We start from the raw sequence: 60948 nt of genomic DNA on the forward strand, positions 1-60948 counted from the left end.
TGTCTATCGGTTCTGTCTTTTACATTTTTTTTCTCCTGGCACGCTATCGCGATTCCAAACAAGCTGCGTTGTTTTTTCAAACTGATCGCGACAACGTTAGCACCTCCGTTTCGCGGCTAATCAATCGTGCCGATCGTATCGCTAAAGTCACCACCGTAATTAGTTCATCTTCGTTGAAACTGTAACAGTTCGTTATCCGTCCGTCCGTTCTGTTCGTTCACACCGATTTGCGAATCGAACACGTGTCGAGCGACGAGTACGTCCAACGAAAAACAAATTAAATTCAGCGACCGCGTTAACGCGATTACCAAACGTTTCGATAAAAATGGCAATCGCGCGCGTAATGCCGTTTAACGAGCGGATCCTTCGATTAATCGATACTTTACCGTAACCGGGAACCGTTCTCTCCGCTCCATATGTGTATTTAACACTTTTTTTCAAGACGTTCGATCGTCCTCTTTGATGGGAAATTCGTTCCGTTATTTTTATTCCTTTCTCATCTTGGAACCAGCTGAAGCTGCTCGAATGCCCGATTACGCGACCGTGGTAAAGTATCAATCCGCGACGACAGATCTAAGAACATTGGACACGCCTTCTACGTGCTCCTCCTTATTGGCCATCCTTTCCAGTGCTTCCAGATTCTCCCTACCAATTATCGCGACATTGTTTTACACGTACAGACGCGGCCCGTGATTTTAACTTATCCACGGATTCAGGTGTCGGAAAATCGGTAAATGTTAAAATCGTGAGATCCAGTATTTCGTAGGGTCGAGTTAGGATAGGCTGGGTCGTGGACCGAAAAGGAGAAGAATCAGCGACGAAACGTTTTAAAAGCGACTCGGCGCGCTCACCAGTTGATGAATATTCATGCAGCTATATAATAACATTTTTGAGCCACTGTTTAGCTAATCCTCCGGACTCATTTATCGTGGCTGGCAAGGACAGCAATAATTCTTGAAAACGTTCCAACGGCGTTACTATTATTATTATGCGAATAAATACCCCTGGATTAAGCAAGACGGGGCAAGGCGTAGAACTGCTCGTGAGCGGTGCATTTTACGGAAACAAACGCGTCATGAGGGCGGACAATCTCTCTCTTCATTTTGTAAAAAAGAAAATCAAACTAACAATAAGATCGAAGCAAAGATCGAAAAAACTATGTAGCTACTTAACTGCACAGCAGTTGTCCTTTTCGACCAAATTTTTGCACGATATCTTGGCAACGGCCATTTTCTCTCTCTATTTCTTCCTTTCTTTGCGTACTTTACCTTGCACCATTATCACAAACCGCGGAGCTAATCCTTATCTAGGTTTCGTTAATGGGGAAACGCATCGAAAAGTCGCGGGTAAAGTCGGCTTCCATTTCTCTCTGTGCAACTAGTTTCTTGCTCGTTCTCTTTTGGCCCGCGTACGTAGTAACCTATACAAACTACGAAACAAAGGGCACGTCTCTTCGTTTAATGTTACCGCAGTCGAGCCTCCGAGAGATTATAATAATCTCGGTTTACGTAGCGTCTCTCGAGCCGGTTAATTTGAGAAGGAAACTTCTGCCGTCCGTGGGATTCGTGAATCTCGTGTCTCTCGTTGCTTCGCAACTCTCCTCTAACGCGAATGTTCCACCCCTGTGTCTTTCGCTTCCTATCCTCTCACCCCTTCTTCCTCTTCGATTGCGACACGATTATCGTTTCGTAATTTTCATTTTTTCCCGTGTTTGCTCGCTGGAAAAGCGTGCACGTGGACTGTCGAGGGCCGAGAGGAAGGGCGACGGGTGTCTCGCGGCTCGCGGCGGCAACTTTCGGTCCATTGGCCCGACAGGATGATGTAGATTCGTTTCGTGTGCTCGGCACAACGTCCCGGCGGAGAAGACCGTCGCCCGTTCGTTCCATGAGACGACAGACGATGATTTGTGGTAGGTCTGAGCCACGAGCGGTTTCCCGATTTTTATGTAAGAAGGCCAGAACACGGTACCCGAAGGATTCCCCTCTCCGACGATCGTAAATTAAAAGCGAAACGGTACGCGGTGATGCTCTTGCGATTCACCAACACCTAAGCATTTACTTTCGTCGATTTCTACAACGATCGCTATCGAATCGTGTTCGAACTACGCTTCCATAGAGTTCGAGCAAACGAATTCTTTTTTTCTTTTTTAATCACTGAACGGAACGGTACGCGTTTCGAGTGGCTCGATAAGTCGCGCAACACGTTGCAGCCGTTTTGTACGATGACGGAAAGTTCGGGTCTAGTTTAAGCCGCTGTCGCGAGACGACGTAACCAAGAACGAGGCAAGTCACGCGACCAAGTGATATGTGTCAGGTCCACGATACTACGCTGCTAAGTAAACGTTACTTCCGCCACGCCGGTGCATAATTGTGACTGAGTCGCGACGCGTCCTGACGCGAACGTCGAGAAAGACTGGATGCAAACATAGAGCGGAGCTGAGGTTGCAGAGACTTTCCGGAAAAGCGTTGTACCAAAACACATTCGGTCGTACGATTTTAACTTTTCGAAGTGCATTCAAACAAATTTTGACGAAAAACAAAGAAGAGCAGGGAAGGAAGAAAAAGTAAAAGATAAAAGTAGAAAAATCGAGCGCAGTAAGTACTTGTGTACGTATTTGATTTTGGCTGATCGGCGCTTTAAGAAGGCATTAATTGTTTTCTATTCGAGTAAGTAATTTCGAAGCGAAATCGGGAATGGAAAGGGAGCAACATGGGTCTGTTTAGAGGGACGCGGAGCGGTAGGTAATCATCCGTAGATGAAAGAGCTGTCGGAGTCCGTCGAGGCGAACGAAAGGGAACAAGAAGAGAGAACGGGCACGAAACAGAGCCACTCTCTGGCTTTGCCGCGTACCGCGCTTTTCCCTTCCACTTTCTCCTCCACCATTGCTCCTCTCCGTTCTCCTCTTGCTCGCATCCATTCTCGTTTTACCCTCGAACGAAGGGCCCCGCGGGCTGTCGTTCCCCCTCGTTTCCAACCTGTACACCACCACCCCGCCTTCTTACCGTCCCTTTAAATTAACCGATCAATCGGCCTACGCCAACGTTTCCTTCGACATCAAACACGCGTCGTTTTGCGATAATTAATCGTCAAACTTCGTACGTTCTACTACTCGCCACGGACCTTTAGTTATTGGCAGTCTAATGGAATTTTTTCCGCAGAGGAATCGGTCATCGAGAGAAACGAACGAACGAACGAACGGTTCGATGCAAGGAAGCTGCTTTTTTCCGCGTCAACGGATCAAAGGGAACTCTTCGTTCGATCGTTACATCGGTACAGCCAAACCGTACGTTCCGATATATGCCCGTCCATTGACTAAGGGTAGCGAGCACTGGATAAAGACGAGTCGGGAACAAACGACCGCGGCAACGCGCCTTCCGGCTGAAATAAAACCGTAATCGCTTTTCAACAACAACGACCAGACCCTTTCGATCGAATTTACTTTGCTCCCATTTTATTTGCTGTATCCTTTCGCAATCGTGCCCCCTACTTTGGCTACCATTCCTCCAACCTTTCAGCTGTCGTGTTTGAGGAAAAAGAACGCTTGACTTCCTCGATCCGCGAAGCGAGAACCAAGAGTCGAGATAGGGGTAGGAAGGAAGCACTCTTTGTAACGCGAGTCGATCTCTGAAATTCGAGGGTACGGACACGGTGGATCCAACGTGTATAGATGTGCGAAAGGTAAATGGAGATGGATGACGGCTAGGGGGAGACGAAGGGATAAAGAAGGGACGCGTTACGTAGGTGTTTAGACGCGATGGTTGGCAGTAGTCGTGCAGCATTCTAATTATTCAACGACGTACGGCTTACCGGAGGTCCGTGCACAAGGTACTTGCTAATAATGGCCGTCCGGCTTGCGGTTAACGTAGCTGGAGCCCGGTACTCGAGAGGTTCGTGTAATCTCTCTGTGAGAGCTCACCCTTCTCTCAACCGGCCAAGTCGAGGGTGACAGGGCTCCTAACGCGGACCAGCATCGTCCGTGCTAGCTAACGCTTCTGCTTCTGCTTCTGCTTTCGTGTCTGCCTCCGCTCTTGCTACTGTGCTTCCACTACCCAGGAACCGACTTCAAACGGAATCATCAAAGGTTCATCGGCTAAAAGTAATATAATTCCCTCGTTACTGAATATACCTGATCCGTGTATCTCTGTACCTCGCGAGGATGCGATGCCTACCATTTCTCCAGCTTCAATTCGCATTTGGAATAAAAAGCAAGGACACTTTCGTGGCTGTGACAAGACAATGCTCGTTCCAGCTATGCCTATCGTATAATCGAAATATTATTGCGATGGATAGGAAGAAGACGCGTAGCAGCCAATAACGTTGCCGAAAAGGAAAATTGGCAATAGGCGAAGAACGACGTTACGAGAACAACGGATATTGACTCGATTTTCTCTGTCGTAGGAATAAGTTTCTCTTTTTTTTCTTTCCTTTCAATTTCTTTCTCCTTGCCAAGATCGACGCGATGCGAGCTGTCCTGTTGTCCGCAACTCGGTCAAACGTTCGTGCTCGTAGGTGGCAGCATCGGCTGTTGAACGTCTGAAACATCCCCTGTTTCGTTTTCTTCTTTCCCATTTTCCTTTTTTCCTCCATCGACCTTTTCGCGTTTTTAAAACTATCACTTCAACGCTAGTAGTTTATCGGGCAATAGTTCAGAGTTCAGAGTTCAGCGGAAAGAACAGGCGGGAATAGGCGAATCTTGGCTGGCGGGATCTAATAGAGAGATGCCACGTAATAACGAAACGAATGACCACGATCGAATTGGATGGCAGAAGAACCGGACGGGGTGTTGCACGAACATGGGATCGCGTCAACGGTAGCCTTTCGTTTTTGCGCAGCCATATGTTACTTTAATGTTTTAATATCGTGTCGCTACGGCCATTCGAACAACGTGGCGTCTGGATCGTTATCGATGCACTTTGCCCCGTGTTTCTCGCATCCTGTCCTGCGTCCATCGTCTACCGTCGTCTTCCGTCCAATTTCTTGTCCGTCCTGGTCCGTTCGTGACGCAAAAACCACCACGCAGTTAAAGTAGGAAAGAACTTTTTTCTGTTAACGGCCAGTAATGTGGCGGTTAGATATTCTACTCGAATATCCGTCAAAGCCGCAATTAATCATAGTTGAGTTGAGTTGGAAAAATGAATAATCTTTGTCAACATTTCACGATTTCTTATCGATTCTCTCGATTTTCAACATATGCGAGAGATAGAAGGGTTTTTCATGGAACGCGACGTCAGGAATACATAGACGGGGAAAGAGCAACCAACTGGTTCTATCGATACGCGTTCGCGTATCGACGGCTATATCGGTCGGAACAGCGAGCAATGGAAAAGGAAAAGTACACGAATCGTCGAATTGTATTCTCGCGGCTCCTGGTTCGCGGACGATTTAACATGGGGCCGATAACAACCGGGATAAATCAGCGCCCGTCCGAACGAGGCGCGGTCCGAAATCAATAATAATGGGCAGGAGCCATTAGTAAAATTAATAAATTATGCCTCACATTATGTGCGCATTGTGAGTCGCGCGCGCTAGCACGTCGGGGTAATACGTCGTAAATCATATTAGTGAATAATCCGCATCACGATAACCAGCAGTGCGAGCAACGAGACCGTTCTACGGAAAGGCAAAAATACCCTCGACCCTCTGCCCATTTTTCCTTTATCGTTTCCACACGCATTTTATTTACCGAATAGTTTAACTTACAAGGAGAACTACCCAAGTGTTACCATCACTTATTAATGAAACTTTGCCAGCTTGTAGAGCTCGTCGAGCTGAACACGCCTATACCCCCTTTTGAGACGGCAAATTGTTTAAAAGATATCAACCCTTACAGTTAGTTACTCCTTACATTCTGAAGTATGACAAATTCACACATACAATTTCACATAAAAAAAAAAAAAAAAAAACAGTAACCTGGGATTTGAACCGAGGACCTTTAGATTACGAATCATGTGTTTAACTACGGAGCTGATCCGTAACTTGGAATTTGAAAGTCCTCGGTTCAAATCCTTGGTTCCCAAAAATTTTTTTTTTTTTTTTATGATAATTTTTATGTGATAGTTATTTAAAAAGAGACAAATTATCATTTAAAAAAAAGGAATCTCTAGATTGCAGGTTGTATGTGTGAATCTGTCATACTTCTCAATGCTCTACAAGCTGGCAAAGTTTCATTAATAAGTGAGTGTAACACTTGGGTAGTTCCCCTTGTTAGTTTTCCTAACATATTTCCAGGATAGCGCAGATGAACGAAAAAGACAAACAAACCGAAGAGGGATCGACCTACCGGATGATGTTCGTTCGTTCGTTCGCTCTTTCCGTAAGGGAAAAAAGACATCGAGAGGTCCCATTCGCCGGATCTTTCGAAACGATCGTCGCGTCCGCGTCGCGTCGGTCGATCGACCAAGCCGGTCAGAGTCGGGTATCTATCGGCGAACGCATAGCTTCCTATTAACGAAGCATTTCCTACGAACGAGATCCTCCCAGGTTGCTTCGATTCTCGTTCCACTCTCGACCTCCCCGTACCATCCGATTCGTGTCTCTTCACCGTTTCGCGCCACACCGCGCTGCACCGTACCGTACCGCACCGCACCACACCACCCCGGGCCGCACCGCGCCACGCCGCACCCCTGGGCGATATCGTATAAATGTGTCGTTAATTACTTACCCCGCGGCCGCGACACCACCCTTCTCTTCCACCAGTGTTTCTCCTCCCTCTAACCATCTCACCCAACCTTCGTTACCACTGTGTGCCACCACCGCCTCCTCCACCGTCACCTCTACCACCCTGCCTTCCAACTGCACCACCTATTTTCTTCCCTCTCTCGCCCTTTCTCTTTCTCTTTTCCTACCTTCGATTTTCTGCACTAACTTTCTCACTCTGCTCTCTGTTACGACTACCACCGCCACCAACACCCCTGCCACCTCCTTTTCTCTCCCTTTCACCTTTCAATGCTCTCTGTTCCTCCGTCGATTTGGCCATTCCTATCTTCTTTCCGCTATCGGCTGCTTCTACTTCCTCCTCCTTCTCGTCCACCTCCTCGTCCTCGTCCTCGTTCTCGTCCTCGTCCTCGTCCTCATCCTCCGCCACGTTATGGCGCCGCGTGTTAAGGAAACTAATGTTTATTTGAAAAACTAATTGAACGGGACTCTCGCGTCTACAGCCGGCAATTAAACGAGATTACTGCAGTAGCGCTCGAGCCCCCGTGGGGATTAGATAGCACAGTAAGATATGGAACGCGTAATGTTTAACTACGGCTGCCGGCAGCCCTCTGAAGCGCCGCCAATAATTAATTGTTAGCTCGATACTGCTACCACCGCGAAAACCAGCCGATATCAAAAAACCGGAATAACCGCCGCCGCAACTGAGACTCTCGCGGATCGTTCCGCCTTCCCTCTTTCTCTTCCATCCCTCTCCTCTCTTTATCTCACTTTGCCTCACTTTCCCTCACCCTGATCCCCGCCTCGTTAGCAAGCTTCGTTTCTTCGTCGTTTCGCTTTGATCACGATTCGCGTAATCTCCCAAGATGAAACTCTATGCGCGGCTGGCCGCATCGCGCCACTCGTTCCCTGATTTCAAAGCTACGCGCTTCCCGACGACGATCGACTAGCTCCGACGAAAACTTTACTGGCGTTTATTCGCAATCCCGGCTACTACCTAACAATAAGTTACGCGCGAATCGATTTTTCTCGATTTCCCAACTTTTCAATCATTCTCAACCTTTCTCGAATCCAATTTTTCCTCCTCCTTCCAGACTGACGCCAGAGGTAGATACTTTCCTTTCCTTCCATTTTCCCAGTCGCACAGACAAGAACGCGTTCTGTCCGTAATTACGCCCGATAGTCGATAATCTCCGCGTCGGTTTACTATTTGTGTCGTTGCACACACGCTTTTGCTGAAACAAAGCGAAACGGGAGCTCTTTGAATTATTCGAGCCTCCGCGCATCGAACTCCATTCGGTACGTTCTCTCTGTTTTCATTTCCTCGCCGTTCCTCTCTTTCTCTTCGCGTTCCTCTCACAAACAGCTCGCGAATTTTTCTCGCGTCACTGCATGTACTTAGCTTGTACCTTTGTGACGACGCGTCATATTTTTCGAATCGTTCCTTTCCGCCTGCAGACACTGACAACGAACGCGCTACAAGTATTCGCCATTACCGATCTCGATCGTCCGCAGGATAGAGAAGTACGTAACTCGTTTCTCGATCGTTGCCCGCCGATACTAGTTGCGCAAAGATTAATGCAACGCGGTAACACGATAGCGTCCGCTCGTCGACCGGATCCACGGGCACCGTTCAGCTACCCCTTCTTCGATTCACGAAACGCCGACCCTCGCTAGTTTCCAACTTATAATTATTATCTACCTATACTCTAGAGTCCGTGTAACGCCATAGGAACACGATACCCCTTCCCGCCATCTTCCTTTTACTACCCCTCACCTAACGTCCTTCGATGCCACCGTCGATATTGCAATATGTATTACATTCGTACATATTCGTTACATTCCCTTCTACATACACCTTCCTGTCGAATCATCATCGTTGCCGAACGAACCTGCTCCGTGCGGTACCTACTTACGTCTTCGCGGTTCGTAAGGTCTGACCATACGCAGGTTTATACTACTTGCGCGCAACGACGGTATACGTTATACACAGGTCGGTCGGGCATGCTGCTACTTTCTACCGTTTACGCGACGTATTTCAACCTCCCGCAAATCTAGTTAACCTCGTGAACACTCAGTTAACATTTTCACATGGAATTAAGGTGAAAATGAAAAAAGTTTCTTTTCTGCATCGGTTCGATCGAAAGGATGAATGTACCAAAAGATTGTGATTCTCGTCGATTCTCATCGATTCCCGTCGTTCCATAGATTGAACGGTGAAAGACAGGGAAGAGCGCGTCGACGGTTACTCGCGTCGAAAGCGCGATATTTCGGGTATAAAACAACAGCAAGCGCCTGACCGGCGTAGCAACGGTCACGATAACGAATGGAAGCCACTCATTGGCCTGCGATTTACAATCCCTCGTATAGTGGATACGTACGTACGTATGCACGCATGCACGCGTGTATATGCACACGTGAGCGAGCGCGAACGGACCAGCTAGGCTACTAGTTTGCCAGCTACCATGGAACGAACGAATGAACGAACAAATGAACGAGAGACTGTTCTCTCGTTCTCGCACGTGCATTGTCTGCCTCGACTCGTGGGGGTGTAGAGACGCTTCCGCCAACATCGACATTACATTCCACATTAACCAAATTATGATTTAAGGTCTCGTATTGTCGGCGTGCCGATTGTTCACATCCAAATAGTTCTTGCACAGAAGCGCAGATATAAATTATAATATGCGAGCGATTGCGTTGATCCGCATCGTGGTCAAAACGTGCAAGCGGTCACGCTACTCGATAATTCAAAAGACTGTCCGAAACCATCGGAGACGAAATGATCTACGTAGCATTCCTTATCGTTTAATCGTCCTTTTCCGTCTTTCCGTTTTTCCATTTTTCGTATTAGGCAGAAACGAGCAGCTCGTATGAAATAGAAATGGTAGGTGACGCGTACGAAACATAGAACAGGCGATGAAAAAGAAGCAAGATGTAAAGGGGGGAAAACGCATGGACAGAGGCTGGTGGTACTGGCGTTCGAGAGGGTAGTTGGAAGGTCGGGAAGGAGAGGTGAAGCACAGGTTGGAATAGAAACAGGCAGTCGGTTGTTAGATGGGTAGCGCGAAAGGTGGTCGGTGGAGAAGGTGGAGAAGGAGGTGGTGGAAGAGGCGTAGGTGGAGGAGGAAGGGCAACGGTAGAAGGGTAGCCATAAAAGTTTATGCTCTCCATATGTTGTAATATAGTCGGTAGCAAGCGGTAGGGAGCGGGGGGATCGGTAAAATATGCGGGCAATAAGTATGGATTGTTATTAACACGGGGCGCGCGGTGTCCGCCGCGTTTCTGAATCCATTACCTCCGCATGGCGGCTGAAATACCGACCGATATATCCGACCTGGTGTGTACATCGCCACACCAATGGCGAGGGAAAGAGTAGAGGCAGGAACGCTAGATAGCGAATGCGAGAATGAGAATGAGAATGAGAGAGGGAAAGAGAGAAGAGGACTCGGAGAGCGTATGAATGGATTAGTAGGTACGGCAGGCGCGGTGCGGCTAAAATTACGATCGGATTTCACGTGCCGTACACCCAAACCAGACGCGTACGTATGTACGTTCCGGCCTGCGTTACACCTACACCTACACCTACAAACACTTATACGTACTGTACAACGTACACTCTCGAACCGAAAGAAAAACCAAAACCCACTGTCGCGTCGCTTTCCTCCGTTAACCACCCTCGGCTAAACTAACGACAAGTCGACCGGACGTGACAGCTGATTCGACTTTTCCGACATTCTAACCCTTTCGTCTCGCGGTGCGATATTCGAGTATCGTCATCTTCGTCGTTCCTTAAACTCGATCGATCGGTAAACCTGTAATCCTTTGTTCACGATCCTTTCCAGACTCTTAAAATGGAAAGACAAATAATCGCGGTGGAATCAGCTAGGCAGAGGACGGATGGGTCTGGCGTGGCTCTAACTAGACGCAATCAAGCGAGGAACCAGAGTTTGCGGCTGGTTACGAGAGAGGGTGGAAGAGAGGAATGAAGACTAACAGCGCGTCGCTCGGAGGCTAACCAGAAGTAATGCTACCTCGGATCAATCTCCCTCGGTCCAGAATCCAAAGCCGCGACCGGGAACCAGGAGATCGACGTGGACATTGACATCGATGTATCGATACTAACAATAAAATCCGATAAACCATTTTCTTTTTCTCCCGTCTCATATTTTACTCAAGAATTTAATGTTTTTTCATTTTGCCGACTATAAGGCGTTGGTAGAACCGAATATGCGCACGTCTGCCAACGACGAAGCAGAACACATCGGAAACAAAGTCACAGACGGTGCGTTTGATAAGAGGGAGCCGACTCGGCTTGATTTAGCACGACGCTGGTGGGCCACTTCGGACACGTAGCGGCAGATTTAGTGAGCCATCGTGACGTCGCGACGGATACGTGGATACCTTCCAGGCGCGCACACCTTCATCCTGCCACTACCCTTACTTAAGCATCTCTCACCGATACGAGAACCTTTCTCTTTCTTCCTTTCTTCCGTCTTCTTAGCTGCGCTGACTGGTTCGTTTCGTAAACGGAAAGAGTAGTCCATTCGCATAAATTATGACAAGAAGACGTTTCCGGAGAACGGTATCAGAGAGACAAAACGAGAGAACAAGAGAAAGTATGAGATATCTGCAAGAGAAAGAGCCACTCGCGATCAGTAACGACGTCAGTGGAGTGCGAATTTTGAAACGAAAGAAACAGAGAATGATGAGAAATAAGGGAAAAAAGCTGATAAGAGGAATTTAGAGAGGGACCATTAAAGGTAAAAGTTTGACGAGAGCTAACGAATTCGAACACGATCGTGGCTGTTAGTTGAAACCAGGATCCCGTAAAGTTAGGAGAAAAGTGGTGCAAAGGCGAACGAGGATCGCGCGACGCGACCGAATCGCTGCGGTATTTATCGCTATCCGAAATACATTCATTTTCATTTCGAACATTACGCGCCAGTGGAGGAGAAGGGTGAGGCGAGGGTGGTGATCGAGGGGGGAACGAAAAGCGGCGGCAGCGGCGGTGGTAGCGGCGGCAACGGGGGTGGTGGTAACACAACAGGGACGCGAAGGGGAAGGGAAGCGAAGGGAAGCATCAGCAGCACCGCCAGCAGCCAGGGTATTACCAAGAGCCAATGATATAGTGACTATTACCGTCACTACATACTCGTGCACGGAGTGATGGCGGGTGACTGCGTGCTTCGATAGCGCTAAGCCTCGGGGCAGTAAAATACATTGGTCCGGTAGCTGTGATCCGGCCGTATCAATGCTGCTCGCCCGTTATGCACGCGACCCGCTGCCACCCTCGCCACCCTCGCCACCTTCCACCAGGCCGGCATACTTATGCGATCCCGCGCATCCTCGCCAACTCGCGCTAACGCAACGGCCCGTACAGGCCCATCGGTCCATCGCATTCGCCCATCGATTCGTAGACCGGAATCGTTCGCCACCCATTTACTACTTTGTCATTCTTCAAAACTCTAAACAGTAAACAGGCTAACGCGTTCCCTGATTTGAAATGCACCAACTAGTGCCGCCAATTCGATTTCAATTCCAATCGTCGAGAGCAAAGTGTCGTCTAGCAGGTCGAGCGAAAGATCGACTCCCTTTCCGGCAAGCTGCCTACCGGTAGCCAAAGTGAGAAACTTCGGTAATTTCCGGATAAGCGGAACGTCTCTTGGGGATACCGCGAAGGGAAGAAGAGCGTCTTTCGCGCCCGCGGCCTTGGCAACTCGTTAAATATGCATATTCCGAGAAGAGGGCCAGAGAAGGCTGGCTCGACCAAGGGAAAACCGTGAGAAGGGGATTTTCGTCGGACCGTCTTCCTCAATTATCTCACGGTTGACGATCTAATCGCGCGTACCACGCCATCGTGGCTAAACGAAAGCTTTGGAAAACCTTTGAGGCGTCCACCTTTGCCTTAATACCGTCGCCTTAATACCGCCTCCTGTCCATGTGCCTTTCCGCGTCCTCTTCCCAACGCTCTTTCAAGCATACCTACTAAAACGAACTAAAATAGAAAATACCATTTAAAACGACCAACTCCGTGCAATCACAACGACCGAATCGTTGCAAAACGCGTCTCCCTGATTCGGCGTTCTTCGAATAATCTTCGACTTTCAGAGACGCATCGATCTTTCCCCATTCAAAGTGGTTTCCTCGCTACCCGATGCAACTTTGCCAGGAATTCTGCACGATTCTATTCATTCTATTCACGGCCGACTCACCGAATTGTCGGATAATCCAACTTCCTCGGCGTTAAAAACGTTGTTTCGGTAAGAAACGGTGGCGGGTTTGAAATCGCGATCGTCGGAATTGTCGCACGAGATCGCTGCCCACGATAAAGAGTGGCGATCCCCGCGTAATCCCCATGGATCCGTTATTCGCCGGCAATAAACAGTTTTCCGTTAATAGGACCGAGGTGGAGCGAGTAGAGTGGGTGGACTGGGTGAACTATCGGGTGGACCGGACGGACCATCGCATCGGGTAGATCGTGTGTCGATGGAACGGGTGGCGAGTGCTACGAGACTCGTACATTCGTAGAACCGGTACGCCGCGGCGCCGGTAAAATAGTAACAGCAGATGGTACAGTAGGGAGGAGGAAGTGAAGCGTGGCTGGCGAGGGTGGCTGGTGAGGGTGGCATGCATAGAGGAGAAACATCGAGAGAAGGGGTTGGACAGGAAAGGTTGCCGGTTGGCTGCAGCCTCGCTGCCGGGGCGAAGCAAGTTGTATCTCACGGATCTGTCGCGTGATTAAGCTTATTAAACGCTTAACTCACCTTACTCTCTTCTCTCTCTCTTCTCCTTTATACCCTTCCTCGTCTCCTTCCCTACTCTCTACCACGCGATGGGTCGCATCAGCGTACACGTTTATAGGCCAACCGTACAACCAAATTGCAAGTATCGCGTCGCGTCCCGTAGGAAACAGCTTTGATTCGAGCTTTCTAAGAATCAAATGAAGAAACCACGATTCGTTTTGTCATTAACGAACGGAACAAAAAAATGGCAAACCAACGAATCGTGCGTTACTCGTTCGGCTGTCTCACCGTGGTACCGATGACTACAGATTAAACTGTGGATTTTGCGAACCGCAATGCTTGTTGCGAAATTAATCCACGCAGTTCGTTATTACGACAGTTACATCGGTGGTACATGTAATCTGACCGTGCTTTTGTTGCTGAGCACACCGAAACCGCCGAACAATTCTTCTTTGTTAATGGCGTCTGTTTACGATATAAAACTGTTTGTCCGCGATAATGGCCGTCGCAATGCGCACCAATAATTATTTCGAATTACGAAATCGCGAAATGGGCTTTTACACGGAGTTACGAACTGTAATCATTCTCGCGCGTATAAACGTCGATCGAACCGCACTGCGATTGTTGCGAGAGTCCGAACGATTCATGCCGGACTAACTGTCGCTGGAAAAACACAATCGATTAACGTACACGCGATTCTCTGAAAACTTTTCTTTTCCCGGATGAAACTTTCCTGATCGAAGCTCCGTTTATGCGCAAACGTACAAACGATGCCTCAAAATTCGAGCGTTTTGCTCGATTTTCATTTCCTACCTTCTTTTTTTCTTATCGATCGTGAACGTTATACCATAATGAAAATTTGCGAGAACAACGAATCCGATCCGATCGCCGCAAACTTTAACTCTGTCGGTTATACCGAGATTTTCCGTGGAACACGGCACCGATTAGTCGTGCTGTTACTCGATAAAATAATTTATCGAATATATTTCAATTTCACGCGTATTATGCCGCCCCGAAAGAGTAATTCAATGGAAAATATAAATATTCATTTGCGGGGATTTAAAGCGAACGGATGCTCTCTCTCTCACTCTCTCTTTCTGTATTTCTCTCTGTATCTCCCCCCCCCCCTCTCTCTCTCCTCCACCTCACCCACCTGCCCCTCTCACGCATGTTCCTCTTACTCTCTCGTTTCAATCGAATTCAACCCTCCCCTTCTTTTGGACCCCTCTCGTCCCGCTTTCACCCCTCTTACTCAACGAACCGATGATTTATACCGGCAAAATAATAATTTAATTTCACCGCAGTTGGGCACGATACAAAATTGCACGACAAAAATAATAAATAAATTTTGTGCCGACCGGTCATGTCGATTTCAGTTCGCTACTTTGACCACCCTTATCCACCTATGCCTGCACACAACGGTCACAAAGCATTTTTATAGATACCTCTTTGTTTTATTATTATCGTCATTATTATTGGCATAAATGGCCGCAGGGTAGTTGAAAGTTACATAAAACCGAGAGCATCGTGTCGATTATACTGATTATGATTTCCAAATAAAAATGCTGTATTTATTCTCACGGTAGGAACGTCGTGGATCGTGTTACGTACCGTCTTTCCCTACGAAGTAACTTTTCAACCTATCTACTACAAGTAGCAAGCGATCAAACAAGCACGAGAGAAACGGTGATGTCGAGGTCGAAGGTTGTATCGTTGGCACGTTTTACCTCGTCGCGTTGCATCCCAACGAAACAGTTTCTAAACACTTTGCATTCGCGTACACCGTAGACGATAAAGCTTGCAAACATACGTTCACAGTTTGCGAACGTTTTTTCTTCTCTTTCCTACTCAAACGAGACAAAAGATACGTCTAACAAGGAGAAGTACCCAAGTGTTACATTCTCTTATTAATGAAACTTTGCCAGCTTGTAGAGCTCGTCGAGCTGAACACGCCTATACCCCGTTTTGTGGGCAGACGACTAATTGTTTAAAAGATATTAATAATTAAAGTTAGTTACTACTTACATTGAGAAGTATGACAGACTCGCACATACAACTCGCAATCTAGAAATCCACGGTTCAAATCCTTGATTCCCAACATTTTTCCTTTTTTTTAATGATAATTTGTCTCTTTGCGAATAACTATTACATAAAAATTATCATAAAGAAAAAAAAATTTTTTGGGAACCAAGGATTTGAACCGAGAACCTTCGAATTGCAAATCACGGATCAGCTCCGTGGTTAAACACATGACTCGTTAATTAAAGGTCCTCGGTTCAAATCCCGGGTACTGTTTTTTTTTTTTTAGGGTTAATTTTTAGGTAATAGTTATTCAAAAAGAGACAAATTATCATTAAAAAAAAGGAAAAATGTTGGAAATGAAGTATTGGAACCGTGGATCTCTAGATGAGGAGCTGTATGTGTGAGTCTGTGATACTTCTCAATGTAAGTAGTAACTAACTTTAATTATTAATATCTTTTAAACAATTAGTCGTCTGCCCACAAAACGGGGTATAGGCGTGTTCAGCTCGACAAGCTCTACAAGCTGGCTGTAAGTGATTATTTCGCAATCGGTTGCGGGTGTTACTACCGAATATCATTTATTTTCTTTGCTGAGTTATCCATTTTCTCTCCTCTTTTTTATCTTCGTCCTCTGCCAAAGGCCGTTTCGGAGTATCCTGGTATCCCTCGACCGTAGACTAGAACCAAAAGCCGCGGTATCCGAGACACTTGACGCCATTAGTGGCTCCAAAGTGTTCCGCACGCAGTTAAAGTGATTTGCGACTATCCGTAACCAGGAACAACCTCTCTTTCCGCTTTATCAGCTTACCGAGCTTTTCCTTCTTCAGCTCCCCTTCTTTCTTTTCTCTTCCCTTTCCCATTTTACACCTCGTCGTTTACACCTTCTTCCTTTGGACGTTACTCTTTTTTCACGAAATTCTTTAAAAAAGTTCTCCATTGCCTGATTCGGACCCAGCAGTTTCTCACCACGGTTGGAACTTTGATCTTTCGATAACAAATGTAATAGGAAGGGTGGAAATGTTCGAATCGTAACCATGGGTTATAACGTGGAGTAATGCTCGCGTGTAGTTGACGCTTTGAAAAATATTCAGCACCGTGCAGAATATAGTCGTTTTACGTTTCAACTTGCTCGTGCATCTTCCACTTTTCGTATCCGTTGAAAAGCATAATGTTTCCACCGCTGATATTTCAGCTAAATAACTACGCGCGACAGCGGTGGTTAAGCGCCGAAATGAACGGGTGCTATTAACGATTAAAAACAAAAAGGGAGCAACGACAGGAGGAAAAAGAAAAAAGAGAAACAAGCGAGCGGTAGAAAAAGGCGAAATATGAGAGCAGTTAATAACACTTTGCGGGAAATAATACTGCGAGAAAGGCCGCTTACCGTGACAAATAACGACTCTCTCGTTCTTTCCCCTCCTTACCCCTTTTCTCCTCTACCTCTAGCTTTTCCTACTCCTTCTCCCTTTCTCTATTCACGACTCGGTACTTTGAAGCGTTTACAACGTCCCATCGTGCACCATGCACGTCGGTTCCGTCATTCTCTACCGATTACTCCTTCTCGAGCAAAGTATCATTCTCGAAATCAATTTTCTAATAATCCCCGATGAATCTTTCTCGATCACCGCGAAATGCAAAGGGGATGAGTACAGACTTGCTCGAAACACCCTCGTCTTTCGGTCATTCCGTCGAGCCGTCGTTCGAACTCGTTAGATCGACCAGCAACGTCGACGCGATAACAACGTCAGCCTGCGCGTTCACCGTGCGGCGAGCGTCATCGCTTGAAACATTCACGGTTGACAGATGTCACATGCTGACCCGCGTCACACCTGTCACCTGTCAACCACCGATCCGAACGAATTACGCGCTACAACGAGCACGTGTTACGTCTCGAATAATGCGTGGAAAATTTCAACGAGCTATCATTATATCGTCCGATACGTGGTACCCGAGTTCGTTGACAGAAAAATGATCGACGAGTTAGCAGACAGTACTCTCCATACCATCGAGAATAAACGAAGTCAGTGAGGAGCGTCTCGCTCTAACAGGCGCACCTATACGTCCAAGTTGACCGCAAAGTTGATCTCGATCCATCCTTCCTATCCGTCACCGAGCAAGGACGATAAGAAAGAACGTTCCTCCGTGTGAGAGTTCATTTCACACGGCAATTCAGTGACTACTGGTTCGATTGTCGATACATACGCCCTCGTTTCCGTTTTTTTGCGTGTCAGTCGTTTGGTTCATTCGCTAACCCGTTCGTTAGACGTAACGCGATCAAGTTTATCGGTCAGTTGAAAAACCAAGACAAGGCAAGAGAGAAAAGAACGAAGAAAGTGGAAACGAAGAGGGAAAGGACGCTCGACGAGAGTCAACCTCGAGTCTGGATAAAAGAGGACAAGGTGAGACAGAAAAGGCTGTTTCGCGAGTGGAAAAATATTTCTCACGGCATTTGCGAGCCCGCCCACTTCGGACTTTCCCCATTCTTTCCCCTTCTTTCCTCTTGCCGTGTTCAATCGGCCCTTTCTCCAGTGTTCGCGCTTTTCCTGACTTTATTTCACCGGCGAAAAATTATCGTCGTATTCGTATGCTTTGCTTCCGAGGCTGCGTCGGTGTGCGTACGTACGTGTGCAAACGACGCAAGAACAATGGCACTGAATTGGCGTCTAACCGGTGAGCAATAGGTCCATCCCTTTCGTCCGAATAAAGGCGCTCCCGTTAATTAATGGCAGCTATAAATCAGCACTCGGAATAATACCCAAGGAGACAACAGGAATAGTTTATAAAGCGGCTGTGGATTGGCGACGCCTTTGCCGCGCGTACGTCCCGACGATCTTGTCTTTTAACGGTGCGAATTTCGATCCCGTTCGCCAACAATCGAAACGACCTGATAACGGATAAGGATTCCGGGTCCCGATTGAAACACGCGATCAGATTAGATTCAGTTACCGATGCAATGTCCGAACGGAAGAGAATCGTTTGCGCGTTCCTACTTCCCACCCATCACCCTCTCTCATACCGAAACTCGTATTTTCTATGAAAAATCTTCCCGTAATGTCGTGATGTAATCACGTTTGATACGCGTTACGTAGCCGGAGCGAAACTGATACGCTGGAAAGAAACGTACGCCGCGGAAAAGAAATGCTGTTGCTCGTTTTTCCGTTCGTTTTCTCTTCTAATTCGTTCCTCCGGGCAAGCTTCGAGAGAACGATGTCGCGGTGGTGGGTGAATTTATCTTAAACGTAAAACGAACCAAACATGCTCGCTTGATATACGGTCGCGTAATGTCTATATTTTTATTATTTACGGGCTACGAGATAAGTGAACAGACTCCCTCTTTTGCCGGTCCGCTCGCCTCTCTGCTTCCATGACGATTCAAAGCAGTCGAGTTCTGTATGGAGCACTGTGATAGAGTCTCTGTGCCGCAAGAAACGCGGACATTCGTTTCACAAGCTCGACACACATTGCCAACTTCTCAGCTCGAAATCACCCTCTCTCTTCGTCTCCCCCATTTTCCGCTCTTCCACCCTTTTCGTCCAGTATCGCGACCTCTCGCTACCTATTCCACCCCCGATCCCCGCTCCTGTTCGTAACCTCTGCTTATACCTTTTCCGTACTGTCTCCGTTACCGGTGCCATTGCTGCCATTGTATCGAAATATCACCCGCTTATAAATCATCGGGAACACCGCATATTATACCATCGAACTATTCGCGAAGGGGTGGAACGGCAGTCGGAGGGAAAGGGAGAACGGTGGTGACCTGTGCACGGTTCTGGGATACCGACTACCGTCGAGTGCCGATTGCCGATTGCCGAGTGCCGAGTACCGAGTGCCGAGTGCCGAACACCGAGTGTCGAGGATCGAGCGAGGGGTGGTTGGTGTCCGGTATCCGGTATCCGGTGTATCGGATGTCGGCTGTCGAAGGACGGCTAGTCTAGTACAACGCTGTAGTTTTGGTACAGAGATCCTTACTACCAGGTATTCGAAACTAAATCGCCAACAATGATTATGTCAACGCACCGTAAAGTTCTTTGATTTTATCATTCGTTCGCATCAACGACGGGACCGGCAAGATAAAGAAGCTGTTTGACGAGACAGGAACAGGAAAGTGTAATACGTTCGCGGTTAGTAGCAGTGGTAGCGATGGATGCTTTGGAAAAAGAGGGTAGCGGCAGTGTTGGGAAAAGGGTGAAAAAGAGTAGAGCTGGTGGTGTTGGTTAGCTAGCAACGGGACAACGAACAACGAACGAGAAACAACAAGGGGCAACGAGCCGCGGGCAGCTGGCAAGAGGCAGGGTTGGCGGCGGCGGTGCGGCGTCCGTGGTGGAGGAAGTGGAAGAGGAAGAGGAAGAGGAGAGGAGAGGAGAGGAGAGGAGAGGAGAGAAAGAGGGTGGGAAGGGGTAAACGGCTGTCGACCCATCGCTCATACCACGTTTCTCGTACACACGCTGATCTAGTTGTATTTATGCCAGCAGTGAATCACGTCGAAGGTTTGATTTGTCGATGGCTTTTATGGACGGGAATTAACGCGTGCAGCGCTTCGCATTTTGTTACGGCAAATGCTGTTCCCTCCACCCTTGCAACCTCCCACCAATCTCTCCATCCACCCGTTTACCCTTCTCTTTTGGTTGGTCCAACATTTCCGAATAACCGGCAGTCGTTCGATGATTTGTACTTCCGCTTTACCAATTTTTTAATGTAGAAACATCCACCGTTCGTAGTCGCGTCGTCCTCTCGATACGATTTTAACCCTATCGAACAGACGAAATGATAATGCGGTTCGTTCGCGCTTTTAACCACGCGTTCCTTTAAACGTGTTTTAATTCCGTCGGCGAAAGGGTTACAGTGACGCGCACGATTCGAGTCGTTAATCTCCCCGCGTTGATAATTCGAGCAAGCGGATAAGGAAGGTACGCGAGCGGTGGCATCGGCACCGTAGACCGTAATTGTTTGGGAAAGATGGCACTTTGCTCGGCATTTTGTCGCCTTGGACCCCTAATGGCCGGTGGTTGATAACAAGGTTTACAGACTAGACAGCGCTGCCCACTGAGAGATGTTGACAGCGGCTTTCAACCTTCCCATGCCCGAGGCTGGCTCGATCCGTGGCTAGTTCGAACGCGTTACGATTACCACTCGTCTCCTCGAACATCTGCTGCGTTCTCTATGCGTTTTACTCGCGATTTCTTTGAGTCGAACCGTAGCCGAATCCGAACGACGTGGTCCAGAATGATACCATAGACGATACGTTAAACAACGCACACCACACGGCACGGCCCGTAAACGCGGTCAGGCGCGTTACGCGATGCAAGAAGAAGGCTTTCCTGCTAATCCTCGGTGCGGCACTAAACGAGGTGGTGGATTTGTTGGAAAGAGCTTATACTTACGAAGACAGAGAGAATGCTCCCACTGTACACCCTCCTCCCTGCCTTCTGACTGGCTGGTAGCGAAGAGAAGCAGGAAATAGAAGGTAGGGAAAAGGTGCCGCAACGTGGCTTCTGCTCGTGAAACTACAAAGCTCCTATCCACACGCGGGCTAACAACAATGGGATGATCCTGCCGGGATTACGCGATCCGACACGAAGGAGAGGCCGACGGTTCCGTTTTGTTACCGGTGGAACACCGTAACTATACTCGCCGTACAGTTTAGCGATTCTACTACTGCGACACGATTACAGCCGGTCTCTCCTTTTTCAACGAATCGCGCGGATTTCCTTCCGAAACACGCACACAACTTTTATCGCTCCTGTCGGATCTGCGACTTCTCTTCTAGCTAAGTACCTTGCACCTTCGCAAATGTTGCACGAGTTTCGAACACGCGCGTACACTTTTCGCATTACGCTTTGATGCATTCGCAACTAACGTACACCCGAGTTATTTTCGTTAAAAGTTTAATATAATACCGTTTCGAGGTTGATGCATAGACGACAAACGATAGAGACACTGAGCGATTTAGTACTCGACGTTACGCCGGTATACAGGGGAGGGTAGGTAAGCAGTCAGCCAACCAGTCAGGTAGGCAGAAGTACGGACCGACGAAGAAGAAGATGGGTAACGAACGAGAACGAGAAAGATGAAAGAGAGAGGGAGAGAGAGAGAGAGCGAGAGAACGAGAGAGTCGGGTGGTGACGTTGACTAATGATGGTGGTGAGAGAACACACTCTACTCTAACCCGACCTGTTGCACCCCCAATAAACCCCGTCAAACGACGCACCGCTAAATAGAATCGCGCCGTGTCTCTCGATCTTACAGACTGCTTCATTCCGACAACTGGAAACACGATTTCTCATTACGATTAAATTCTCGCGTAATGCCGACACTTTAACTCGTCGATTTAACAACTAGAAACTGGTAAGCCGGTTTCCCATCTCTTCCTGACTTCTGCGATACACTAAGGAGAGATGTTTCACTGACTTTATTTTTGTATAAATTCCTGTGTCTTCTTATTGCAAAATTTTTCACTCATTATCACTCCTTGTGATAACATTCGTACAATTTAATTCGTGTACCATAAAAGGGTTCGTTCCGGTGATGATATCAGTGGCGATAAAAGTGCGATGACGAGAATAGCGATGGCAGGCAAGAATGGTTCCATGATCGATCGAAATGTCGGTGGAAACGCAATTGGAAGGTCGCGTCCGATGAAAAGTCGAACCGACGATCTTTCGTTCTCGCAAGACTGGCCTGACCGCGCCACGTCGAGCACTCTTCAACGCGGATTCAATCCCAGTGAGCCACGAAATAATCATCTCGCGGCGATTCATCCCTTCGCTAGCAGAAGCCTCTTATTGCTGGAATCGTGCACAGTCTGGCCAAGAGTAAACGTCTGTCGCCCTGCCTAGCCTGCCCGTTCTCCTTTTCCCCTCCTGTCAATATCTTCTGACCTCTCGATCTTTCTCTCTTTTCTCTTCTCGCATTCTCGCATTCTCGTGTCATTTGAACGGTGCCTACATATCCTTATCGTGATCGATAATAGCGTACAACGATAAAACATAATGAAAAACAAAAGAGATTCAACCTTTCCTGCTGTTTTTCACCCTTTTTTTCTATTTTTCTATCACGCGAACGCGATCAACGTTTCACGGAACAGAGAGGGTTATTCGTATTTTCGCAATATCGGTAAAATTTCGTAAACCTTTTCGCTCGAGTCGCGGTAATTCGTGAAAAGGGAATATCCCGAGAGCCGTTTGTACGCGACACGCATTCCAAATTAGCCGATTGCTCTCAGCTACTTTTCGGTACTTACGGTACAGCAGGTAAATATACTTTGCTTGCCACGCACTCTTACACGCCTTCGTTGCTTTATGGCTGCATTGTTCTGAAAATCAAGAAATATGTCACCGACAGCGAGGGTAAAAAGGTTGGGAGGCAAGCGTCGTCGGTGGCAGTGTCACGGCCAGGAAAACGTTACTCTCCGTGCTCTTTTCGTCTCTCGTCCCTCGTTTCTCAAGCCTAGATTCGCCGTCTTTCGTCTCATCTACACTACGTTCTTGCTAACTCATTACCCGAATCCTTTTAGAATTTAGAAGGAAACATCCAAAGACATGGAATGGTGACCGCCAATGGTTCGCCACCAAGATTTTCGACAAGTAGTTCTTGAAAATCAAAATCGGCGATCTTTCAAGAGGATTCACGCCAAGTAAAGCCGCGGCGAGCGAAGCGAAGAATCGAAAGTTGATTTCACGGGTGCTGATACGATCTTCGAGAAACATCCAACCTCCGTAGATTCAAGTTATTGGTAATCCGTGCAAGGGCATACACATTCGATTTTATTTTACCGTTTCCTTTATGCGAGAGACGTAGAATTTCTATTAGCTTTGTACCCGGTTAGATTGAATAGCCGCAGGCTACCAGGCATACGTTCATGACTGTTTCATTTACAAATGTATCTCCCTCTCAGACGGAACTTTCAATTTAGTCGGATGTTTCGTACGATTGCACGAAACGCGTAACCGAGCTTGTTCCCTGTAAGCACGGTACACCCGCTTAGAAGCTTCGTTTCGGGAAAATAATCGAAACAGCGAACGAGTTGCTTTTCGCGATCGATCAAATTTTCTGCAAATTTTCACAAATCCTCGCAAGATAACAACGTAACGTAATGCAACGCAACGAGTTTAATTACTCGCGTTATCGTGGCAAAGACGAACGATAATCAGAGATATCGGCGGGCTGCGTGGCAGGAATAATAGCTGATTGTACGACCTCGTCTGGTCCTTTCGATCCCATTCTCCCATTCTCGTCTCTTTTCGTTGTCAGCCACCCACACACTGCCTCTGTCGTTCTGTTTTCTACACACCGAGGAACACCTTCGGTATCTTCCCCTCTGTTCCTCTGCGTTTCTCCGCTTACGTGTTCCAGCCGCGTAAACATATAAAGCGCACACACGAAGGTACCAGACGCGTCACCGTACACGTATACAGGGAAGCGTATCAAGTCAATAATTAACACCAGTTACAACTTGTGGGAATAGTAACGGCGTTTATGCTCCCGGGGACGTCGTATTTCAGGAAAATGTGCTCGTGCCGTCGCGCCGCGCTGGTCCACGCGAGGATTTGTCGTTGGTGGAAAGCAAATTCGAAGCCTCGGAAGCCGAGGGAGAGCAAGACGCGAGATACGAAATGCTAGATGCTAGATGCTAGATGCGAGATGCGAGAGACGCGAGACGAGGGTGGCATAGGAGAAGAGCAGAAAGCGGTAAAGGAAAGGGGTAGGAAGGACGGAAGGAAGGAAGGAAGGAAGGAAGGAAGGTTGTGAGAAACGTTTCTACTACCGGTTAGCTTGGTGGTAGCAGATGAACAGATACGGGTTATGGGAGGTAGAAATATAGATTTAGGCTAGAGGCGACCACCAATTCCCCTCTCATACGTTCTCTCGACTACGCGGGAGAAAGCTAATACAGATTGCCGGGGAGAGAACGGAACAGGTACGTGTGTGCGTATCCTGTACGATAGAAGATCCGCGGTTCCGACCGTCTAAGTCCTTGGGTTTATGGCGATTATGGATTCGCGCGAACGATCTTACAGGAGCACCGTGTCGGCATCGCTGCTACCATCCTTCGCTAGACTAGCTGCTCGTTCGTACGTTCAGTTTGAGTTTCGGGTTTGCCGCCGTCGTTTCTAACCCAGAGAAGGCCAAACGGCAAAGAGCGAGGGAAGAGAGCTGATTTACTACCGGCTTATGTGTTGCGACGACGACGCTACGACGTTGGATCGCCTATGAACGGGTTAATGGAGCGAAAGGGTTACGCCTCCGCCCACCAACTATTCCGACAAACAATGTCCTCCTTTCCTTACGCCCTTTCGTCCTTTTCCTCTTCTTTTCTAATGACCGTTTCCTTCTAATCGATTCGATCTATTCGATCATTTCGAATCATATAGATCAGCTTTTTCATTCGAGTCGTGTCGACCCCCCGATGGAAGAACAACGAAGCGGTTTATAGTAAATCGGAGCTATGCTCGTTAGCGGAAGATGTAGGGGCTAATTAAAATAAATCTTAGAAACGAGTAATTATACGTGTATTAGCTAGCCCCGGTGTCGGTGTGATGGACGACGCAGCGGCAGATGCAGCCAAACGGCTCTTCATTCCTCGATTTCCCTTATTGCCGGACGGACACGTTGCGAGCAGTGCGTCCATTATTTCCGAGTCGCATTGGACCTACGGTTTGCGCCTGCTTTCGAGATTCGATTCGATCAAAAGATCCGAACTAGAATCGGTCGAGTTTCGAACGTGGCAAAGATCGGATGCATCGTCCCCGAATCGTTCGAAATTATCGGATATTGCTACTACCAAAATCAATTCGACGAATTATGCTCGTCTCTGGCTTTTGAGCTCATCGACAATTAGTGTTTTGCCCGCGAGTCCAATTAGTTGCTGATCAAAGTAACATTTATCCACGGCTCTTTACTTCCGTTCTCATTAAGCTCATCAGTGCATCGGATGGGCACGTGTTCATGGCGCGATATTAATTTACCTTTGAAAGCAATCGAACAGTCGCGATTCACAAATTCGAACGCGGACTCGCCAAAATTTCCAATAAAATAACCAACTTTAGCGGCCCCTGCCGTTGCTGTCGCTGCTGCCGCTGCCGCCACCGCCTCCGCCACCGCCGCCTCCGCTAGCACTGCCATTCTCTTCTCCATCCCACTGGCCTTCCCCTTCTATCTCCCTCATCCTCTCGTACCTACATCCTCCCCCAACCTACACCCTCTACGGTGTACATTGTACACGCGTACTCCCCGATCTCTCCTCTTTCTCTACCCTCCTCGCTTCCTTTACCCCTTCGTTTCCGTCCTTCTTTCTCTCGAATCGTCGATTGCGGAGACAAGCTACCGCGTCTGCTCGCGTCATCCTCCACGTTTCTCTCCCTCCGGCCCAGGAATCGGTGAACTCATTATTACGATAAACTCGTGTACATACATATTTATCGCGATGCATTATTACTCTTTTGCCGACGGTCCAGCGCGGTCATCGATTGTGAATTTCATTTTGCGACTTAATGTACCGAATCGTAATGCCGCGACGAGGTACTTTTCATTAACGCGAGCGCTGTTTACGGCATTAAGCCCAATTAAAAGCGTACCTACCCAGTACAAACGTTAAAGCCAAACTGTTATCTCGTTGCGCCTACAACTACCACCGCTAACGGCGAAACGACGCGCGCCAAACGATCGCTTCACCTAAGCCGTGTCTAATGCGGAGAACGCCGACCTTCTGTTTGCCAAGAGAGAAAAGCGTACGGCGCTATGATACGATAGAATACGACATCGAAAAAGTGTACGCGCATCCTTCGACTCGTACTACTCGTTTCTCCTTTTCTACGAACGCGTCCCGAAATAATGGTCTAGATTCGGTTCCATTTGGTTAGCGCCAGCTGTATCGGCCGTTCCAGCTAATACCGATAAATTCACAGGTGTGCTGCACAAGTGCGCGTCCAGCGCCTAGTGTGCATCAATTTCAAAGGGCTTAACGCGCTAACGAAAATGCTCGTGCACGACTTTCTACCGTTCTAGTTGCCGAATATCGTCAAGGTACACCGTTCTCGGATCAGCCTTTCGCAAACGTATTTTCGTGAATTTCGATCGATTTCCTCAAACAGTTTCTTCCTATCTCTAACCAGATAGGAAACGGTGACGCGCACGCAACGGGAATTCAACATTTAGGACACGTGCGTCGAACGACCGTAGAGAACGAGCCAACTCGCAAGCAGACGTTAATGCTAGCTGGACAAACGGTTGCCGCGAACCAGAGGATTTAGACCGTCGGTTAGATAGGGTGTACGAAGAGTCGCAAGGACGGAAGGAAAGAGAGACGCGCGAAGGATAGAATAGGGAAGATGAGTGAAATAGAAGGGGAGATTTCGTGGTAGCTCGATGTGTGTGTGTGTGTGTACGTATAAGACAAAGAGAGAGAGAAAGAGAGAGAGAGGGGGGATGAGCAAGAGCCGAACGAAGCTCAGAGGTGAGGGGGACGTTATTGTTATCTTAGATTTATAGTCATAACGGATGGTACTACCTCGCTAGCCAGCAACCCCGAGCGGTCTTATAATCACCCTCCACCTCCATCTCCTCCTGCCCCTGTTCCTCGTGCGCCTCCTCCATCCTCTGCACCCTCGACTATCCACCACCCCTCCCTCCTTCCCGAGAGTCGAGCTTGCCCTCGCGTAGCTCCACCAGCCGCAGTTTAAGTGATTTGCGACGCGGTAGAGCCGCCATGCAGATCCTTTTGCCTGTAGCTGCCCTCTCGCACCCCTCTCCGCCACCGGTACCACCGCCACCATCGCCATCGCCATCGCCATCGCCATCGCCATCGCCATCGCCATTGCTATCGCCACCGCTAGCTCTTCGTCTGCTCTATAGCGATCCCGCGGGCAAAACGAGCACGGCTAACCCTTCTAGACTTGACGCCCACGTGGAATTAAGTCACCGGCTAAGAGGGATCGGGAAAGAAGTCACGCAACGATGAAACCGACCCCCGAACTCGACATCCGCCAAAGAAATTACGTACTGCGAATGGAACAATGAAACTGCTACTTTCCAAAACGCTACCGCCCCTTAAATCGTTCGATAATGGCGTAAAAAAGGATTTCACCCTATTATAGAACATGATACGCAATCTATCGATTCAATTTAAATCTTACGAGACTAGAAAATCCCGGTACGAAAAAGAACGAAGAAAAGAGGGAAAAGAAGAGGGAACGGAGATCCGTTTAGGGTGTGGAAATCTAAAACGAAGTGTTGTGACGAGCACGTAGTTCACGGATGGAGCCAATCGAGAAAACTCTGAGTCGGCGGATTTTGGCCGTGTCGCTGCTTGTTACCCAGACTTCTCGAACGGTTCGCTTCGTGACTGTTCGCGAGCCGCGAATCGAGCCTCGACTGCAAACTCGTAATCATTCTTCCTAACGTTCCTTTAGACGAGCGTAGCCTCGCGAGACTCACGTCCGTACCTACAATGCAACGAGCAAAACGAGACAGAAGCTTTCGCGACAAGCTGAATCGCTGACTCGAACGCGAAACTCGTTTTCTACAGAATGCACGATACGCGAAAGCATGCGTACGAGTACGTCTCAAAGGGTACAAGCAGTCGTTTTAAAGTCACAACCTTGCTAACGTCGCTAACCTTGCTAATCCACGAGAAAATAAGTACACCTACCGGTGGAAGAGCTCGTAAAAAAAAAGGGGGTTGCCGTTCTGATGCTTTGCGTTGCCCGTTCTCTGGGGAAAGAAAGCAACCGCGAAAGTGCACTCCGCAGAAGGAGTGCGCGCAAAGAAAATAACGCGAGTCTGGGATCGCTTGGACCGAGACGCGACGACCCGGTTAGAACGATAAGGGATCCCGTACAGCTTGATGGAATTCCATAGATCCACGTCGGCGTCGAGACAGAGTCGGCTAAGCAGCCATTTAAATGCAACCGATGTGTCTCGGGGAGCTATTACATCTGATGGACGGTTATTGACGCGCACTGGCTTATACCGAGCAGCACCGCCAGCCCCGCCAACCCCGCCAACCACCCCCGCAGACCCACGATCCCACGATTCCACGATCCCACACCCCCACGTCCCAACACCCTCAACCTACCCCGACCGACAGTCTCCCTACGCTCGACTCAACCACCGCTTCACTCCTACGTAAACTCTCTACACCGATTCGATGCTTCTCTACTCGTTTCTCTCCTCTCTTCTCTTCTCTTCTTTTCTCTCCTCTCCTCTACTCGCCATGTGTAAATTTGCGGCCACGCGCCTCTACCCGTTCGCGCTTCTGTCCGTTTAACCCGTTTAGCGTCTGTATTTATTCGCCCACCTATGAACACGAACGCGATCCTCTCGAAACCAAAGGAACAACGTACAAAAAAGAGAGAAAATCCCACGAAAGCCAAGTTCAACTCGGCACGCGCGTTTATCGAGTTTCTAATGAAAGGCGATAGGGTTAACTAAATTGTAACCTTTCGCCAAACCAGGAAAGCTTCGCAAGACGAAAAAATAAATAATGCTAAACATGTCATGGGTTACATCAAGTCGATTCGTGAACAAATTTTCACGGAAATTGACAATGAGAGATTAAAAAGAAGTGTCGTTCTGTCGCTCTGTCGCGACACTGTATTTGCGATTTGTCGTCGAAGCAGTAAACTCGAATAGACCGCGTAACTGCGGAAGAACCGGTACGCTCGTATTACATACGACCCTGTTTACTACAGCTTTTCGAATTTATGTCTCGTTACGGAACGTCATTTCCAGCAGAAACGATAAAATAAATTCGAGAAGATCCTTGCAGATTGCGGTTGCTGCGTCCACGGAGTTTGCCGGAATCCCTCGCAAATCTGCCGAATGCACCTCGTATTCGAAGTGTCCGGGAAAGGAGAGAGAATTTCTTTGAATATTTTTGGATAAACGATACCTAATACCTTCGCATACTTATATTTACTCTTTACGAAAATGTAGATACGCTTCATGCAAATCGCGTTTCCGATTTTCCCTAAAACACTGTCGCGTTATCCTAACGTGATCGAACGACCGCTGACCGCTCGATAAAGGGTGACGGAAGATCAGAGAGGAGTGGTAAGCGCAAGTTTGTCGAGAAGCAGCTTCTTTTAGCGAGGGGAATCGGGTTACGGTAGGAAAAGCCGATATTATCGTCGCAGAAATATTACTCAGAAAATTGCCAGCGTGACTCCGAGCAGCCTCGTTAATTACCACGAATTACCCGAATAATTATAAGGAGCGTAAAAGTTTTTACTATCGTCGTGGGACGAGCCAACCTCGAGACTATGATGCAGAGCCTCGACGGGCCCACCTCATCTTTAAATTCACCGAGATGTAACGTTTCGTAACTCCAAAGTACTTTTGCGTACCGTTGCTTCTCCCCATGTGTCGTTCTAAGTCTTATCGCGTTTACGCGATTGTTTAACTGAGTCTAAGGTTTTTACTGAGCGCTAATTAACTATCCACCCTCCAACTGGCGCTGGGTATGGATAAAACTCCCACTCATGGGACTTGTCAATCATTGCGTTTGGGTCCGAAAAATCCAATCCGGAATTTTGGGCGGAAAAAACTAACCTGAGTGGGTTAGCAACTACACCCACCAGGCGTTTAACGCCCGTATCTTATCGCGTTTGCTCGCAATCTACTCCAGCCTTATTTCGCCTACCAACCCACCTTTACCCTTCGCGTTCGTTTTTTAATCACCGACCTACAGTCGCGTGCAGTCGCGTGCGATCCCGTGTAAATACGTGTTGCATCGAATACACGATCGAACAACCGTTCCGATACGATCGATTTTTTCTTTTTTTTCGATAGAGCAACGTTTCTCGTTCTTCTTTACGCGGGTATCCGTTACGGAGCAATTTGTCGACGACCGGAATCCGAACGATCCGATATATACGTACAGGGTCGTTCGGTTTTAAAGTCGATGCGTACGAACCACGCGCGTCACCGTTACAATGAACCTGAACATCCATCAGTCAATGCGAATGCACTCGTTCGTTCTTGATAAACGGACGTCCACGCTTTATGGGCCACCTGTTGCACCTACGCGCGACTCCTCGTCGAACTTTTAGTCTTTGCACTCGGCTCCGCAAGAAAACACATTCGTCGAGCTCGTTCTCGAGTCTACCGGTGATGTTTCGCTCGCAAACACTCGATAGGTGCGAACATTGATTTTCAACGATGCATCTCAACGATACGAACGAACTTTTATCTCCGCTTTCATTTTCTACTCATCTTTTCGTCTTTTTGCTTGGTATTTCAATCGCGTTTTCCTCCGAAAATTGGATAGAAATTCATCATTGCCACGATACTCGTCAGAATCCAAATTCGGCGGACCGTTTTCAGCCAGGCAAACACCGTTCATTTTCTGTTTGATACCCTTAAGATTTTTCTTTGCCAAAATCTGGTGGCGTTTTAAAACTCGAGATAAAGTTTGATCGCGGCGTGGCAGCGCGACGGGGTGACGTAGCAGCAGGCTGTGTCGATCCACAAGAGCTACGCTATTGCAGGCACGGAACGACCGCCATCAACGATGGACGGGGGCGCGGTTTTAACACGGCTCGTGCATTTCCCTAATGATTTACAAGCATTATTGGGTATTAATTTCAATCTACACTCACGGGGGATAGAATGCCCCGTGACGCGACTCGACGCGGATATATCAAAAGGTCGGGGAAGAGGAAATTTGGTAGCGATACAAGTGTTAGAGGCAGAAAAGCGCGAAACGGAGATGCTCGAAGCATGCGAGAGAAAAGGAGCACAGACTGGTATAAAGAGGATGCCTGTACGTGCACCCCTGAGAAAGACAGACTATCGGTTAGATGGACAAGGAAACAGAGAAAGATAGAAATGGATAGAAAGATGGGTGGTAGATAGATGCATAGCGAGGAAGGAGGGTGTATGGGTAAGGGGGCAGGGGCAACGAAGAGAGAAAGAGAAAGAGGGAAAGAGGGGAGGGCGAATACATGTATAGGGGACAGCTCGACGCCACACGTCGCGGGCTACAAATCAACCGTTCCGAACAAATTATGAATGATATATTCGTTGTGCCCGCTTGATATATGCGTATCTCCCGTCGGTACCGCCTGACTGCAGTCGTGGTAACGTTTTCAAAATCTGTCGAGCCTGCCTTCCAGGTAAACATTCGCTTTCCCAACATTGAAAATTCAGAAATAAAAACGAAGCGCAGAGATTATCTAAGGTGCTCTCTGGTGCACCTTATTATCGAACGTCAACTAGTTCGGCGAATTGGTTGAATCTTGGAACACAACTACAACCCGTTTTGATCGTCTTCGTCAACGAAGATAAAATCGACGTTAAAGTTTAGAGAAACTTGAAAGTGGTCGAAGTAAGATGGGGAAAAGTTGGTGGAAAAAGGCGAATAAGGGAAACTGTTGCTTCGAGAGAAGAATACGCTAACGGTGTTGAAGAGGAACGCGACGTAACCAACAAAATGGAAATGTTTGAAACACCGGCGACATATACCGTGCCAATGTGCCGAATTTGTACCTAACCCAAGCGCAATAACTTGCCGCTATAAAAGCTATCGACAAATCAAATTTTGACATGATTCACTGTTCGGCATAAATTCCAGGATTCAGCCAGGAGAGACGACAGTGACACGGACATGTGTTTCATTCTCTCATTCTCTCGTTTTCTCGCCAACGCAAAGTCACTGCATCTCTCTTTCTTTTTTCCTCTATCGCGTTGGTGGCACGGCTATTTATCGTTTTATACACCCGACGAGCGAACAAGCTTTGCTATCGTTGCACGCGCATCGTTCCCGACCGTTTCGTTTCGTTTCGTTTCGTTTCGTTTCGTTTCGTTTCGTTTCGTTTCGTTTCGTTTCGTTTCGTTTGTCGATGTCTCGTTGCTTTGCTTTTCTCTCCGCGCTCTAATTTCAACGAAGGATATTTCGCGTAATCCTTAAAGGAAAAGCTAGCCGATATTATTGGGCGAAAGAAAGGAAGGAGGCAAGAAGGCATCTCGTACCCTATGCATCTTTCCTTCTTGTCTCCGCGTTGTATACCCGCGGCAAAATCTTCAATTCCTGCTACGAAAGAAAAGAGCAGAAGGAGTCTAACGTCTACCGGTCGGTTCGTTCGTTCGATAGAACCGCACAAAGGAACGTCGCGTCTTCGACCATTTTTCTCCTTTTTTCCGAGGTTAATCAACGAAAAAAGTAGCTACAGTATCCTTCGTTTTATGCCGGAATCCAAGGATATCTCAACGTAGACACTCGACTTTCTCGATGTTAACTAAGCTCCAACAGTAACGAGATACAATAGAGAAAGAAAGAAAGACGTCGTCGTTATTGATAGGAGAACGCTATCGCGGTTAAAAAAAAAAGTAGCGGAAACGCGTAATTCGTGCGTCGGATACCGTAACTCAGTTTCGCTAACTTCGAACAGGGAAGCCCGTGGAAGGAGCGAGGAAGCGCGCTAGGGTTATGGTATTCGAGATAGCGAAGCGAAACGTGGGTGGAACGGGGAAAGCAATCAGAACTTGGGCCATTGCTGGATATTACGGAGACGTGAGAGATGTCTCCTCGATCATATTAATTGCCGAGATAACCGTTGCTTCGACGCGCCCACTACCGGTGTGCCTGGTCCACTTTACCAGCCATCACGAAATTTCCCCATTTTTTAACCACCCGATGACCAAGGGTGCATTTCAGTTTAGACTTCTTGTTCGGGTCAGATTTTGTACGAGACAGGACACATTTTGCGCCATGACTACGTTTATCTTTGGTACGAGTCGAACCGTAGATAGTTCACAGAACGGTATCTCCATCGAATTGCGCGACACCTTTTTTCCTCCCTCGACCAGTTTTTCGCCAACGAATTCCTCACGTATGCAACAGGTATTGCTCTCTTCCGTTCGTAAACCGATAACAACTGCTGAATCTTCGCGTACCGCATCCGCGAGTACCATCCCCGACGAATATTCGCGATTTCACCGTATTTCGTCGTGCCTTTTATCGCTGAAACCACTTTCGCACAGCTCCAGCCCGCCACGAGTTACCTATCTACCCGTATAATTTGTCATTGGAAACGAACCTAACTGAATTTGCGGCGAGGGAAAGACGCGGTTTAAAAGAGAAACATTTGCTATGTCTATTGACAGAATCGATAGTTCATTTTAATCAACGTACCAGCTTTACGAGCATAGACGTGGACGCGATATGGATATTCCGTCGAAACAATATAGATGAAAAAGGAAAAAACAAGGGGGAAAAGAGTTATTGTCTGAGTTAGGTATAGCAGGAGAGCGGTAATGTTGGGAAATATTCGCGTTTTATTAGGTCGATCGGTGGTAGATAATCGGCGACAATCAAGTTTCACGGCGGTGATTGGACGGGCACGGTCCGATGCCAAATGCAGCTGCATATGCATGACGCAATCTCGTATCCATATCCGCAGGCCGGTGCGCGACAGAAAATCGCGAAGGAAGGATAACGCTACGGGGTTGAACGGTATCGGACGAGGAAAGTAAAAGAGGGAGCTGAAAAGCGAAGGGAAACGACAGAATGCGGGGCAAGGGGTTGCAGAGGGTCGCGAGGGGCGGCGAGGGGGCGCGAAGGGGCGCAAAGGGGTGAACAAACAACGGGAACGATGCGAACGGTGCGAACGGCGCGAACAGCGCAAATGGCACGTTACATCGAACGCTTCAAACAAGAGCATGAGCAAGAGGTAAAGAAGAAGGATCGAGAGAGCATAGGTCCGATTCCCAGCATAGTGTATCATTATTCGTCATTATCCATCTATCAAATTGTCCGACGATAACAATCTTAAATCGCTACCATTTACAAGTTGACATCGGAAAATGTCATTGAAAGGAACCAAAGGAAAACTTTGTACTAGCCTACTGGCCTAAGTCAGGTCTATCGAAGCGATTCAAATTTTCTCCAAGACCGCGGACGAATTCGTCTTTCGTCGCCGAACGGACGCGTAGCTCGAGAGGCATCGAACCTAAGATCGAGCATAGCGACTGAACCGTCGAGGTTTCCGGCCGGAGGCGCGCACCCGGATGTTATTGGCAGGAGAGTGGAGCCATTAGTCGCGATGATGGATGCCTGACAGCAACTCCTACCACGGTCAGCAGCCTCCACCCCGTCGACGGCAGTTATAGTAAGTAATGGGTTTGCTCTCTACCCTGAGAAGTCCTCCGCGCGCCACCATTCTGCACCGATCTCTTCTCCGTTCCTCTCCTTCTGCTTGCCCCGCAATAACAACAAATCTTGCCTATATTAATTTCCTGACAGACAATTACTCTTTCCCCTTGGTTCAGGGGGGGCTCGAGACTCGCAACTGGGAAACTCGCGAAAAGTTTTTCGATGAAAACACGAACCCCGGTTCGACAACGCCGATCTACCACGAAAAACCGCCGTACGGTCCTAACACTTAACGCTTTACGCTTTAAGTTTTGGAAAACCGATCGTCTCCTCTTCTCCGTACAATCGCTTAAACTGTAAATCGCGAAGCGCAGCTTCTCCCATCGCACGAGACGCATCGTGAGCATTGTATCGTCCTCGCGTATATAGGCCACGCTGGATTGGCCACCTAACCGATCGGAAAGGGGATGCGCGACCTTCCGTTCTCTGCCGATGCCCCTCGATACTCTACACTCTACGCACTAGCCACCTATTCCTTCCTTTTCCTCTACGCCATTTTCCATACCCCGTTCCTCTTTGCGCCACCGAACCACCCTCCTGCCCCATCATAACCACCGTCAACCCCTCTCTTACTTACTCATACGTACACGCTCTGCTAGTTATCTCTGTTCCCTACTCTGCTTTTCCGCGCTCCGACCTCTACCTGTTCCCAGAATCCCATCCTCCTCCCCGTCCTCATCATCCTCATTCCCATTCTCGACCACGTCCCGATCTCCATCCCCCTAACGTCCCACTCTCCCTTTCCTCCCATTTCCCCTTTTCCCGCTTCCATCCTTCCCAACCCCACCTCCCTTAAATCATTGATTGTTGCATTATCTGTTATTGGCAATGCAATTAACCCCTTACGGTAAAACAACGCCAACTCCTCTCTCTCTCTCTCCCTCGTGCGCGCGCGCACACGCACACACATCACAACCTCCCTTCCCTTCTATCCTTTCTCGCGCCACATCGTCCAGCTTGCAACCTGCAACTGCTGCAACTGCAGCTACGAATACGATCGTAATCGCGATTGGTTTCATCGCACGCGTACTAGATGCACGAGTACTTTAGTCTCGTAGCCCAAGTCTTAGTTAAAAGCACTGATTATTAAGCGGATTATGACCAAAGTTGAAAGAAATAAACCAAGAATAAAAATTATTATCGCCTATTTTTCTATTATTCATTTTCTTTTCTCCAAAGTTAAATCAACCTAATAAAGTTCTTTTCTTCTGCACTCTTCCCTACTTTTCTTCGTTCGTTTAACTTTCACCCTCCCTCTCCTAGTACACGTTTCTCCCTTGATTCCCTTCCCCGTTTTAACCAGTCCGTTTCGGAACATAATTGTGAAATCTCGTGCGCCCAGTACCGGTAACCACCTCGTTTCCCATTTCCCTACACCACGCATATTCTATCTCGTGCGTTACATCGCGTTCACGATCAGGTGCAATTACGAGCAAGTTAATAATCGTTGCGATTAACGCGGTCGCGCTACAGAAACGCACGACCGATATACCATAATCCGTCGGAACCGAGGGAAAACTCGAAGCTTTCGGTACGAGCGCGTCAGGGAAAACGGTATTTCCGCTTGTACTACTTGTAAAACAATGAGACGCGAAGCTACGCAACGTCCAGGTGAAGGTCCCCTCGCGTTGCGTAACCTCGTTGAATACGTATTCCTCAGGGTCCTGCTTCGCCAATGGATGCCACGAAAACGAGGAACTTGTTAGGAGAATTAGTCAAAGTGGTGAGAAAGACGAAAGGCTTCGGTGAAGACCGGCTTAAAGCGCGTTGAATCATAACGAGGACTTACACCGAAAGCCTCCGACGAGAAACCGGCGAGCTTTCTTCGTCTGTTCGCCTCCTTCTACCTTTTATTCCCATCTATCCGCGTACACCTCTCTGTCTGCATTTCCTCTTACCCTGTGCTCCCTTTTACGACAATGTTAAAGCAACTCGACTCGAATGCTGCCCCAACTGTCGGTTCACCCCTTTTCATCTCAACTACACCTTTCTTCCCCTGCTCCCCTTCCATCTATGCACCTGCCTCGATTGCAATCACTCGCATTATTACGCGTTCCGTGTCACGGCAAGAGATTATCTTTTCCGCGGAAGAAGGAAAAGTGAATGAACGAAGAAACGAGCAGCGAACAGGGCTGAAGGGTGAAAAAGAAATAAAGGAAGCAACGCGGAGACAGGATAGGCCGATAGGGCGAATCTTTTATCGAGATCGGATACGATCGGGTCAACGTATTCGACCCAACTATTAAGCTATGCCGTATCCTCTGGACCTTTATGTTCGCTTTAATGCACGCCTAGATAATTGCCTCGATGCTGTTAGCTAGTTCCATTAGGAAACATCTTATTGGCCTTAAGGCGCTTATTACTGCTCTTAATTGCACGAACGCGCGCTTTTATTCTTATTAACTGTCGGCGACGACTACCCTAATAGGATGGCGTTATAACCTGGATAATGCGTTTTCACGCAGATCCTTTCCACTGTTTCTTATCCTTTCGGCGCCTGTCTCTTTCCCTCTCCCTTTCACTTTCTATATCTCTATCTTTTGAAAGAAATATAGAAATGTAAGGTAAGTTGCATGGCTGATACGATGAAAGTTGTTTTTCTTTTTGATACTTACAATTAGAAAGAAACGCCCTGTGACATTCAACTTTTGAAAACGCTAATAAACGTGGTTATTGCGCGAAAGATGGCAGATTTGGAGGGATGAGGAGGAGGAAGAGAATCGAGTTTAGAAGCGATGTACGAAAGATCTAGACTGGTTTCAGGTTCGACGCGCGTTGTATGTACCGTGGGGTATCCATTAGGGACAGAAGTATTCGCGCGCGAGATATATCGACGTCGCCCTGGAGGATTTATCGTGACAGCGGCGCTTGAAGGGATTGTAAATCCCCGTTTGAGGATCGCTGATACCAAGTTTTATGTGGGACATTAGTTGGGTGGGGCGTGGTTGAATGGTGCGGAGTCGAGAATAGCGCTAGAAAGACGAGAGGAGAAGCGCATCCGAAGAAAGGGAGAGAAAGAAAGAGAGACTAAGAGGGGTAAGTGGTAGAATTCAAGGGAAGAAGGAACGCCGCGAGAGGAAAGAGAAAGAGAGAGAGGGGAAGGGTAGAGAAAAGAGAGAATGTGTACGTGTATCTGGTGTGCATGTAAGAAAGAGAAGGAAGGGGAGAGGATAGGAAGAGAGGAAGGGAAGCTGCTTGGGCGCAATAAATTAGCCCGAAATGAAAGACAAATCGCCTCGGAGCTGTCCGCCCGTTCGCCCAATGTGATAGAAGTGCGCGGACCTAGCTGATGCCGACTGCTACTGCCTCCTTTTCCACCTTGCCTCTTTTACCACCCTACACCCCGTACTACCACTGCCATACCATCGCCATCACCCCCCGGATCCCTTACGTTTCTCCCTTTTCTTCTATTGCATCCTCTCCGTCCTTCTCTCTTGTTCGCCTCGAATTCTCCGTAGACCGATCCTTGGCCCGAGAAAAGAGACTGAAAACGTCTCTTTCGCTTCTTTCCGCTCTCTCCACACTTAGTTCGACTCGCCACGCCGCATCGCACCATTTCGTGTACCATGTCGCGTCACCGACCACTTTGACGGACGGCTGTCGATTCGCAAGGGACCATCTTTTCTACTCGTCTACAAACTTTCTCCAGCCTCTCGACATTTCCGCGTCTACCTTTCTACGTTCTTCTCCCCTCACTCGTGTTACACTACTTATTTCGTTCCTATTAATAATCTGATCGTTAACGTTCATCGATACAATACGAACATGTTCCTCTTATTCCTCGAAACATATCGAACCGTTCGTGGTTCGGTACATCTTCGGTACCATCCCGTTTTATCCCATCAACGACGATCACGCGCATCAACCTACGACAAGCTACGAATTTTACACCGTAAACCGGATACTGTAATTTTCCAAAAAGCTCTCCATCTCCCCATTTCGTTACATCGCGCAAGGCTTGTCCAGAAAATAATTCATAGAGCAATCGCGACAACAGCAACACCGACAACGTTTGCACGACGAGCACACTGTTGCCCAGTGTCTGCGGCGAAATGAACGTTTTAATTCCCCTCCATAAAAGCCAACGACAAATCAAACGACTTTGACATGATTAACTGGCGGGCATAAATATCGGTATCAATGCACGTGCACATGCAATGACGCGTCGCGCCATACCTCTCTCCTTCTTCCTCTTTTACGCGCTATATCTTTCTATCTATCAGTCTATCTATTCATCCATCTAACTATCTATCCATCCATCCAACCATCCATCCATCCGTTCATCTATCTATCCATCTATTTATCTATTTATCCATCCTATTTTATCTATCGACTTACCTATCCATTTGTCGTACACGTTCGTATGTGTACAGCCAATCTATCTATCCCCTATTTATTCACCTGTTCCTTCGCCTAGTTCAAACTTCCCTAAATATCTCTTTCGTTCTTTCGTTCTTTCGACTATACAAGAATCAGAATATTAAATATGCAACGAATTAAGCTGCAACTCGGTGAACAATCCGAAAAGCGTAAAAGTAAGACAACCGGTTGAAAGATGTTCGTTGTCTGCGCAAAAGCAAACGCGATAGCGATTGTATGCAAATGCCAAAGCAGCGGGTCCCGATCGATCGCTACACAATTTCTATTCGTAGGGAATGCGAACCGATTCGTATCTGAACTTAGAACGCTCGAAAGGGAACGTTTCGACGAATTTGACTAATCATAAAGCTATACGATCTTAAAATTGCCACAACTTGGTTGCCTCGCTGCATCGCGTTTTATAAACGAATTTTTCCGTTTCTAATCGATTCCAACCACGTGTAAACTACCAGTTTGCTTACCGAACGAATCGTCTCCGTACATAACATCCTTTAATTCGGACATCCGTTTGCAAAGCGGTTCCTTCCCAACTATACACCTCGAGAATTTCAGGAATCCTTGGAAAGTTGAAAAACTTTCCGGTTGGTATATGTAAGAAACTGGGTTACGGCAACAGGTGGGTACTAAAGTAAATATACGCACATTACGTCTACTCCTTACGACTGCAAAACGATCATTACGTATTTCAATTTCCATTTACGATTAATCTGTCGCGCTTATACCGACCGTTGACCGTCGATCTTCGACCATTTTTTTACGCACTGCACGCATATTCGATTCTTTCGATCTCTCCATCCGCTGCAAACCTAACGCGTCAAGTCTGTTGCGGAAAATCGCGTTTACCCTTCGATCTTTTGCCATCCACCCTATCTTTCAATCTTTCTCTTAAGTACACAGTCTATGTAAATCTAAATAGCTGTGTTTACCGGAACTTTAGTGAACGCTTTCAACGAAATATCTACGAGTAAAGTGTACGCATTTTCAGTGAAAAAGAAAATATTTTATACGATTCAAAGGTAATCTAATTTTTCCATCATTATCATCGATCCTCGCCATTACTAAGTACGGGGAACGCATTCTATGATAATCAACAGTACCTAGTTTGTGCATAAGCAAAGGACAATGACTTTACGACAAACCCCTTTTTAACGAACAATACGTACAACATAATTTATATACGGATATAAATATATAAATAATAAATAAAGTAATAAGTTTACGCCATCAGTGATCTTGCAAGCACAAACGTCGAGTCATCTAGCTTATCCATATTGCAACCCTTTTACAGATTATCACTGCTTTACACCCTCTATTGTTAGGTCATGCAACTACAGAAAAACTGTAGGATAAATTATATTACCTTCTGCCAGCTATCTTTATCGGTTTATCCGCCGGCGAGCCAATTTGTTGGCATATCCTCCGACAGTCGGCGCCAACGAGATACAGTCGGTGAAGTCGATCAATTGTTATATAGTTTTCGCTTCTTTCGATAGGTAGCGCTAGTGTTCCCTGTTTAAAAAATCGATCGATAAATCGTTGATTAGTTTGAGCTGTTTTTGTATAGGTAGCGCCATGGTCGAAAGCAAAAAGCATACAACCCTTTCTATATGACGTCCGAAGACAGACTGACGGCGAAGTAGCTGATATGTAAGATCAAACATCCCCCACGCCATCACACCGCGGCCAACTACCTTTAATTAAATTTTATATTATTAAAAACAGTAAAAAAACAATTATTTCAATTAAAAAATTCCACATATACTGTTTGTCAGTAAATGAACAAATATTAAGTACTATAGAATGAAATAATTAATGTTCACTGACTGAATTATACAATTTTCTGAATGTTTTTTTTTATTACTTTAGTACTGAATATTTGTGTTTAATTATATTTAATAAACGTGTTACTGTTAATGTATTTTTAAAATAACTATCATGGTTTCTCAAAATAAAACAGAAGTAAAAATGCAAATGTCATACAAAAATTGATCAGATATTGTTCCTATTTAAATTATTTGCATACATGAGTGTATTACCACCTAAAACAAGGTTATTGTATTACATTACTTATAATATGTATTATATAAAGTACTCTAACCAGAAATATTCATCAGTTTTTCGTTTACAACGGAACGTGTAATGTTGACGGATATTCATTTTTCTCTTCTTTTCCTTTACGAATATTTGTTGAAAATGTTTTAAGTTTAAAACCGGAAGTGAGGTCAGAAGAAAACAATCACTCGAAGACAATGAAATAAAGAATGAAACTCAACTAATAAGAAAGTTAGTGAGATCATCTACGGAACAAAGGTCGATTTAAGTGATAAAAGTACCTCCAGGGTCGTTCCGTTAGAGAATTTACGTTTCACAAATCAACATTTCCAAGACTCTTTGTTCGCCAAGCGACATTCGAGTCATTTTCTTGTTCTCAGTCGATGTAAATCGCGTCGCGTGCTCAACTAGAGCAGTCGAAATTACATTTAACTAGTGATCTTAAAAGAAACGACCCTTTTTAGAGACATTTTATGTTTTGAAAGTGAGAACTTGAAGTATTAGTGACTGGAGAATGAATTCTGAATTCGTTTTGTAGAAAGCAAGTAAGTGAAAATTAATTGTTATTAATGAAGAGTTTTGTTATGAAAGAATGCATATTGGTATTTATTTATTGTAATTAGTGGTGTAACCATAATTGTTCGATAGGGGGGTCATCTGGCTTTAATTTGCTAAAATATATAAAATTTTATATTTTTGTGAAAATGGAACGCCTCCACACAAAAACTAGTGATAATGATTCTCTGACCTCGTTCAATTTACTAAACAATCAGTAGGAAGTTATCGATGTTAATTTTCTGCTAATTTACGGTGCCACTTTTTCACTTTTAAAAATGACAAATTTGTATAAATGCACTTAAAAGTTTTTAATTGATGACACTATTTGCATAGCATCAGCTCCATTTTAAATAATTAAATTTAAAGTATTTATTTAAAGATCTTTAGCACCTTTCTTTAAATTAATTTATCATAGAAAATTATCTATATACTGTTTTAAATACATTAATTATTATCTTTTTGTACACTATAATTTTCAATTTTCAGAACAAGTTTTTCTAAATGAACACACGTAAATGTTTAGCTATATTTATCGGCTAGAAAAAGAATTTTACTTTTAACATGTTTAGTAAAGAAACGATAAGCCAGTTGGAAAGAAATTTCATTGATTGTCAAGTATTTAGTATAGTAATTCCGCGCGTGTCAATGTAAAACGATAGTGCTTTGACCCCGTATGAACTTTGCGGATAACTAGTTTCAAGGTTTCTAAACTACCTTGCGGCAAATTGAATATCTTACAGATCCATTTCAAAAGTCTATCAGTATTCAGTTCTCCAGTTTTCTGAAGAATTAAAAAAATCTCAAAAATACCAGCTTTCAAACAAAACCACCCCAAAAATCAATTCCAATTCCCTATATTCTAAAGAAACCATGCCCAACGATGGATTTCCTCAGAAAAACATAGAAAACCAACCATAGTCATCCCGTTTCCGAACACACCTTTACAAACCAGACCATCATCCCCACACCGCATACTTTCCCTCCCCCTACACGAGAGGATCTCGATGGAGGGGGAGGTACATCGTCCTCTGTACTTATATTAGAAGGAGGAAGAAATGGACGGTGAAGAAAGAGAGGGAACCGGGTAGAGATGGTCTCGGGTTTCGATAACGTAGCTTTGCCTCGTCTAATTACTCGTGTTTATTCGCAGAAGGAGAAGAGGACGACACGGAACCACGTAAAACGCGAAGAGTCGAGGGTAGTAGGCACGAGGAAGGTCGTCCCGGAGGTACGAGCAGAAGATGGCATGCCCGGAAAGGCCGGCCACAGTGCTCACCATCTCCCTCGTCTACCTTCTGGCACTCTTCGGTAAGTCACCAGCCTTTGCGTTGGCCCACCTGTTTTCTCGTCGCTTAATATAAACTAGCCCTCCGACTAACCTTTCCTGAGCAATCCTAACCCGGCTACTTTTAAATTCCACTGTAATCGATCCCTCATTTATTCTCAATTTTAATTAACAGGGTAGATAGGGTATTTTAATTAAGAAGAACAGGGTAGTGTACAATCTCATGCAACTTAGGCTTTTCTTAGTTGAAGAAAAGTGTAAAGGTAGAAATGTCCCATTATTCGCCTCATTTACCTATATTCTTTATCTGTGAAGACAACTTGTGACCACCTAATTAAAATCCTCTCTAATTGAAATTCTTTTCTTTTTCCAGGTTCCTACTGTCAAATGGCACCAGGTAAACTATTAATTTTGTATTTTATAAAGTTCGTATTTTCTAATCACCCGGTATGCAAGCATACTTAAAACGCACACGGACTCGCCAGTATCTGACTTGTTCTAAAAGCGACGAAGCACGCAGGAAGCAGCGCCGGATTAAATGGGGATCTAAGGGGAGCTAAAGACAGGCCCCACGTTATAGGGGGCCCCCTTATAAGTCTGCCATCAACTATGTCAAAAAATGTTGCAGGAAACTTTCTTTATGTTAAAATGTTATTTTAATTTTATTTAACATAAATTTCAATTTTTAGTCAAGGGGGCCTTCAAACGTCCGATAGCCTTGGAGCCCCAAGAATCTTAATCCAGTCCTGCAGTGAAGCATACGATATGCATGTGCATTTGTAGCTTTTTATGTACTTGCATTTACGGAATCACATACACATAGACACACTTGGTCAAACGAACGTTAAACACCGTTAATTCATGAAGTCCCTGTTACACGTAGAGACACGGAAATGACATCTCTCTTTCGTTGTAATTAGATAGGAAAAGGAGGAAATGCATGTTTTAGAAAGTTCCCACCCAATGTCTCTCCATATATCATCATTGGCGTAACTAGGCCCATCTTGGCTCCCTTATTAAATCTTTAATATTATTATAAGTATACTGAAAGATTTATTTGTAATCCCTAATTTTCGAATATTGCAGCGAATGGAAAAGTTCACTTCTTCATACAAACTATACGTCACCGAACAAAGAAACAACTATTCATAACTCACTTCTACACGTATAATCGCTCCATAATCAAACATCCTACATGCATATACTCATATACATAGAAAACCTCACAACATCGTTATCATCCCATACATCCGAGGGACTTGCAAGTAGGGATGTGTTAGAGTATCTCGTAGGTAGATTCAAACTTTGACTGACTGATAATATCAACTACCAGAAATCGTACTTTTAAGTAAGTAAAAATTAGCAATTCTAAAATTTTAAAATTTCATACACTATTCAAAAGTTTGAAACTTATTAAATGAAATCTGAATATTGAAATTAACTCAACTTCAGAAGTACTTACTCCCAATGCTCCTCGTGACGTGCGCACACAAGCAACTGAATCCCTACGTCTCATCGATTCAAACGAACGATACCGGGGCAAGCAATGTTTGTCAGTCGACGCGTGACTCTCGTCGGGTCACATTCCAAAATTTTCTTATGTTCAGTTGTTTTCTTTCCACGCGAAATACATTATTTCAGTTATATTCAACGTTTTAAGAATCATGTACTGGAAGCTATGGGTGATTGTTGTAGCTGTGGTTGGAGCCACCAAAGGCTGGGGCGTGGGAGATAGTCTAAAGTACAAATTAACGACGACCTTGCTCTTCAGCGAGGCTGCTCCTACGAAATCCAGCGGGGACGTTGGCTTTAGATTGACTGGTGAACTTGATCTGGCAGCCGTTTGGAAGAATCCTGACGACCACGCGAGCTTCTTGTTGAGAATTCAGGTGGGAGACTCTTATTTGTTCAGCGAAAGTGATCTGAATGGAGATTGAAGATAATTTTAATAGTTTGCTAATGGACTAAATAATATTTTAACGAAAAATCATTTTACCCTCCAAGTTTGGGATTCCTAACAGTTTGCTTCTATAAATGAAACCCTTATCAAAGGAGTCTTCATATAACTGATAACCTTTCGCTGAAAGAAAAGTGAAGATGAAGCATATTTTGACAGATATTATACTGAATATGACTGAAATTAAACGCAGTAACTTTTAAAACTAATAATTTAAATTCAAAATTCGAAGAATTTTGGAATCTTGGGATTGTAGAATTCTGAAATTTTGAAATTTCATCTTCTGTCGTGAATTAATATCCAATCTTTTCTTCAGCTTGTATCACCGCAACTATGGATCAAATCCCGGAGAGCTCCAGAGCCAGAAGGTTTCGTGGAACATTCTTCCAGCATAGACAAGATCGCCGAAAAGCCTGTATTGATCTTCTGGAGGAAAGGCGAAATCCAATCAGTCTTCATGGACGCTTCGGAGAGCGTGTCTTCGGCAAATCTGAAGCGCGGTCTGGCCAGTCTCTTTCAAATCGCAATGTTTGGCGAAGGTGTTCAAGAACGAGACGCTTCCGGTCTCTGCAACGTCACGTATCGTCAGCTTGATACGAAAATCGTGGAAAAACGGAAGACGTTTTGCGAACAAAACAGCCTGCCAGCCAGAAAACGACATCCGAATCCACTTTTCGACGTGAAAGTAACGAGCACACGCAATGCCACTTACGAGCCCTTGGCTCAATTTCTGCCATACAAAGTCCGGGAGGAAGAGAGGCATAAAATGACACTGACTGCGAGGTCGGATATGGGAACCATAGTCACGTCTGAGAGGACACTTGAAATGATTGATGCTACGGATGTGAAAAGCGTGCAAGCTGATACCTTGAAACAAGCTGTGGCTGCAGTGTTACCTGGAGCCAGGGAAGTGAACATTGAACTTCAATTGGAACCGTCCATCTGTCCAGACAGTGGCTGCCCAACGGTTGGTTTGAAAGATATTTTTGGCTTTCATTTTGTTCAAAATGCAAAAAGGATTTCTATTTTCTCAATATATATGTAATTGTCAGCCATAAAGTGTAAGAGAATATTAAGTGCAAACTATTATTCTTCTGTGTATTTATATCATCATTTTAAGAATGATATTGCATGGCCTGCTGACTATGACTTTATCTCGTGCAGAAACGATTTCCACGCCAAAATCAATAGGTCGAAAGTTTCGAAATACCGGAAAGTTTAAAATTATCTTTGTTTAAATTAGTAACTTTGTTTGTCAAGAGCTTCCTATCCGTTGTTTATTCACGTGCAGTAACCAGTTGATGATAATTATAATTTTGTATTCTTTCGGAAAACAACTTTCTGTCTATTAATCTGGTTATGAAGAAATTATTCTCTATTAACAACATTAAATATTGAATTCTCGATTTTCAGATTGAAGGAACGATCGAAGAATATCGCAGTGTCTTAGAGGCCAACTCCCTGGGCACCGGAAAGTCCGCTTCAGCGTTCCTGAAGCTGGTACCTCTAGTCAAATCCGCTACAGGGGAAGAATTGTTCAAGCTACTAAAAAGTCCGCGATATCGTCAATTGAAACCACAATTATTAGACATATTTGGTTCAGCATCAACGTTACCAGGTCATCAGGCAGCTATGAAGATCCTCAGACAGGATGAAATAGGAGACGACACTGAAAGATACCTCTGGGCTCTGTCGTTGTCACCAACCCCGAACGCAAACGTCGCCAAGGACATCCTGAAACGATCAGAAGAAACGATACCTAATGACAAGGTATCAGAAACTATAGCCCTAACCGCAGCAGCGATGGCTCGTCACCTAAAATCACCAGCAGCCATTGAGAATGCGAGGCTCAGTTTAGAGCTAGGTCTAGAGAGTTGCACCGGAGAAGACTGTCAGCTGAAGTTCCTTCGAGCCCTGAGGAACCTCCGAAGTGAAGCCGCCATCCCAACACTCCTGCGATTCTCAACCAGCGAGAGCAGGGCCCTTAGTGTGGCAGCCTGGCGAGCACTGGCTGCCCTTCCAAAAGACTCCATCACTGCCGAAGTGAAAGATACAGCTAGACGGGTGTTCTTCCAGATGGGCGGACCTAAAAGAGACAGCAGTATTAGAACTCTGGCACTGGACATCATTCTGGAGACCAAACCATCAAAGAAGGATGTGGAACACCTGGTGGAGTACTTAGCAGGCACAGATCCAGCCTACGAGATCCGAAAGTACCTCAATGTTCGACTGGAACAGTTATCCAAAAAGGACCCTCAATTAAACATGTACTTAATGGAGACCTTAAAAACTGCAGGGAAGAACGTAGTAAACTATAATGTGTTCTCGCAAAAAGGTCTAAGTACTGCTTTCACTAGGGACTTCTTAAAATCAGCGGACAGTAACGGATCCTTGGTGACTGTCCAAGAGATCAATTCAGGACTGCTGAAACGTGGGGTAGTCGACGTAGTTCTTGAAGTAGATAGACACGAAGAGGCTCTCTTTTCTCTTGGACTGTTTGCTGGTGGTCTAGGAAGCTTTGTTTCAAGCAGTAGCCAGGAAGAAGACACTCAGGATGATGAACCAACTACTGCAGGCATGGAGATAGACTATCTAGGTGTAGGCATTAGGCCTTTCGTTTTTTTCTCGGGTCAGGGAGAATTGATGGGTCATGTATGGTCCGGTACTGCCTCTGAACGAACTCCAGCCTTCCAGGCACTGACTTCAGTACACAGTCACAATGAATACATTCCATTGGCCTCTGGACTGGTGGCTGAGGTTGATGTCCAGGGCGCAGTCAGCTTCGATCTGGCTGGGCAGATTCAACTGAGTCTTTGGTCCAGGAATGCACAGTCCTTGGTGGATCTGAAGGCTGGTGTGGTGATTCAGGGTGGAACAAAGGTGCGGTCGGACTTTGTACAAAGCATGGCAGAATTCTCGATGACGATGGAGCCGAAGTTAGAATTGGCCACTGATGTGGACTTCTCTGGACCAGTGTCATTGTGCATGAGACTCAGTCAACCAGCGAATACCGTCAAGTACCAGGTGTATAAGGTCGAGAGAGTGGCTGGAAGCAGGCATAAATTGAGAAAGACTAGGAGGATGAGGCTGCACAGTCCAGGCAGGTCTTACCTGTTGAACAGGAAGAACAACGAAATGTGTTCCAAGGTGTTTAGTTAATTACTGAAGACTGTTCGTATTGTGAATCTGAAGAAGTGTATGAAGACAGTTATTGAAAATGTTCTTTTTTTTCTGAAGGCGTATGAAAGTGCATTCTTCAAGGTATGTGTTCAATGCTCAGGTGTGATGAATATTTGTACACTGTGTACGTGGAGAGTGTAATAATTAATGACAGATGAAAAAGTACTCAAAGCCATTCCAGTTGCTGCAGTGAATTTATTGAATGAAATCTGAAAGTAATTTCTTTTTAAAAGTTTGTTCAATGATCTTTTATAACAGACACCATTTTTTTACATGTATTAAAAATCAGGGTGGTTGTAAATAGTACATTGATAATGAAAGACTATAAATTTTTATAAATCGATAAATTTATACCATATTCAATATTTATAGATAGATTATGGAAGGTTAAGAGAAGTCAAGTTACTTATTTTTCTTAAAAATTAATCATTTGTAAATTTATACATGAAATGTTGCTGGCTCAGAAAATATTATACATCGAAATATATTATATTTTTTAATTAAGAAAAAGGAATAAAAATAGACATTCAATAGACATAATAATAAAATTTTAGAAAGATGAGGAGGCTAATCGACGTTTAGGGAAGAGGGTCAGACCCACCCAGGACCCTATCTAGTTACGCCACTGCCATTACTCACTCTTCGGCATTTTAACGACAACCACACTCCGCTACAACCATATCCTCATACCCATACTGATAAGTCAAAGTCCCGCTAGCATCCAAATAAAGCAAACTAGTAGGCGCTAACCGTGTCGGTACACAACAAGCTCTGCCAACAGGTTTGTTCCCCCCTTCAACACCCTGAAGAGCTCCATGTACCAGAGTTTGCACAATAGCATGTTTAGTTGGGCTCAGATGATCTCCAAATGGATAAAAACACTTTCCCGCACACTGATACGCTTCATACCCAGGTGGAGCAACGACCCACTCATCATAGGCAATCAGAGAAAAATCCACGTACAAAGACCGTCGTTTGCAGGAATTTCTCCGTCTTCTTCGAGGTCCGTCATCGTCCTCAGCCTCCTCCTCTTGAATCGATCTTCTTAAACGTCTCCTCTTCACTTTACTGAAGCTCAACAGCAGGACAGGACCATCTCCACAAGGATGATACCCAACTCTCCCATAAACTCTGAGTCTAAGAACGTTCCCAATCCTCGAAGCCACCGCTAAAGTGACGTTAAAAGCCCTCCAGTTGTCATCCCTTCTGGACTCGCAACTTTCAGATGTGTTCAATTGGTCCAAACGCACTCTGAGGATGGCTCCAGCGACCCCAAGCAGTTCTGCAGCTTCCAAAGTCTCTTCAGGATCTATCAAAGGAATCGAGAACATCAGAATCCTGGCTCCATCGTTCGTAGGACCTGATACGTGAATTGGCTGCAGGGCTCTGACTATGTCTACGTCTGATCTTCGGTGAAAGAGCTCCAGCATATATCTAGACACTGCTCCTCGATATTTTTTATGACTCTTCTCGTTGTTTCTTCTGCTGGTTTTGTTGGAGAAGCGATGGAGAGCCGATTCTGAAGAGGCTGGGATGGACAGATCGAACTGGATGGACGCTTTAGCGCGGACCGTGGACGTCTGCCACGATAAAGATCCTGTTTTCCATAGACCATAGGCGCAGAAGGTTCCAAGGATGGTTAATAGTAAATAGTGAGAAGGATTCATGATGAAGACGAGGTTGGGGTTGTGGTGTCGATCAAATCCTACTTTGAACTGCAAACGGATCCATGGGTGGTTGGTGAGCTTGAAGGACCGTTTTTAAATAGCTGCCAATGGAGAGGCAGGGTTCGAAATTGACGCTGGAATGTCTTTATCATTGACAGACTACCACTCGACCTCGAGCTACCCCAGCCTGAGATGTTTGATTATGGGTGGCTGGTAATTTTTCGTTAAAAGGTAACCAAAATCAATATATCGATGCCTCACTGGTAAGCTATTGTCGATGAAAAAATCTACCGATACTATTTCCATCCACTTTACATTCTCAACACAGTCATTAATTTTCATTTAAAATAATCTCAACAGAACATTTATATATCATCTCTCTTAATCCTTTCAAAAACCTGAGAAAAATATAACTAATATAAACGATCTATATACACAATGAGTCATCCAAGAATTTAGAAACTATTGACTATATTGAAAAATAGGCTTTGAGTCTAAAATTTAGAAAATAATTGTAGTGCATTGAACGATTTGCAGTGAAAGGGTTAATCTCCCTCATGATCAATCAACATAAAGTTACATCTTCAGCAGTTCCAACCAACATATTTCAAACCCTCAAAACAACATCATAAATCACTCAAAGTGACAATCCAATGGTGTCTCCGCATAAACCCAGCGACATCCCAAAGGACAAGCTTAACGATTGCTCTTTAGCTGGTCCAACGTCAAAGCCCGAGTTGATCGATTTTTTTCGCGGTTGGCGATCATCCAACAAGTTCGGTGTCTGTCGAGGACGACGCTCGCTCCACCAGCGGTCCACTATATTTAAATATAGTCGAAGATCATCGTAGTGGATGGACCAAGAGTGCTAGTCTTATGTGCGAGCTACTGATAGCAGCCGCTCCTCTCGGTGGAGCAGCAGCAGCAGTAGCCTTTCTGACAAGTGAACCGATTCGAACGCGAGTACCAACCACGAAGAAGTAGTAAACGGGCTAACTGGCCCGGTCCGTGCGGCCAGACCGATCGTCCGTCGCGAAATCTTCATCTGGAAGGATCATCGTCGACCGTAGCGTCTGCGTGCGGTCCGAGATATGACGTCGACTTGTTTCTCACCCGAACCGATTCGACCACCGATCGACCTCACCGATCAATCCGACACAGTCAAGGTGGAGTGTCTTATGATACGTGTTTCGTCCGTTCTGAATTCTTAGCTTAAGATAAGCTTCCGTTTGCGCGTGTGGGTGGGCAGACTTGTTGCACAAGCGAGTTGGCGTCGTTGGATCCGCTTCATCCATGGGTACTCCCGAGGGATCATCGTAGTTTCGTTCACCTACGCGGCCAAACTTGTTGCAGAGTTTCCACGATGGCTAAACTTAGACGTTTGCACTTGGGGTTTCGTTACGTAACCGAATAATAAGAAACTCACGTGCGAATACCTGTGCTTGCAGGGTACCGACCTGATACGAGTGTCGAGGTTTTTCAAGGACAGCAAGGAAGGGAAATTCGTCAGCTTCATACACGAGGACACCAGGACCCTGTACGACGTGTTCCGGAAGGGGGCCAAAGAGTCCAGTAAGTGTCTCTTGAGAATCGGTGTCGTGTCTCGTGTTTTAAATAAAACGAACGGGCCCGCATAATGCACCGTTTGGCAAGTGGCTACGGGTGGCCACGTTCGAGTGACAAACGCGTACGACTAATATGTTGGGAGCCCGACGGATGCTCGTGCCGATTTATCGGAGATCTCACCGGTGTGACCGTGCGTTGTTATTTAATTCGCGGCTAAGGTTCTTATTTTTAACCCGCGACTGAACCCACGCGAGAAGACACCTGTCGTTCTCAGGGTCGAATCAATGTTTAACGAGGATCGTTAAAATTATTGCTGGCGGGTGGATAGCGGGATTGTGAATGTTTTCGAGTTCCTCGATGATGGCAGGAATTTATCGGAAAAGTGATGAACTGTGGCAAAAAGTTTGTTTTTTAAATAATGAGAAATTACTTTGGGTAGTGTTAAAGTAGAATGGAAGGTATTTCAGTAGATCTAAAAATAAATTAAATTTTATATATAATTAGGATTTTGAGAATGATCACTTTTTCATTAAATCATTCATAATTGCATGATGAATAACTTTGCACTCTGGGGAAGGGGCTAGGTTTAAAGTGCAATCAATCATCTTTCAGCAAGATGTTCCATATGAAAGCTGAAGTATAACTCACCAAGTCATTGCGTGTTTACAATAGTGACTACAAACAACGTGCATCCGAAAACATATGCATATTACCCCCTCTTCAGCGTTTCACTCTATTTCTTCGTCTTCTGCATTTTCGTGGTTTCACGACCTCCTGGTGACGTTCGACGAAACAGTAGTTGGCAAAATCGTACAAAGTCAGCAATTAAAATTCTTGGACACTCGTGATCAGCTGCTAAACGCGTGTTTTCCTCCTCTATTCGTGATCATTAAGCCTTTGGCTCGATTCTTGTTTTACTCACAGACAACGGCCCTTGTCTCGGTTGGCGCGATGGACCTACCAAACCGTACCAGTGGCTTCATTACAACGAAGCTCTGCTCAGAGCGAAGAATTTCGGCTCTGGTTTGGTGACTTTGGGGCTGACGCCAGGTTCGCACACCATCGTCGGTCTTTATAGTCAGAATTGCCCTGAATGGATCCTGACAGAGCAGGCATGCTACACGTACTCTCTTGTGGTTGTGCCTCTTTACGATACACTGGGACCCGATGCCTGTGCCTTCATCATCAACCAGGCTGAAATCAATCTGGTGGTCTGTGAGAATGATAATAAGTGCAATTTGCTCCTTGACAAGGCACCAAGGTATGTGGACTTGGAAAGTTTAATTTAAGTTTCTTATAATTAATAAAAATATTAGATATAATTGGGATTGAAAGATTGGCTCCTTTATTATGGGCACCGAACATCTTAAACTTTAAACAAATTTTAATTTTGGAAGCTTATTTACATATTTTTTGCTTGTAAAAATAATTTTAGTAGCGGTAACCCATCTTTAAAAAAACCATCCTCAACTTGGCTTAACCAGTCATGGAAGTCAAATAAAAAAAATTAAACATTAAATAAATATGTTAACTTCCCATCTTCCATTTGCCCTAGGTGTCTAAGGAAAATGGTGGTGATCAAAGAAACCCGGCAAACGACGAATCAAAGGGCGAAGAACCGTGGCGTGGAATTATTAAAATTCGAAGACGTCGAGCGTCTCGGTGCCCAAAAGAATCATCAGGAAATGCCACCAAAAGTGAACGACCTCTGCACGATATGCTACACATCCGGTACAACTGGAAATCCAAAAGGCGTTATGTTGACACATCAGAACGTAATAGCAGCCATTTCCGCGGTATTACTGCAATTAGGAGAACATAGGCCCTCGTACAAGGACACTATGATCAGTTTCTTACCTTTGGCACACATGTTGGAACGATGCTGCGAAAATGGCATGTACATGGTGGGCGGGTCTGTCGGTTTCTATAGCGGTGACATCAAAAGATTGACCGAAGATATGAAAGCCTTGAGGCCTACCGTAATGCCAGCGGTCCCGAGACTCTTGAATCGCATGTACGACAAGGTGAGTGCTGTTTGCGAAATTGTACCTTATAGTTTCTCAATAGCTCCAAACCTCTCGAGATCTGCAAACACTTTTAATTTTTAATTAATTTATTCAACACTGCATTTTCATGATGATTTTAATTAGTTATTATGACTTCCCATCGTGAAACACTCTTCATTGCTTACACTCGAGGCTGTTTTATGTTGGACATCTGTTTGGAAAGTAAAGTGTGTCTGAGTTAGTTCGTACGTTTATGAGTTTATAATTTGAGGTAAGATTGGTTTTTTATTCTACAGTTAGATGAAAAGTTGTTAACATTTTGCTAGTACTTGGATTTTTATATTATTTTTCTTTAGTCCACTTCATGGTTACTGTGCGATGTACAGCATCGAGCTTCCCTAGAAAATTAGTCTATAATTACATAAACTAATTTTAATTGTTAGCATACAATTATTAATTAAAAATTATCCAATGCAAAAACCTCCATATGTTTATACTGTTACGTGTCCACGACATATACCACCATCAGAAACGTAAATATTTGTTAAAAAACAAAATACTTCCGCTGTTATGTTTATAAAACCTTCTGTCTTCCCAAACGCAGTAGCCAGCGCTCAAGTTATATTTATAGCAATCAAAGTTACAGGAAATTTCGAAGGCGTAGATATTTTCGAGTGCTCATCGAGGTGCAAGGACAAATTCACTAAATAACTCATTTAAAACCTTATTTATACGGAAATCGTGGAATTCGAGGTGTGAATCAAAACGAATGAATTGATGAGCAGGATGATATTTTTGTACTCATCCACCCGTCAAAATACAAGGACAGGCACATTAAGTAATTTATATCGGGCAATTTGTTGAGAACTGAATCGCTCAGAGATAGTGGTGTAACATTTAACAAATTTTCATCTTTGGCCACACCAAAAATAATTTGATGATTGCTCCATTGAATTTGATGGACAGTTGCATTAGCGATATTGTCCAGATACATCCTCGTGACTCTGCGAATATATTTTTATTTTCACGCCTACAGCCTTCCCAGTACCTAATTTCTATTTTGAGATCATTCAACGGTTACATCTGAAAATAAAAATAAGGGAAGAAATAAAATAATTTCTATCTCTATTTTGATTCTATTCCATTCTAGACAAGTTTCAATTACCCATGATCAATTAATTCATGTTTCTTTGTCATCTATGTATCCTATAAATTACACATGTTCATGTTGCTGAAACGGTACATCTACACGGAGATCTTATTAAGGTCAGTGGTACGCAATATCTTTTGATGTAGCACTGGCAAATGGAAAATCGAGGATGACAGTCATAGAGCGATGAAACAGGTGGAGACGGACCCATCTCCTCCTTAACCCTGAAATTTTGAATGAATGGGAACGTGTATTGTGTGTGTCCAGAATAAATCTGTGTATCAACTTCATGACGTTGGTACATATATTTTGCTTGTTCGCATTAACCTTCCGTGTTTTGTGAATCATATTATGCAACAACTTCCTGAAATCTGATAAAAATAATTAGTCAGAATCATTAACACAATCACGTTACAATATTAAGTAACAAATGTCTGCAGAATAAAAAATATTTCATTGCAACTGTAAAAATAAGTTTCATCGAACATTTTTTGGCATAGAAAATGGAAGGCTTATAATGGGCTCCCTGGGAAGTGGGGCCCTGAGCTGTAGTCCCGCTTTGAACTTAAACATGAAAGGGTTAAGGCGCTTCCATTTCTACTTTTCTACTTGTTCTTCCTTCAATTTTTCTTCTATAAAAGATTCACCTGATAATCACCTATATTTTCTTATCAATAAACAACACCTTACAGTTATCCACTCAAGATAAGCTATCCACTAAGCTAAGCATCAGAAATAAAACTACCAAAAATAGATTTCAAACAAACCGTAAAAGCTTCCGTGTAATCGAGTTTCATCCGTAACTTAGAAGTACGTTGAAATATCTTCTCAAGAAAATTTCTCAAGTTTCAAAGCTGTCAGAATGAATACTCAGCACCGATGAACACTTTGGCAACCATTCATCCCAGATGTGTTCTTGATCAAGTACTCTTTGCGTGAAAGGATCGTTTAGATGAATCAATATCTATTAACTAGGTGTCAAGGTCCCTTGAAAAAATGTAATTTAGTATCATATCCTATTTACAGATCCAAACCGAACTTCAAAGTTCCTGTTTCAAGAGGCTGAAATTCAACATGGGGATGCGAGCAAAAGAAGCGCAAATCAAGAAAGGTATCATCAGAACTAATAGTGTATGGGATAAACTAGTCTTCGCAAAGATCAAGGAATCGACAGGAGGAAGATTGAGACTGATGATGGTGGGCTCTGCCCCTTTGGCAGGAAATGTGCTCACCTTTGCCAGGTGTGCTCTTGGGTGCCTCATCGTCGAAGGATATGGCCAGACGGAGTGCAGTGCACCGATTACACTTACAATTCAGGTAAGAATTAAATTTCCTTAACATAAAAAAGTTTTTATTAATAGGATCCATTTATTCAAAATGCTAGGAAATTAATTATTAGTACTTTGAATAATTCATGTCATCGTGTATCGTAAATACTAGATATAGCTATTTCTACTATAACTTATTAACGAATAACAGTACAGTAGATCATCCCACACCATATGGAACCAACGTGTTAACTATTCAGATTGGTCCATAAAACGAGAAACCGAAATTCGGACAAATTTATCGTGTGTATATTTCCATGTAAATAAGATAAATGAATACGTCTATGGTGGAGGATGTCAGTTTAAGTACTCGTAACTTTTCCATTGATGTTGTTTTTCAAAACAAAACGCACAGTTTTATTAACCATGATCCCAAAGAATCCTAAATATTCAAGCCTGTGTTACAAGTTATTTTAGAATGTATTAATATGCTGAATCTATAAATGAAATGGTTTTCTTCTCGTTATTTAAAAATACTTTTATAATGAAACCACATGTAGCTAATTAATTTAACTGACATTACATGAAGTATTACATGAAATTATAAAAATAGTTAATGTTAATTTGTTCTATACCAATACCTGTTCGTGGCTACGAGGCTAAAAATAATTCGATAAAAACATGGTTCAAAATCCTGAACTCTCTTCCTGAGTGCACCAACCTTGATCGTAAAGGCATCAAACCGGTAGTTGAAACACAACTATCGTTTAACTGTGTCTTGAACAAGTAGTATTATATGTTGAGAGGAATGCAAAGAGAAGAATAAGTGTGTCCGTCTGTTAACAGACGTTTCAGCTCGAGGTGAATACATAGTTGTGTCTCGACGAAGTAGCCGGTCAATAAACGCTCCACGAATAAATCGTACACCCGCTGAGTCATGGAACACAGGTGTGGGATGATATAGTCATCGACGAGGTAGAAAAATAAGCAGTGTTGGATTAAAAAATAAATCGTTGCAGGTTGAGGTCAAGTTTAAGTAGCAGCCTGTTGCAGAATCTTTGCTACTCATGAATTTGCAAATAAATTTTCAGTCAAACTTGATTGAAATCAGGCTATAATTATTTTGAAAATTTTCAACAATCTATTTTATGCAATTCTATCAATGATGGAAGCATAATTGGAGACGAGCGAAAATGTCTCGCGAGATCATTTGATTTCAATCGAGAACCGACTAAAGATCAAGTGACATACTTGGTCACTATTCTTGGCATATTTGCAGGTATTGATGTAGCTAGGAGACTAGCTAATATTTATATGCGGGCGTTGGTATTTGTGTCGAGTCATCGTAGAAAAAATTTTGCAACCACGCGCCAAAGCACGTGGCGAGTCACGTCAGGTGTACAATTGCAAATATACACGCAACTGCTGTAAAATGTTGCATCGTTTCTGTACACCAGCCAATTGTTAAATTGCTTTGAACGAAATTTCAAAGACATGTAAAATAAATTACTTTTCTCTTATTTTTCCATCAACAATTCACAATACAATGTTTTAGTAACAAGAAACTAAACGCTGTTTCTTGTATCTAATTCTTTCAATTATTATAGGGTGATCATGTACCGGAACATGTGGGACCACCGGTAGCTTGTTGCTGTATTAAACTGGTAGACGTTCCGGAAATGGAATATTACGTCCGGAAGAGCCAAGGTGAAGTGTGCGTTAAGGGCACTAATGTGTTCGTGGGGTATTTCAAGGATCCTGAAAAAACTGCTGAGGCTATCGATGAATTCGGGTGGCATCACACAGGAGACATTGGCATGTGGTTACCTGTAAGAAGAATAACTTGATTTCGATAAAAATAGTTTAAATAAAACATTTGATCGCTTAATTACCAGTAATGCCTTCTATGTTACAGAATGGAACGTTAAAAATAATCGACCGAAAAAAGCACACGTTTAAATTATCGCAAGGAGAATACATAGTTCCAGAGAAAATCGAAGCGATTTACTTGCGAAGTCAATATGTATATCAAGTATTCGTTCACGGAGAATCTTTAAAATCTTGCGTGGTAGGAATAGTAATTCCGGATGTTGATGTTGTAAAATGTTGGGCAGTGGAGAACGGTATACCCGGTACGCTAAGTGTGTTATGCGCTAATCCACAAGTCAAACAGTTGATCTTAGATGATATGCTTGCTTGGGGAAAAGAGGCTGGTCTAAAATCCTTTGAACAGGTAATCATAATTCAAACAACCAAAATAATAATCTTAGAAATCTATACTCATCCATCACTTCGGGGTAAATGAAGATATTTTAATAAAAATTCATTAGGAATTTCATAGATTTACTGTGAAAGTTTCGATCATGAAAGTTTTAAGTTTTACAATTTTAGATTTATAATAGTTTTCTCTTATTGTCATGACCAGGTGAAAGATATTTACTTACATCCTGATCCGTTCTCCGTGCAAAATGGCCTTCTTACGCCAGCGTTGAAAACAAGGCGACCTCAGTTGAAGGAGTACTTCAAACCCCAGATAGAAGATCTCTATCGGCACTTGGACTGACCAGACTGAGCCATCGACTTCAAAATCTTGTTTTCGTCAGCAACGATGACACGAAGAACCGAGATGCGTTTCCGTCACATTCACAGGGATCACTTCCTCCGAATCATCGAATACTCGTAATCCCGCGACACTTTTATTATTCTATCATTTTCACAATTACATAGCAACGCAAGATAAAGAAAGCACCGTTTAGGCTATTAAGGTAATTGATAACATTATAATAAAATGAATTATTATTAGGCGCGTCTGACTTTCTCTTCAGTATAATCATCCTTCGATACTTGTATTTACAGTCTTCTTTTTCTTCTTCGCCTCCCTCATCCTTGTATTTTGATACAGATTATCTATCGTTCGTATACGATTACCTAACAGTATATCATAGATGTATATTTTTATGAATAACAATAATTAATCGACCAGTGAATTACGATTTAGTACAAAGTAGGCTATTCAAAAACGGGTATATATCGTTCATTTTTTTTTCTTTTCTTTTTGTTTTTTTCGTAAAATGCAATCGGGCACGTGTGTGTTATGTAAAATAAACTTGACATTTACAACAATAAATAGATTATAAACTGGACAACTTCGGAGATCGTAAATGTGATTCTTTTAAAAATTCAGGAGTGCAGAAGGTATACACAATTATTATACCAAAGGCTCCAAACGGATGAAAATAATCCGCTAACGAATGTAATATTCAATAATGATAACGTTTAAAACTCATTGGTTAAGGAATACAGCTTTCACTTAATTAATCATCCTATATAGCTTTAAGATTTAAAGCTATAGTATACCACGAGACATGCGACGATTACAAGTGTTAATGCAACTGCTGCTAAAATAATTTTTTGCTGAAGGCTTCTTAAAATCATTCCCGATAATAATCGAGAACCACGTCCCAGCTCTGCATCAGTGTCTCTTAACTGAAAGAAAATAGAATACACTTCCAAGTATTAGCAATATTAAAATAAAATTTGTTTTATAAAATACAGTATCTTACTCTTCCCCTTCCTCTTTGGATCGTTTCTCTTTGATCATGGAGTTCTTTCAACACCTGTGAACCAATTTCTTCTGTTTCTAATACCATTCTATAACCATTTTGTAAGGTTCTTCCAGTATGGTCTATTCTTTCTGAAGTATCTAACAATCTCTTCTTCTGATCTTCTGTAATATTGTTTTCCCATGAATCTTCTCTACTTATTTCCAGACTTTCATCCTTTGGCTTCTTAGCTAACTGGAATTCCTGAGTCAATCGTTTCAATTCTGCTCTGTGACTTTCCACTCGACCTCGTAAGCGGTCACGAGCCACGCTGTTCACCCCACGAACCTCCAGTTCAATTTGCTCCAGCTACAGAGTATGAAATCGAATGTAACGATTTAAATAAAATTACATCTTTTCAATATAACCGCGACATTAAAATACAATATTAGCGATTTTGAAAGAATCAATTCTAACCCCAAAATATTAAGTACAACCCCCGGAATCTTAAATAACTCAAAACCGTGATTCGTTAAAGTTAAATGATTATAGAATTTATTTACCAGCTCTTGAGCTTCTTCAATCTGCCTATCCACATCTTGAATAAACGCTCTTTTTTCATCTGTAAAATTACGTCACGTGTATTGATTATTGTTGTTTAACAATGCCAGAATACACAGAACGTTCGTCATAAAAAGAACGATCAGTGATATGCGATAGAACGATCTCTAGGATTCTGACTCCTTTGTACTTACTGCCACTTTGTGTTCTTATTCTACCGATTTTTGCTGTAATGTCAGCTGTCAAAACGGCGTATTGTTGTTCATAGTTGTCAATGAGCGACGCCATGTTGATTATATTTCCATTGGCGACGAGTTAAGGAGAAGAGAGTGACCAACGACCACAAATCTAACAAGACTAGACATGCCAGGCACGATTATCATACCGGCTCTGCTCTCTGCAGGTATTGTGCAGTTCACCAGAGTCCATAAATAAGCCGCGCAGGTTGAAAGATGGTGGGGGAAGGCAGTGAGCTCTCCGCCAATCGCGTTCCACTTCCTGTGGGAGTATCGCCAATCAGGGCGAAGATGCGCACAAAAGAACGAAAACTGGTCGTTTCGCAGTTATCGTTTCTGGTGAACTGCGCATAGATCTAAGTTCGCCTGGGATGTCTGGGACCCCTGAAAATCACAACCCGTCAAGCACAGAGCATGTCTTTTTGTATCTGTGATTACAGGGGAAAGTAAAATTCACGTTGTAAATCAGCTGTGATGATGTCAAAGCTAATACTTATCATACAAATTCTCTTTCCTTCCGAAAAAATAAAGAAAAAGAATTGAAAAATACTAAGTGTCGAGGCTGAACTCTGAATTCCGCATCGGTAAAACAGGCCATGTCTGATCGAAACTTAAGCTGAAGAGAAACTGATTTAAGCGCCACCTGAATTATTGCATCCAACTAACGGCATGCTATACTACGTTACCTTTCGCAAATACCTAAATGACACATGTTAATTAAACAATACTGACCATGCATTCATTATTATTAATTTTCTTTCCGTAAAATTGTATTTGCAATGTGGTACACTTCAGAATCTTAAAGACATAGTTCCTAAAAAAAATATAACAGCGATTAAATAGAAAAAAAGCATTTTCGCAGCCAATTCGCTCGTATTATTTGCTGCATAATTAATAAATATACCATAGAAATAATGATACAGTTATTAATTAGTCATCAAATAATAACGATTGCCCAGGTCTCACCA

The 60948-nt window shown here is 44.7% G+C and overlaps 4 protein-coding genes across 5 annotated transcripts; 2 read left to right on the top strand and 2 right to left on the bottom strand.

Annotated features, from left to right (window-relative positions):
• Positions 1 to 41066: 41066 nt before the first annotated feature.
• LOC114879310 (microsomal triacylglycerol transfer protein) lies at positions 41067 to 48460 on the top strand. The gene is made up of 6 exons (XM_029194130.2): positions 41067 to 41549; positions 42713 to 42870; positions 43221 to 43244; positions 44543 to 44736; positions 45121 to 45771; positions 46218 to 48460. The coding sequence occupies exons 2-6, from the start codon at positions 42804 to 42806 to the stop codon at positions 47961 to 47963; spliced, it is 2682 nt and encodes an 893-aa protein (XP_029049963.2). The 5' UTR covers positions 41067 to 41549; positions 42713 to 42803; the 3' UTR covers positions 47964 to 48460.
• A 152-nt stretch (positions 48461 to 48612) lies between these two features.
• On the bottom strand, positions 48613 to 50403 carry LOC114879313 (bone morphogenetic protein 4-like). The gene has a single exon (XM_029194133.2). It carries the CDS (start codon positions 49649 to 49651, stop codon positions 48635 to 48637), a length of 1017 nt encoding a protein of 338 aa, XP_029049966.1. The 5' UTR covers positions 49652 to 50403; the 3' UTR covers positions 48613 to 48634.
• Positions 50404 to 50547: 144 nt separating this feature from the next.
• Positions 50548 to 58447, top strand: LOC114879311 (long-chain-fatty-acid--CoA ligase 6). 2 transcript variants are annotated; one of them, XM_029194131.2, is made up of 8 exons: positions 50548 to 50817; positions 51100 to 51223; positions 52142 to 52478; positions 52773 to 53241; positions 55400 to 55690; positions 57249 to 57470; positions 57557 to 57874; positions 58067 to 58447. In XM_029194131.2, exons 1-8 carry the CDS (start codon positions 50743 to 50745, stop codon positions 58202 to 58204), a joined length of 1974 nt encoding a protein of 657 aa, XP_029049964.1. In that variant the 5' UTR covers positions 50548 to 50742; the 3' UTR covers positions 58205 to 58447. The 2 variants fall into 2 exon arrangements, with proteins under 2 accessions (XP_029049964.1, XP_029049965.1); XM_029194132.2 differs by lacking the exons at positions 50548 to 50817; positions 51100 to 51223 and adding an exon at positions 51439 to 51675.
• On the bottom strand, positions 58316 to 60138 carry LOC114879314 (vesicle transport through interaction with t-SNAREs homolog 1A). The gene is made up of 4 exons (XM_029194134.2): positions 59939 to 60138; positions 59747 to 59805; positions 59205 to 59552; positions 58316 to 59127 (listed from the first exon to the last, which is right to left on the bottom strand). The coding sequence occupies exons 1-4, from the start codon at positions 60030 to 60032 to the stop codon at positions 58975 to 58977; spliced, it is 654 nt and encodes a 217-aa protein (XP_029049967.1). The 5' UTR covers positions 60033 to 60138; the 3' UTR covers positions 58316 to 58974.
• Between the last annotated feature and the right edge of the window lie 810 nt (positions 60139 to 60948).

This window comes from Osmia bicornis, chromosome 14, assembly GCF_907164935.1.
Source record: "Osmia bicornis bicornis chromosome 14, iOsmBic2.1, whole genome shotgun sequence".
Lineage (NCBI taxonomy): Eukaryota > Metazoa > Arthropoda > Insecta > Hymenoptera > Megachilidae > Osmia > Osmia bicornis.

Bases quoted from the DNA above. Each gene is read 5' to 3' on its own strand.
- LOC114879310 (XM_029194130.2), top strand. From the start codon at position 42,804: ATGGCATGCCCGGAAAGGCCGGCCACAGTGCTCACCATCTCCCTCGTC. The intron at 42,871-43,220 runs GTAAGTCACCAG...TTCTTTTTCCAG, and splicing joins CTACCTTCTGGCACTCTTCG to GTTCCTACTGTCAAATGGCA. The intron at 45,772-46,217 runs GTTGGTTTGAAA...CTCGATTTTCAG, and splicing joins CAGACAGTGGCTGCCCAACG to ATTGAAGGAACGATCGAAGA.
- LOC114879313 (XM_029194133.2), bottom strand. From the start codon at position 49,651: ATGAATCCTTCTCACTATTTACTATTAACCATCCTTGGAACCTTCTGC.
- LOC114879311 (XM_029194131.2), top strand. From the start codon at position 50,743: ATGACGTCGACTTGTTTCTCACCCGAACCGATTCGACCACCGATCGAC. The intron at 51,224-52,141 runs GTAAGTGTCTCT...TTTTACTCACAG, and splicing joins GAAGGGGGCCAAAGAGTCCA to ACAACGGCCCTTGTCTCGGT. The intron at 57,875-58,066 runs GTAATCATAATT...TGTCATGACCAG, and splicing joins GTCTAAAATCCTTTGAACAG to GTGAAAGATATTTACTTACA.
- LOC114879314 (XM_029194134.2), bottom strand. From the start codon at position 60,032: ATGGCGTCGCTCATTGACAACTATGAACAACAATACGCCGTTTTGACA. The intron at 59,806-59,938 runs GTAAGTACAAAG...GTAATTTTACAG, and splicing joins AATAAGAACACAAAGTGGCA to ATGAAAAAAGAGCGTTTATT. The intron at 59,128-59,204 runs GTAAGATACTGT...ATTTTCTTTCAG, and splicing joins TCCAAAGAGGAAGGGGAAGA to TTAAGAGACACTGATGCAGA.